The sequence below is a fragment of the Argopecten irradians genome, chromosome 9, assembly GCF_041381155.1.
Source record: "Argopecten irradians isolate NY chromosome 9, Ai_NY, whole genome shotgun sequence".
Classification (NCBI taxonomy): domain Eukaryota; kingdom Metazoa; phylum Mollusca; class Bivalvia; order Pectinida; family Pectinidae; genus Argopecten; species Argopecten irradians.
In genome coordinates, this window is record NC_091142.1 from 29,242,432 (window position 1) to 29,299,954 (window position 57,523).

The window sequence follows — 57,523 nt, forward strand, 5'->3', positions numbered from 1 at the left end:
ATTAAGTAAAAGGGAGACTACTCATGACTATGAACTATATTTTCAATTATCCTAATACTCTAGCAAAAACGCAATTTGTGCATGTAGTTTATGCGGCCATAGTACCACAAGTATGTACGTGATTCAAATTACACGTTGTTTTTGGTAAAGAAAAACTTTCCAGGTAAATTGACGGTGTTCACGTGTTTTTGGTTCAATAGTATAGTCTTGTGATATAACTATGTGTGTTAATGTGGTTTTTTAATTTACAGTACGAGATGAAAAAAATGAAGTGCAAAAATTATAACATTTTGTTTTGGATTAATATATTAAAGATAACACATGAAGAACACGTGTCAGACGGACAGCAGGACTCTAGATCTGTTTCTGATAATAATTTCATGATAGTCCATTCAAAAATGTTAATTTTATGTACAAAACCAAGGTCCGTGTGTCCATTTTAGGATCGGTCCGATGGATAGCCATCTTGTATTTTGACAATTGAAGTTTGTTACCGCTATACAGTAATTACTGAAAAGATCTCTCTCAAATTCCGTACATAGGTTCCCCTAGGCTAAGACCTTTGTTGTGCATATAGCCTTTTGAGACAATATATATCAATTATGGACCGAAGCAAATTTTCTTAATACTTATATATAGATTTATGTAGTTTCTTTGATAAATGTAAAAACAAATTCTATTGTGCATGCTAATTACAAGAAAAACATTGGCCACAGGATGCCACCCTGAGGAAAGTTTGGGCAAAGAAAAGAAGTTCACAAAGGAATATTAAGTCGATGTATCTGAAATGGCAACACTGAGTCGATATGCTTTATGTCGAACTCCATGTGACAATGCATTATGTAGTCAATAAGAATAGTGAAAAGCACAGCATATCTAATATATATTTTTTCTCTCATACCTTACATAACTTACAGTCGCTGTTTTCTTCGAATTTATATCAAAATGGCGATAAAAAACGATAAAAGAAAAAAATACTCACACTCTCATATATGGATATGAATGATAGGGATATTTTGACTTTTTGCACTATCCGATGAGTTTGTATTTAGTAGGTTGGATTGTATTTGTTTACAATAAGTAGTTATAATGTATTTGGTGCCCCAAAAATATGTCCCGAGTTTGACGCTCTGTACAACGATATATAACAACCCGGACAAATATCTTTTTGTTAATACTGATATTGAAAATCGAGAGAAAGTTATACTTCGCTAATGTTGCGATTTGTTCAGAAAATCAATAACTTTCAGTTACGAATGGGCGCAAGGTGTCCGCATTTCTTTTCGATGACATGATGAATTCTGTCCCTGAAATTCCATACCACTTCACAATTCTGTAAATCTGCTTCCTGATGATGGACTGTATACCTGGATGACATTTTCATAACATTTCATTTACTGAAGTAGGGTATTTTCCAACCGCATAGTAGTGTTCAATAACTTCAGCCTGAATCTCATGGTGCTGGAATGTCATTGAATTGTGACATCATCGATGATGTCAACATTTCTATCAAGACGTCATCACACTGAATAATGATGTAATATGTATATTTGTACCCAATAAAGTTAAATTTGGATACTCCTGTTTTCCAAATCATTTTCAAATTTCAAAAAGGTTTAGTATTGCAAACGTTATTCCATGTCAAAGTCGGGACATGTTTTTGGGACACCCTGTATGTGTGAATACGATTTTACATGAATAGACACTCTACATGAATAGACACTCTACGTTACTTACTAAACTCTATTTCATACATATTACGTACATTGACATATACACATGTATTTTATATCGGGAGTGCATTGAGAAGCCCTAGAAATTATAGCATGTATGTAACAACCATTTACTGGAAGAGGTGACACTCATCAAATCTCTACTATTTGACACTATGGTATATGTGCACAATTGGTGATACGTACCTTTAGTCAATGAGCTGGACACTGGACGAGCTACCGTGCCACATGTATGATACAAAGCAGACGTTCTCTTGAATAGTGAATCGTCAGACTTTCATTTGTTTCGGTACATTGATTATTTGATTACATGTGCATTAGTATCTTATGATCAATGTTAATGTCTATTTTAAGACGTTACATTACCAACAGTGAAGCGAAAAAAGCACCCACAGGATGCCCTATCTAACTATCAACCTTTCAAACTTTATTTAGTCTCTTTACAAAATACAGTGTATATAGAGAAACATATTTATCCTTCAACTGCCCCACATACTGACGTCACGGATAACTACTGCCAGATAATCTTGTGCTTTATCCGTCAATAATATCGCGTGAATTGAAATAAACCTTTTTCTTATTTGACTCAGAACTTGAGCCTTACGGTGAATGAATCGTCAATCAGGACGTCACATTTACAGAAATGACTTCATTTTAACGATATCGAAAATCTCGTATGGCGTTGTCGTCTTTTCTTGGCTCATAGTATGTATTAAACAGTAATTCTTTGATGGGTAATTATTTTTATTTTTTATATTGTTTCAGTGATATTACATACTGAATAGAATTACTGGTACTGTTTGAGAATGAGCTGATATGTTTCTCACGACAGTATAAAAGGAATACATTGTCATTCGGTTTAGTGAATGAATTTTTTCCTTCACATCAAAGAAGCGTCTCACTTTGAACGAAACCTAGTAAATAACTAGCAATTTGCTTTCGTTTTGAATGTCATAATTGTTGCAGAAAAACAGAATATACGGTTAGTTTTTTACAATACAAGTTTTCTTTTCTTTTGATGTTCAACACAGAAAGCCTTTTGTAGAAGACTTCTTAAAGGCCCATTACCTTTCCGGAGCAAAATATAAAGGTTTCTTAAAAAACATAAATAACATCAGAAAATGCGTACCGATGACTTAAAATAAGGTTACGACACCAAGCATATGCAAGATTTCCTGCGTAATATATGAAAACAGTGGAGAGTCAATTCGCTGTTTTGCCGTCTGGCGCAGTGATAGTCAACTGCCGCCAGGTATTTAGGACGACGGCGGGAAACATAATACGACCCGCGTTATGAAAATAAACATTTTATTTATTTTAATCAAATCGTTCGGAAGGTGATGATAAATGTAGTATTAACGGTAAGTTAATAATTTTTGCGTTTCGGAAAGGTAGTGGGCCTTTAAAACCTCACTTGTAATTTTTTAAACAAAGAAATTTATCAATTTTCCGATTTAACCCTACACCCTGGCATTAACATATTTTACAGGGTTTGAACTATAATGCATTACTTATTTAGGTTTTTCTATATGAATTTATTAAGAGGATTATTTACATCGTGTGCTTCCGCTACGCCTGCATTTTATAACAATAGGAAAAAAGGTAAAATAAATTGCAATTATGGTCTGTATCATACACGTTTCTTACTAAATGTACTTACCTGGAGTTGACCTATGCATACATTTATATTAATTATAGTAGTTCACTAGCAATTGATACTTACATGTACATTATAGAATCGTTGTCGTGATGAAATATCATATTATAAAACATTTATTAAGGGCAATGAAAGAAAACATGCCGATTATGCATATGCAAAATACATATATGTTGTGGAATGCATTTATAATTCAGACTATAATCATTATCACAACATACTTGCTGATATATGTTTTTGAAATGTAGGCTTCCGGTATACGTACAGCCCTTCACATCCAATGTTATACATGCATAACCCTTATAGTAACATCTAATTTTAATAAAATAGGTTCATGGGCAAATTACATAGCATATCTAGATATTTGTATGATAAAAGATATATCATTTTATTTAATCCTATTATAAACGTAAACCAGCGAGCGAGCCGTGGTGGGAATAGAACGGTAATCGTTCAGTTTATACTCCTCGTCATTCAACAATAACGCCAAACGATGTTCTAGCCATGTTTTGCATAATTTTGCTAATGTTCATCTGAACCAAACACATACATGCTGTCCTGACTCCTCTTCTCTTTTGCGATACCTCATAACCATACTCCAAAGTTTGAAAGATAAAAGATACAACCAAATATTTTCAGAACCTAATTCCGTTAAACATTTCTCTGATTTATTGGATGGTCATTACGCAACCTGGTCGGATAGTTGATATTGGTTACTTTGATATATTTGAAAGGTCAAGTTGATGAGGTTTCTATCTAGTTTAAAGTCAGGTTTTTACCTTGACCCAAACATTTTTGTGATTTTCTAAATATAAATGTCTCTATTTGTAACAAGGTGTCATAAGAAGCATGTATCAGAAAATTAGACATACAACGATTTGAAGAAATGATCATCTTGATAGTCATTTTGAAAAAAAAAATATTACCCTTACTCGTAAATGCACTTCAAGCTTTGATGCGGTGCTGTATTTATCCTTGCATATTATGTATTTAAACCATACTAGCTTAGCATAATAAGGTGATTTTCAGTTGCTGAAAGCATGAACATCTGTTCAGGATAGATATGGATACATCTATTCTGGACAGATATGGATGCAACCGTTAATAAAACACCACATACATACAACCATATGGCTGTTGGTGTACTCCTACTTTTTGTATTCGTTAAAATTAAAGAATGCCAACTCAGAAACACACGTTAAAATTCAGGATTGCTTATGACTACCTTAGTTAATCTTTAGTGAACTAATGGGTTTTTAACTATGATGTTCCGATATTATACACGTATACGTTCTGCTAAGAATAGAAAGAAGAAAAATAATTTGTATATGGATATATGAGTGCAAGTAGATTGCATTTTGTACGGTTCAGGGGAGATAATTTAACCTTTGATGCATATGGGTTATTCTAATATACTGAATTTTTGGAAGAATAAATGGAGATAGACGTGTGTCTAATCTCTTAACCAGGATGTAGAGCTCTGTGAATTTTCCAACCTCTCAATCAGGCAACAACTCTTCTTCATATCATACTGCAAGTTTTAGATAAATTGAAACTTTCCGAAGATCTTTATAAATTATAACAACTGACACTGATCGCTTATGAAATTCTTTTATTTTTGTATTTCAAAGCGATGACAGGAAAACGTTATTTCATACAGACAACGCACGAAAGATATTTATTCTGCTCGTATGGAGGACATCTGAGTGATCCACATTGAGCTCTTACAGCGAAGAACAACTTCCCATTATCGTTGGTGTCGGCTCCTCCGTCTAAAGGTTGTGCGTGTTCATCTACGCAAACGTATTGCGATGCCGCGTTATGAGTGTATTCACCCGCTGCCAGCGACCCGCTGTACGCCTTCGTCCAGCCGCTGTAGCAGGTGGTCCGCGCCGGTATCATCAAAGAGGAGGCAAAAGATTTAGGTCTACAGACCGCACATGGCACTTCTTCGTCGCGAGATTTCGCTCCAAATGGCGTATGCCCGGGGTTTGCTTCATATTCAGCTCCGTACATTTTCGCTGAGTAGTCATCGTTTGTTAAGTTACTGTATGGTCCCCAAACAGGGTCCCTAGGCAAACATACATATTCTGCGGCCGCTCCTGTATCGCCATACCAAGACCCGCCCGCGTAGCCTGCACATAAATCATATCAGTTGTATACATTATTAAAAATTGACAAATAAGCATAAAACTTATAAGTTATTTTTTGTTTTATGTGGTGGATATTTATCAAGGATATAAGATAATAGCTTGATTGATCAATTCTACTTACCTGAATATACTAACTCCGTCAGGTTGGCTGGACAGTCGGTCCTTCCCCAGCGGACAAATGTAGCACCGCCTCGATCTGAAGTCAGACATGTGAAGTTAACGACGAAGTTTTACTTAGAAAATTAAATGTCGCTCCTTTGTTGAATTTGGTTTGCTCTATCCGAAATTTTCAAATTTGCAAATGCTAATCATAATCAACTTAGATAAAATTGTCATTTTGATCGTCTTAAAATATTCTATTATTTTCAGTGTCCTTTGTAGTAAAATTTGCGATGAAAATTTCGTCGTCACTGTTTTGTGTGTTTCCACAAATTATCAAATATTCATTATTTCTTCATAATTTTTCTTTATGACTTTTCGTCCGTAAGCAATTATTGTTACCGCTACTTTTAAGAAAGTCTTTACTCAAGGGATCTTCCTCATTTTCCATGCATATGTTCAGTTAGAACCCATGTTGTTGGTATAGCATTTTGGGACCGATCGGTCAATAAAATGGTTGACAACAGCAGTCTTGGATTTTGATATTTGAATTGAAGCGCTTTACCACTTATTTCTCAGAAAGTAGTCATGGGATCTGTCTCAAAATTTCATATATATGACTCTAGTTGTCCATATTATATTTTAGGACCGATCAGTCAAAACGAAAGGGCGATAGCTGGTGGCTATTTCAAAAGAGGATTTATAACTAAAACAGATAATGTGTTCCGAATACCTTGGTTTGCCTGTGATATTAGCTGTTCAAGTGATGAAATTTTCCCATTTTGCGCCTGTATCGTGGTTTGTAGAGTGTGTATATCTCCTGATTGAGTCTGAAGTTTAGACTCCTGTGACAGTACGGTGGACTGCAGACTTTTAATTTCGCTATTCTGGGACTGCACTGTCGAGTGTAGGGTCTGTAGTTCTCCAGTTTGGGACAGTACCGTAGTTTGTAGGGTTTGCAGTTCACTCTGTAGGTGGGTCATCTGTTGCTGGACGTAGGCAGGGTCATTAAGTAAAATCCGCTTCTCTTTACTCTCATTACAATGGACAAAACAGAAGAACACGTACAGAATGGTTACTGACAAACTACCTTTAGCCATTTTGTGAAGTTCAAAAGGTTATCAATTCAAGCTAACGCGTTGAAGGCCGTCATATAGGTACGTAATCATATTTAGGTCAGCCGAGTATGAGTGACAGTACCGATTCAGATATAAGACTACCAATAGGTATTTATACTCAAAAATATACGGATACGTATTTGAAAGGGAACAATCATTATTGGTAAATATTACCTGGTATGAGGTTTTTTTTTAAATAGAAAATTAGACTTTATCGTAATTTAGCTTGGTTGGATTTGATTGGTTGTGAACATCTTAGCGTGTATTGTTCAATGTAGTATCTGGACAGCTACTGTTTGACCTAGAATGCACTATCATTGTACATTGTACATGTACCACCTCAAAATAGTGGAACTGTACGATAGTCATTAGTGTGGTTCGTCAGACCATGTCATGTCGGACTCTTGCATTAACGACCCATGCATGTGCCAGTACGCCAAGCGAAGAGCGACTGTGCGACATTTGCGCCAAGTAAAGAGCGATAATGCGACAGTGCGCCATGTGACAAACACGGTCGAATGGCGCATTTCGTTCTTCGCATGGCGCTTTGTTGCCAGTCGCGACCCGACGAAGCGAACATGCGACAGCACGCGTACAACAATACGCTATGTACGGCGCGACAAACACACTGTCGCATCGCGCGTTATTGCGCTGTCTCATGGCGAATTGTTGCATGACGCATTGTCGTCTAAAGCAGCCATTGTACTAACGACCTGCGTACGGTTATTATACAAATATTTCATGGCCTACTGTGCTCTAGTTCATAATATTTAACATGAGGTGGTGGTAATCAACAAATGCTATATTGCATGAGGCCGAAGGCCGAGTGCAATATAATATTTGGTGATTACCAACACCGAGGGGTAAATATTATGACTAGAGCACAGTAACCCATGAAATATTTGTTTTATTACATAATCACCAGTTTTTCAGTTGAATATTATTATAAAACGAATACGACAATCACTTAACAAAATCATCAGCACCGGAGCTTCAAATCCTATTGACGTACGTATAAACCACGTACGTCACGTTGTAACTCCGGTTTGGATGTCTTATTGTCTTCTTTAACAATATTAGACATGTATGCAGCCTTTTGATCTAATATATTCGCTGTGTCCGTCCTCTACTCGATAGACGTCTACATGACGTGCTTGTTTCGAGATCTATAAAGCTAGCGCGAAATTGAATGTGAACCTTTGTGACGTCATAATAACGTAACTCACTGTTACGCGCGATTCCTCGGAGGTTTTCTACAAAACTAGACAACAACAGCGAGGTGTTCCTAAAGCCGTGCAATATAACATCTCGAACCGTGCAATATAACGTTTCCATGGAAGCGTGCAATATAACTTCGAACTGTGCAATATAACAAGGTTATATTGAACGGTCGGGATAATAGTTGAAAATATTATATTTCCTCATATATAGATTGGTGTAAACAAATTATGTAATAAATTCCTATTTATAATGAGTATATTTACCCATGTACAGAAAAATCAGCGTACATTTATGACGAAACGAGAAATCGTTTTGAGACCATATATGACCAAGACACTCACAGAAACGTTCAAGTTATTTGTATATATTTGTATGATAAATATAAGTTTTTAGACTCGAAAATATAATATCTGCAATATATGATCAATAATTATTGCTCCGGCCCCTTCAAATCCGTATACGTATGCGTATACCGCTTATTGTAAATAACCCTAATAATAGAAAAAAAAATAAACATTAAAAAATAGTACCGGCAAATATTCTAATATAAATGTTTGGTCTCATAAAGTCCTGGTTTTCTTAAGGCTACATTCGAATTTAAGTGTCGCTGCGTAGTTTATTTTGAAGTATTCGACATCTATCACAAATTGAGTTTATGACATCAAACAAGCTCTACAGAATTGAATCGCCGGACTTGGACACATTGTGTATTTGCATAGTACATAGGTATCTGCCCTTGCTAGTACATATTAATTTACGTCATATGTTTATGAGTATAGCATTTTTGGTCATGGCCAACAGAAGGCCCAAATTGACACTCAACCTTTATCAAACGAGTTCAATTATTTGATATGACATGAGCCTTAATTATGAAACTAGTAGAAATCCGGCTCGGATGTGATGTTTCAGTCTACGGAGACAATCATGATAACGAACACAACAGAATACACACATAGAACTATATTTCCGTTCTACTTTCAATTTCCCGTTTAATCTATGTTAAACAATGACCAGATAGGATATATCAGGTTATGAATTCCCATCTGGTCAAGCGTATGAATATCTTAAGATTTCGTCGCGTCAGTGTTTACGCCTATACACAACGGTCAAATAATTTAAAATGTGTTGTGCAGTCTTTTAATTCATTTTTGTTGTTACGAGCATTTTCATTGGTACTTTATTTAAAGGAAAAAATGGCGTCGCCGTTTGTAATGCTTCTGAATGGCTGAGATGACGGCGCATTATTCATAGACAAAAGAGTCCCAAAATGAATTTTAAATGTTGATTATCTTTAGTAAATTGAATTATAAGGATTAAAATAGATTTTATTTATGTTATGGAGATATAACACAAAAAAAACTCTCATCATAAACCGCTTCGCGGTTTATTTAGAGTACACTCATTTTGTGTTATATCTCCATAACATAAAAAATCTATTCAAGTTAATCCTTAAATAGTATTATCGTGTTGACAAACTAGAATATATTGAAAAATATCATCGCGTTTTTCATTTGTTCGTTTGTTTTAACCGTTTTGGGGTGGAACTATATTCAGAGGCTGATGCTAAGGCTGTTCCGTTTATTGAATTCGGTGACGTCAACACTAGCGAAAGTAGGAAATTCAAAACACGTATTGTATGTATTGTTTTGAAATTTAATGATCGGATTGGAAATATAAGTAATAAACTTTTACCAGATTGGTGATATGAAGCCCATCCGTCAGAAATAAAAATATTCATATCTATTTATCTTTCTTCCTTTGCAACTTTTCCTCTCCCTCTATTGCCATTACGACAAAAGCTACCTTTCACCATTTTAAATGTTCTGTTGACTGAGAAACGTTCAAATGTCCAATATTCACCTTTTGAAAATAAATACAACTACTTGTACACTGTATTATTCGGAATTGACTGAAGTGCTATTACCTATATGGTTTCTTGAAGCCATCCAGCTGACCTAATTGTGATAACGACTTATCTCCAATGTGCACTATCTGTACGGATAACCTTTTGAGGTAATAAATAAATCGAGAGACACAAAATGGTGAAAGGTAAAATCAATGTTAGTATGAAATGAAGAGATAGAACGAGAAACTCTGTTATAACAGAGTTTTCGTTCTAGAACGAAATGTTAACACGGCTAAATAAACCTATCAACCCGCTTATTTTCGCGATTTGGGTAATAAGGAAACTAACCGATATATTTTGCTGATATTTTGAATGTAATTTAATCTCAGCGTGATCTATCGATTGAATTAATCGTGTCAGCTACGAAAATTCATTAAAGGTGATATTTTTTGGGTCAAACAGGCAAAAATCGGCATTTTGACCACTGGTTTCTGTTTAATTCGTCGTAGTGAAATAATTAATAAACTTAACAATCTGAGACTCTACATAGAAATAGTCCTTGTAATTCTGAACAAAACGGTATTTCTGGTTTTTGGAAATGTTACATACAACGACCACAATACAGCTTTGAATAATGGTGGTATTTCGCAGGTTCTCGGTAAATTTCCACAACAGACGAGATATTTCGTGGTCCCCGGCGCCTTCCTTCGAGCTATTCTGAACGATTGGACCGGCAAATGTACCATTTAAAAATGAGTGCTTTTTTTAAATTTTCTGTAGAAGTGACTAAACATTATAAAATGAGTAAATAATGTATGCACTAATCATCAAATTTATGTTACAAAATGCACCCAAAATGTGCAACAGTGAAATTAATCTATTTGTACTGTCTCGAACGCACAAAACCATGGCGCAGACTATCGCGCCCCCTATGAGGAATGTGTATTGTTTGTATCCGGTTGAGTAAAAAACGTTGAAGCCGCCTCGATGTTCAAGTTAAATTTCGGCATTATCAAGTAAGTAATTGTTCATTTTACTTGTTATAGACATCAATATCATTATCGGTGGATATTAGTATTATCAGATATATTTGATTGTTTTTGTAGGCCTGCAAATATAACGTTAGGTAACGTCATGTAACCCAGATTGGCACACATTTTTCTTATTTTTAAGCATCTATTTTTCAGATTGCAATAAAATTCCAATTTTTGTATCAATCTTACAAATAGAGCCTATCATCTGTCTGTTGGTTTATGTTTGGAATTCTTTCTGCACGTGTTTCCATAAATAGTATCCTTGGATACAGGTCTGGAACGCACCTGCTATCAACCAGGTGCGCGTACCCAGATTGGCACACCCAGGTAAAAACAGTGAGCATTGAAAAATATCGGGATATTTCAAATATAATTTGACTTATATTGAAACTACAATACAAAAATCAACAATTAATGCCATTGAACACTTTTCTCTATATGTATTATTTGGATGATTGACGTCAAAATCAATGTAGTCATTACGCAGGTAAAATTTCATCTTTATGGTTATCACTTACCTTTCTTACATAATTTTTTAAGACAATATTTAGGCATATTTTGCCTTTGTAAGCTTTGTGTGTGTGTTTTTACTGTTAAATAAACATATAAATGGCATAAGGGAAGTAACTCTTGGATGTATAAGTGCTACTCGAGCGCACCTTTGTTTCATTTCGCATGCGCACATTATCGCAGATGAAAAAATTTCCATACTAGAAAATCAACATTTACTGAGGATAAAACAGCTCTGAACTATGAAACTACCAAGTAACTGACAACTAAATTGATTAAATTTTGTGTTCTAGACATAGTTTATACCATTTCAACACTTTAATAGAGCAGACTATTGAGCGAAAAGTGGAAAACTAGAGTCATCGCACGGGGCAATATTTACCGTAACACTTGATTTCAGGTATTTTCTCAAGTTTATTAGCCTGAACAAAATCCCTCATAGCTATGGTCATGTGGAAATATCACCATTAAATGCGGACGATTTCATAATATTGAAACCTGTCCGAAATTGACTTTGATCGAAATGGGAATAATTACTAAAGCTACAGCTGAACAAAGAAAATTTCCTATAAAGTGAGTTATGTTAAGGAACTGGGTGGGTGAGGAAGCAATATGTTATCGTAAATATCAACCAAAAGTGTGCCGTGTTTAGCTGTGGGTAGCGTGTACCAATTTGGCTTTCATTTCTAAAACTAGAGTATGACGATAATTTGCCGCCGAACGAGAGTCGGAGAAGTTACTGTTTACAGTCTGTAGTTACCGGTTTATGACGTTCTCGGAAACCTGTCGGCTTGGGTTTTGACTGTCAGATGTTTAATAATTTATGACAATCTTGACTTGCAAACCATGCATGATGTTGTCTTTCTGAAAACAATAAGAACGCTACGGATATGGCTTTTAACATATGAAATAATAATTCCATTGGGTTAACAGCACGGTAAACTGACAACTGTACTCGCCTTTGAGGCAGATGCTCCGTTTGAATATATGTATCTGCCCTTTAATATATGTTTGAGCATATGTAAATTGCTAGTAGCATAAAGTCATCACATATTGTTTCGGTAGTGAGTAGGCTCACACTGTAATTAGCTTCATTATATATCATTTCGGTACATGCGAAGTCTTTTCGGTATCATAAATTGAACATGGCGAAATGACTTTCAGAAGGTACCGAAATGACTTTAAGTAGTCTGAATATTAGACAACTAAAGAAAACAAACTAGAAAAAATGGTAACAATGGACAATGGATATGATCAACATTGTTAGATACATTTGTATGCACTGCAGTTTTACATGACACATAATAATTGCTTAGGCTTAAGTTACATGTACAGACTGGGTGGGTGAGGTCAGGTCAATAATGTTAAAGCCACACTACATGTATATACGTAAATATCAACAAAAATTCAAGTTAGATTCGAGTCCGATATTGTTAGTGTTTGTAGATGTAGTTGAAATTAAGATATATTAAAGAATATTTATAGCTTTCTTTTAATAACTTTGGTACAGCAGTTGTTGAAAGTTGATACATGTAAACATGCCTTCATTTTAAACTGGTCGCCATAGAAGTTACGATTATTGCCGAACGGAAGTCGGAAAGTTCAGGACCCGTTTTCGGAAGAGTTCGGACAGACGTTCTGTAGTTACGGTAGTCACATGACGTTCTCGGCAACCACGTTACAATGTCGGCTAACTTTGGCTTGTTTGACTAAGTGGGACCCACTAACAGATGTTTAATATTTATTTGATTTTTACCAAATATTCCGAATCATAATTGCTCATCTTGACTTCGATTTAGTCCTGTCTCTGCATGATTTTCAACAGAATTTTTTTTTCAACATTCTTCTAAATCATGAAAAAAATAAGAAAGATACGGATATTGGCTTTTTAACAATGAAAATTCATTTCACAATTTTGCTGTGTTGTGTTATAGTGATAGTCAACTACTGCGTAATAATTATCGATGCCGACAGGAATCATCAGATTGACCCGCGTTTTGTGAAAATTAGCATACATGTATTATTATCACACTGACCCATTTAGCAATGTTAAACACGGTCATGTCATAAATTTTGTAAGACGAACACTATTATTGTGGCTTCGTAGTTATTAATGACGTCTGTGATGTTGTAACTTGTATGATTATCTCGGTTGACACGTCGAATCCAAGCCTGATTTTGCCACTCTTACATAAAACAGAATTGATAGTAATCAAAATTTTGACCCAGAGCTTAAGCCCTGGCTATTCTCTCAAGGATTCAATAGATCTAGAATTAAATAAACAATGTTCAAGAAAATTTGTAAGATTTTTCCTTGTAAAGGAAGTTGTTGATATCTTCTTGTTGCCCCTGGACTCTGATCTGGTGGTCACTTATTGAGGTCAAGGTGCACTTTAAACTAAGTATCATGGATGCCCCTTTTTCCTTGTCAGAATCACACTGAAGTTTTGACTATGTTTTTGAGATTAATACTAGTTATGTGATGAATAGAATCTTACACTCATGGCTACATCATTTGAAATTTATTTTTTTTTAATTTTTTATTTTCAAACATTTTACACAGTATATATAAATGGACACTAACACACAAACACTTGCATATGCACTCATTCACATACTTAAAAACATCAAATTGTACTTTATGAGACATCCATAAAAACATATATTTTACCATTAATAGCAAACCATAAACGCACATTATATGCATGCTCTCACTCTCTCTCTCTCTCTCTCTCTCTCTCACACATACACACACACACACACACACTCGCATACATACAGACAGACAGACAAGACAGACAGACGGACAGACCATACTAAAGAAGAAAGATAAGAAGGAAGAAGAAAGAAGAGGGAGGAGGTACCGTTACACATACACTATATTATAGTTTAAATATATTATATTAAATAAAAAAATAAATAAATTGTTCTGAAGAATCGTGCTGATCGGCTACATAAACCGGTTAACCCTAACCAAAGATAAAAAGAAAATTAAAGTAAGTTAGCAGTAGTAAAATACTAAGTGAAAGACTAGGGTAAAGGTATATACTTAAAGGTCTAATAAAGGTTTCCATTTCCTCCAGCCTATTTCAAATTGCCTTTTAATATGGTCACTTTGACTAAAAAACATATATTTTTGAACTAAAAAAATTTATCCTTAATTACATTAATAAGAGCATTGATATTTAAAGAGTTTGCTAAGACATCTGGTTTTATAAATGTAATGTTTCATAATTATCAAAATTTCATTGTCAACAGAGCTACAATTTTGTAAAACTATTCCAAAAAGAAATGAATCTTTATTATATGCAAAAGGAATAAACAATAAATCTAATAAAGTTTCAAAATTTTGAAGCAGAGTTTGCACCTCTTTGCATTCCCATAGGCAATGTATAATTGTCTCCCTTTCTATATTACATAAAGTACACATTGGACTAGGATTTATTCCTATCTTATGAAGGAAGGTATTAGTAACTAATATAATGATGAATAATTCTGACTTGAAACCATATCAATTTGGAATTTTTTGTTACCTTAAATGGAAGAGTATATATTTTTAACCACATTTCTGTATCAAAGTTAAAGCTCAAATTCCATTTTCTAGTACCTGTTGGAGTTGTAGATGGAGTTATGACAAACCTGAATCCAAGTCTTGACACCCACTCTTGCTTTAAAACAGAATTGATAGTAATCAAATTTTGACCCAGCTGCTTAAGCCCTGGCTATTCTCTCAGGATTCAATAGATCTAGAATTAAATAAAACAATGTTCAAGAAAATTTGTAAGATTTTTTCCTTGTTAAAGGAAGTTGTTGATATCTTCTTGGTGCCCCTGGACTCTGATCTGGTGGTCACTTATTGAGGTCAAGGTGCACTTTAAACTAAGTATCATGGAATGCCCTTTTTCCTTGTCAGAATCACTGAAGTTTTGACTATGTTTTGATTAATACTAGTAATGTTGATGAATAGAATCTTACACTCATGGCTTACATCATTTGAAATTTATAAAACTTACATTTATAAAATTTGATATACCACGAGCCTTTAAGGTTATTTTGACATTTTATTTCCAAAATAACAACAGTTTTTCTGTTGTTTTTTTTTAAATTATACAGTATCTAGGTAAAAGGAGACCTAGTTATAACACTCACTATACAGTAGTGAATGTCAAACTTGTAACAGCTAGAGCCTCATCAGTTTTAAGCATTTTAGAAACCAGATAAATTATGAATTTGAGAAATGAGTTCAAAATTTTTCTAAATCAAAAATAAAATCTAAAAAAAAATCATGAATTGAAAGCCATTTCGGTTAAGGTATAGACTTTTAAATATATGATTTGCTTGCTCTTGATATTTTTTCATCTGTAATGAATAACACTTGGAAACAGTAACTATTTTGAATACTAGTTCATGTACCTGTATATATAGGTAATCTTCCTCAATATAAAAATTAAATATGCTGTGTTATCTATTCATGTAAATGATTAATAAAACAAAAGAGAAGCATGAACTTGGTATACCAGGTAATTCATTTCTGCATATGTATAAAAGCTACAAATAGATCCTTAATGTGATGATTTATTTAATTATTTATTTTCATATCCTTCAGCAGTATCAAGGATTTAAAGTGATTTAATTACCTGGTACCATGTGTGTGTTTCCAATTCCGATGTAGAATATAGTTCTCTTTTTTTTTATTAGTTTAACGTCCTATTAACAGCCAGGGTCATTTAAGGACGTGCCAGGTTTGATGGTGGAGGAAAGCCAGAGAACCTTGAGAAAAACCACAGACCAGCTGTCAGTACCTGGCAACTGCTCCACATTGGATTCGAACTTGAGACCGAAAGGTGGACGGCTTGTGGTAATATGTCGGAACATCTTTACCACTCAGCCACCGTGGCCCCACGAATAGAGTTCTCATAAAAGGTCTCATAAATGTTATGATAATTAGAAAGATTGGCACCTAATATAACCCATTACCCTCATTGCCCAACATGAAATTCCAATTAGCATTATCCATTAAGGCATTTCTTGATTAAAGCATTGTATTGTTAAATATCTTATGTAAGTATGATCAGATGCATGTATACCATCAAGGGTTGAAAATGACAACTGACTTACTTGTAAAAGGGTACGTGGGTTTTAAATTAAAAACTTTATATTCTTTAAATGTTCACATGAACAGTTTTCATTGGGATTGGATAAAGGGAGGTAATTGGCTTATTTGTTTATTTTTTAAGGTATATTTTCTAGCAAAATGCTCAATATCACTAAAAGAATTGCGAAAACAGAGAAATGTATGTTTTGTTATGGATTGAGTATTCGGTCAGACCAATATTGTCTATATTTTGACATTTTTTTTTTATCTACATGAGGAAAAACTGTTTCTTATTGATAAAATTGTGGTAGCAGAGACTTTTACATGATTATTCGTGATGTACATGTATAAGTACATGCTATTTTTCAAATCTTTGATGCCGTGTCATTATGAAACGATATAATCCATATTAAATGAATTCTGGTTATTTTAACTTGATTATAGCAGTAGTTTTATTTTGTTGTTTTTTTTTTCTCTGTAAAAAACTGTTTAACATTTCTTGTTCTCTAAAATGTATGTATTTGTAAGAGATTGAGTGCCAGCCAGGCGATATTGTCTATTATCACCAATGTTTTACTTATTTTTCGATAAAATGGGGGTAGCTAGCAGAGACTTTTGCATGATTATTCATGAAAATGCATATTCCAGGCAGCAATAGCAATTATGATGAACTCCTTGCTTAATTGTATGTCATAGGGACAATTATAAAATGCCACATTCAAGTTTTAAGTCTCCCTTTATTTAAGAAAATAGCAGAGTAATAGCCTAATCCTTCTCCATATGCCAGGGGTTACTATCACTGACATAATATCTACCCCTGCACTATTTCATTATTAACTGATTGCCAGCTGTCAATAAAACCGCATTGTTTGTTCCGACATTGAATAGAAACACTGTGTTTGGGGGGAGAGGCGTGGCTATATTACACCTGGCAATCGGTCAATGAAACTGCAGGCAACAGAAGACACAGGTAACTAGATCATTTAACGTACATCAAAGGAATTGCATAATGTGGTTCACTGTACATATGTGTTGGTTTGAAGTTGGGTGTCACTTTCTCTGTAATCTTGAAAGGAAGTCTATGCAGGACTCAGTTTTGAGGTCACCTGAGATAAAGTCTCCAGTGACCTAATCTAATTTTGCAGAGACCTTTCATGGCCAAAGGTCAATCAAAATTGTGAATTATTTGGTCCCCTAGGGACCTGAGGGTTGGGGCCAAAAGGTGTCAATTAGGCTAAAACTTCAACAATCTTCTTTTAAAATTCCGGAAATAGTGGAATCAAATACTCTTCATAGATGGAATCACGTGGGGAGGGGGTCAAGTTTACTATAGTTTATTTAGGTAAAACACATCTTTGAGCATTATTTGGTCATTTGTAATAGAAAATGAATCAGAATTATCAGTATGAAGTGGTCATTGAATCATATTAACATATTTTCCATAACTGACCCCCAGTGGCCTGAGGGGTGGGGCTAAAATGGGTCAAATAGGATAGGCTTAAACTTCAAAAACCTTCATCTAAAATTCTGGAAATGTTAGAATCAAATACTCTTCATAGATGGAAAGGTCTTAAGGTCCTTTACAATAATTATGAATTATATATGAACCTGGGGTCTCATGTTTTCCCCACGGGAGGGGTCAAGTTTACTATAGTTTTTATAGGGAAAACACATTTTTGAACATTATTTGGTCACTTGTAATAGAAAATGAGTCAAATGTTGTCAGAATTATCAGTATGATATGGCAATGTGAATAATATCCTATTAACAATTTTTCCACGACTGACTCCAAGGGGCCTGAGGAGTGGGTCCAAAAGGGATTTCTTTTGATTCATAAATGTTTTTTAAAGATTTGAACCGACTTTGCAATGTTCTTTCTGTATCAGCACTCAGGTGACCATCAAGGCCTCTTTGGCCTCTTGTTTTCTTCTGAACTGCGTCCAATTTTACTATGAGATATAAGTCCATGGGTGGATATTACGTCAGTGATAGTAACCCCTGGAGTATTGAGGATGTAGCCAAAAATGATTTCTGCAAGCCTGTGATTGGTTGGTTTGTTTCTTCTGAAGTGGCTCCAATGTTACTATGAGATAGTCCAAGAGTGGATTTTATGTCAGTGATAGTAACCCATGGAGTATTGAGGATGTAACTTAAAGGGATTTTTTCATTTTTTAATTACATTTCTGTATTGGTGTTTTTATAGACAATCAATTAATTGTATCTTTCAGGTTAACTGCCAGTATATATTATACAATGAACTACCAAGGTTGTTTAAATAAATAACCTTGACTTTTATTCAAGGTCACAGGGGTCAAATAGACTAAAATCCTTAAATGACTTCAAGCTCTGGTATATTTTTAGGTCATCTGACCCGAAGGGTCATGAAGATCTATTTTAATCATGCATCGTCCGTCATCGTGCGCCGTCCGCAGTCTGCAGTGCGAAACCTTTTCCTTCAAACGAAAGGCTAACGGTACTGATATTTGGCCTGTAGCATGCTGGGATGAAGGGCTACCAAGTTTGTTCAAATAAATGACCTTGACCTTCATTCAAGGTCACAGTGGTCAAAAAGGCTAAAATATTAAAACAAATTCTTATCAAGAACCAAATGGCCCAGGGTACTCATATTGGGTCTGCGGCATGCTAGGATAAAGGGCTGCCAAGTTTGTTCAAATAAATGACATTGACCTTCATTCAAGGTCACAGGGGTCAAATAGGCTAAAAGATTTTAAACAACTTCTTGTGAATAACTAAGAGGCCTAGAGACCTGATATTGGGTCTGTGGTAATGCTAGAATGAATGGCTACCAAATTTGTTCAAATAACTGACCTTGACTAATGACCTTGACTTTCAGTCAAGGTCGGAGGGGTCAAATAGGCTGAAATTTTTAAACGACTTCATGTGAATAAGTAAATAGCCTAGAGACCTGATATTGGGCCTGTGACATGCACAGATGAATGGCTACCAACTTTGTTCAAATGAAGGACAATGACCTTCATTCAAGGTCACAGGGGTCAAATAAGGTAAAATCTTTAAACGACCTCTTGTGAATAACTAAGAGGCCTAGAGATCTGATATTGGGTCTGTGGCATGCTAGAATGAATGGCTACCAAGTTTGTTCAAATGAAGGACCTTGACCTTCACTCAAGGTCACAGGGGTCAAAAAGGCTAAATCTTTAAACGACTTCTTCTCAAGAACCAAAAGGCCCAGGGTACTCATATTGGGTCTGCGGCATGCTTGGATGAAGGGCTACCAAGTTTGTTCAAATAAATTATCTTGACCTTCGTTCAGGTCAAATAGGCTAAAATCTTTTAAACGACTTCGTGTGAATAACTTAAAGGCCTATAGAGACCTGATATTGAGCCTGTAACATGAATGACTACCTTGAGACTGGATATTGGATTTGCAGCATGGTGGGGATCAAGGGACCTTCATTCATGGTCTAATTCATTAAATATATCAGGACCTGGACTTCTTCTAATGAAAGAGGTTTTTTTTGGATTGCCTTAACTGTGTGCCACTACTTTATTCTTTGAGGTGTTGTATTGTGCCAATAGTTAGATGACCGTTAAGGCCCATCGGTCTCTTGTTCATAACCTAATGGAATTGGTCCCATTTAAGAGAAACAACAAGAGTTATCTTCCCTTTCTATTCTCTTCATTTCATCCGCGACACTCCTTCAGGTGTCGCCCAACTAGTTAGTCAGCAACTATTTTGTGTGTGCTTTTCTGTGTTGCTTGTGGTAATGATGGTGAAAAGAAGCGGAAAACTGGAAAAAATAAAAAAAAAGTAAGTACAGAAAATGTTTCTGAGACACATCATACTCTGTATATTGTTATGTACCAATTGTCAAGACAATCCTAATAAAACTAATAAAAGGATACTGCTGAGTGACCCCGCCTACGTCCAGCAACAGATGACCACCTACAGAGTGAACTACAAACACTTCAGGCGACGGTACTCTCAACATCGAGAACAACAAACCTTACAAACCACGGTACAGTCACTGCAGTCCACAATACTGTCACAGAATTCTGAACTTCAAGACCAGAATGTGGAAATTCAGACACTGAATGGAAAAATTTCGTCTCTTGAACAACAACTTTCACATGCTTATCAAGGTATCTGTAGAAGTTATCAGACTTTTACCCCATATAATTAGTCAACCATAATATTAATGTTTTATATTGGATCCGAGATTGTCGTTATAAAAATGGATTAGTTTTTTTCCAACTATTAGGGAATGTGTCAATTTTAGAAGGAGCAATTGTTGCTTTTTCTTCTTTATGTTCATAGTGTATTTTTTCAAATTATTTATAAAGTCGTAAAGGGTTTATTTGGTAATATTTTAGTCCCATTATGGATTTTGTAAATGTACATCTGCACAGGTTTGATAAAAAATTAAAATAAATAAAGATAGAACACGTTAATGTTACAATGTATCTATAAAAAAAATATCCTATGTTATGTCATCTGATGGTCACCAGGTAAATGTGAGCGTCTATTTTACACTGTTTATCTTCGTTATACGTAGTATATGTTCCCAACAAAAATACATGTATGCTACTTTAGCAGACATATAAAATGTATGCACTCCACTCTGACAACGTTAAAACGCATTTCCCCAGACAAATCGAATACCTGCCAAATTTAGAAAAAAAGTAAAAGTTATTTATTTGACAGAGCAATAACGTTAACAAAGTAGTAGATATTCAATTTTTTTTTTATTATCGGATGTGACAAAATCGATAATCGATCAAACATAATAACAAAATATTTGAATAATTCAAATGAGTAATATTTTCAGAATTAATGGGGTAGGGGGAGGTAATTTCGATAATTTTAATTGATTTTTTTAATACAGGGATAATTTAATTTTCATACACAGAATGCGGCATTATAATTCAACATTACGATAGTAACATTTATATTGCATATTGATTCGGAAAGGAAACATAAACATAATGCTTGATAATGATTTGGTTTGATTAGTTTAACGTCCTATTACCAGCCAGGGTCATTTAAGGACGTGCCAGGTTTATTGGTGGAGGAAAGCCGGAGTACCCAGAAAAAAACCCCGACCAGCGGTCAGTACCTGGCAACTGCCCCAAATGGGATTCGAACTCGCGACCCAGAGGTGGAGGGCATGTGGTAATATGTCTCGGTACATCTTAACCACTAGGCCACCGCGGCCCCTGCTTAATAATGAAATGATATATTTACATAAATTACAAAATTTTTTGTCAAACTGGTAAATCCAAAACATTATCGACCTTTGGTACTCGTTGATTAGTTGATGCACATTTCTGACTACAGATGGAGGCGGTGCTACCTTTGTCCGCTGGGGAAGGACCGACTGTCCAGCCAACCTGACTGATTTAGTGTATTCAGGTATGTGGAGTTTATTGACCGTAATATGAATATTTAAATATATGAAGTTACCATCAACAAAGAATAGAAGGGTGACTCTTTCTGTTCTTGTAAAAATCATATTTACAGTTCTTAACAGTCCTGCTGCAAACGTACTTACAATGTAGTATGGCGCGAAATTGTTTTGAATTGGTTAGTAGAATTATGAATTTGCACGTACGCAACAGCTGCTTTATAGAGTAATACAGAACATACAATAAGCTCATTTTTATTAAAGCGCATGATTTCTAGTATGTACGTTTTCAGTATTTAATCGACCACTACTATTTCGGAAAGAACGACAAACTTTATGTACACCTAGATGAAGGTTCAATCACATAAATTCTTATCCGATTACATGTCATTTATATGTTCAGACATAATTATTGTATTCGTATAGCATATTGGTGGCTAAATGACACATAATCACAATATATAAAACCAGTTCTCATTTTACCTCTTGTATTTTTCCTTTTTCCTGTCTACCTGGCTAAATAACCGTTCTCTTTCATAATCATCATTATATTTCTACAGGTTACGCCGGCGGATCTTGGTATGCTGACTACGGAGGGGCAGCAGACTATGTAATCTGCCTAGGGATCATGTTTGGGGACCTTACAAGGACATGCCCAACGATGACTTTTCAGCGAAGATTTACGTCGCTGAGTATAATTCTCCTAACACCGCAACACCATTCGGGCAACACTCACGAAATGAAGAAGTGCCCTGTGCTCTCTGTAGACCTAAATCCTATGCCTTCACTGTGATGATACCGGCGAGGACGGCCTGCTAAAGCGGCTGGACAAAGGCATACAGCGGATCACTGGCATCCGGATACTACAGCCACAAAAGAGCATCACAATGCAGTCCGGTGGCATGTTTTGATGCTCCACCTTTTTGGTTATATCAAAAGATTTACTTATGTTGTATATATATGTTTATGCAGCATGGCTGACATTGTTGTTACCATGTCTGCCATGTTATTACTCGTCATTTAATAAAACTGACATTAACTGGACATTTTCATTCTCTGTTGTATTTTATAATATACCCAAAAACTTAGCTTCAGTCGTGTCTTTTAGTCAGAGTGATGTAGATGTATAACATAAATACGTTTGTGTAGATGAATATGCACAACCTTTAGACGGAGGAGGTGACACTGACCATGATGGGAAGCTGTTCTTCGCTGTAAGAGCTCAATGTGGATCACTCAGATGTCCTCCATACGAGCAGAATAAATATCTTTCGTGTGCTGTCTGCATGCAGTGACTTATTCTGTCATCGCTTTGAATACAATAAATGTGATACGTGATAAATACCAGTTGTTGTGTTTGTTCAAAATCTTTACAAAGTATCAATTCTTTTTGAAACATGCAAGGTGACATCAAAAATGTTTCTTTTGTTTTCAAAGACATCGGAATCATTACTTACAATGATGCAAACGTATATGATCATCATAGAAGCACATTAGTATAGACCTCATAAAAACCTAGTCCAAGTAATCTTGGATTTCAGCGATGTTCCTTTTTGGCATTTCACATTAGAAAAAACAACTCCTATATTCGTCACGGTTGATTGAAGGTCAGTCACGAACCTAAATTCGAGGAAGCAGAAACTGATCAATGCATTCAAAGGCGACGACAAGTTAAATAACTACCTTAAACTTACCCAACATCATATTGCAATTGAAAATCACTTATTGTCCTCTCTGCAATATGAAGTGGGATTTAATCTTTAATTGTGGTTGCTGTGCTTTGTAAACATTCTTTTCAACATGGATTAAATGGAAATTATCGTTGATAAACGGGTTTTTTGTCTAACCTCAACGACAAGTTACTATTATATCGAATTCAACAACGCACGGAATTCATGAGTTAATGAAGTTTTATTAAAGTAACAAAACAGCAAAATTGTTAATATAACAAGTGCTTGAGCGAAATTAATAATCTTCAATGAAAACGATCTGATTCTCCTCACAAAAATCTCATGTTTCATTTATCATTTCAACGTCTGTATATCACGGTTCCATAGAAACGATTAGACTGGCCACCAGACCCTAAATTATTTATACTAAATTATCTCCTCTAGTTTACATATCGTAGAGAAAAATATCAAGACAAATCGAAATCGTGTTTTTAATATTCTAAAGACTAGTGGCCAGTCTAGGAACCGATGTTCATGACATATTTATAATGGATATACGAATGTTCACGTTTGTTCATATCCGCCATATTGACAATCCATCCACCTTCACTCTAACTTCCTTAAGAGAGTTCAGTGCAACAAGGGAATCTCTACTCGAACCTATAAAAGAAATAACATTCGTATCTAATAACATTCGTATCTATTACAATATGTAGATAGTTTTTAATGTTTTATTTAAGTTCTGATTCAGTATCTTCTATAATAAATAAAAATGTTTTAATTTTATACATTTGGTGTTAACAATCACCTTTAAAATAAGAGAACATTTTAATTTGCTTGTAAAGTATGTAATAATGACCGAATCAAATAGACGGATAAAGAATTCTATTAGATTAGAAGCAATATTAGACTGTTTTCAATGTCTGCGTAAAATGGTATAGAAAATGCACAATTATTTATAGAAGACTAATATTCTGAAATCGTATCATAATGAGATAAACATGGTATAAAGCTAGTATATTAATAATCTAAAATGAAAGGCCAAATTAAATTCAAAGTAAAAAAAAAAAAATATTTATATGGAATATATATTCAGCCACTATAGGGCCTTCTTCAGTCCAAAATAACAAAGAAATCGTATCGCATATGTTAGCATGATAGCCTTACAATTTATAATCAAATATGACAAATATATTTACCATAGATGGAGACCAACTAAACCCTATAACCGAGTACTTTCAAGCTCTGGTTCACTCTCCTCTGCAGTGTCCTGAATGAATGAAAATGTTTTATCAGTATTTTATTTCAAAACTATTCACACACAAAAGACGGCGAAAGGGATGAGACAATTCATTCTTTTGATTTAGTATTATGCTGTAAGGTTGTCAAATAGATAACTCTTATGAATGCCAAAAAGTCTCTGAATGTTCTGTAATACACTGGTCCTGCATGGTATTTTTAAAATTTAAATAAAAGTTTTGTAAAGATAGTCATAATGTCAGAACATCCATATCGATAATAGAAGATGAATTTAACAGCACTAAACATACTGTATAGTTGTTCAATTTTGCGATGTTTTGTTTGTAATTTATTCGCGGTGGTTTATTTTCACAAATCAAATTTTTAAGCATCATTTAATTGATACGATGTTATATAATAAACCCATGATTTTTAACAATTTCACGAGACAACATTTTGCGAGTTAGGGTTAATCCTCGAATTTAGCGAAATTAAAACTCACGCAAATACTATAAGCTATACGGTACAAGATTTACTGAATACAATTATGCAAAAATTACTTTTGGTAATTTGCTGCGTGGCGTAGTGTTACTCAGCCACTGCGAAGTAATTATGACGACAGCGGTTAAGACATTAGATAACCCACGATTTATAATACAATTTTTTTTTTATTTTAACGAATTGGTGATAAGATTATATTACTAATAGGCTTAAAACTAGTCTAGAAAATTCATTTTACATTACGTTTTTAATTCAAAGCTGTTACAAGTTAGGCATGTGGCGTTTTTGGGTTTTTTTTCTTTGAAAAAGTACAGGTGTATGATCAGAATCAGCACTTACAGCGGTTAGTGGTTGTAGTCGTTCTCTTTCGTTTTATAGTTGACTAGTCTGATACATGTAAAAGTTGTATTAAATTCATTACTGCTCAGGCTACCAGAAGAAAACAAAGATATTTCATATTTTATTCATCGTGTAATCATATATTTCCTAAACACTTTTCTTTGCTTTCAAACAGAATGTGATTGTCTGATTGACCGATGTTTTCCCTATATACTTCTGTGATAAAATGAGAATGACGCGAAAAAGCGACGTTATCTTGTCGTCACAATAGAAACATAAAAGTTAATGTCACTTTCAGAAGGGTATGAAAAAATGAGTGAATCCGCGTTAGAAAAACACTAACCTCCATAACTGTAGATTTTACTTTTACTGATTTCTTCCATCATTAACGTTTGTTGCTCAGAAATTGCACTTAGTATTTTAAGGCTGGTTTTATAAACCTCCTCCATGTTTCCCTGGAATAGATATTTATATGGATTATATAAAAACGCATATAACAAACATCCTCACATCAGTACAGAAACAGGAGGACAAACACGTGTGTATATCACAAACCATGAAAACAAAACTGTAATGATAATAAAAGTAGACTTAATAAAATAAAAACAAAACAAAATATAAACTTGTACATAGAGGTCAAAAATACATCATGATGAATTATCTAGTCTTTAACACCCTCTCAAAGCTCAATCAAAATGCTAATAAAATCATCTTGATATAATGACAACAAAATCCTTGGTGGGAAACTCTAGCCTACTACTACACCGGGTATCACTACCTGTGCAGGAACGATAACTCTTTTACCTTTCGACTAATTGGTTAAATATATGTTGGCAGTTTGATCCCCCTCATTAACAGCCAGTGTCAAAATATTGAAGCTAGAACACGGCAATAGTAGGGTTCTGACAGCATATTCGCCATACATATTGACCAAACTTGGACCCAACCAGTAGTCGTGGTTGTGTGCATATTCTACTGTGCGTCCATATTTCTGATTGTTTGGAGCCATTTACGAATACTTCATGATGATGTTATTTTGTTTATATGGAAATAATGTGTTTCGTGAGATGCAAACAATTAATTTTTTCCCAAATAACGACTACTGGTAGGGTCACAGTACGGCTCGCAAGGATCGACAATGAGTGTCATATACCGAATAGTTGTAAACATATACGACCATATGTTCCCCTAGCTTTACTATGAACTACTGATAATGTGACTTATATAATGTCAAGATTGTATCGTCTGTCTGACCAGTGATCTGATTTCTGCACTATCTTGTTAAGATATATATTGAATCGACTTCAAAGAAAATTTGCCATAAAATTATTTGTATTACCCCGTATATTTTTTTTTATAATCGTAATATAGAAATTAGATGCATGTTGACTGTATTTAACTAATGGGACTATTTCACGTACCACGTAATACCCGATAACGTCTGTGCTTGATTATTATTTCTATTGGTGATGGAATGACGTCGAAAAATATATTCCGCGCTAACGTCATTTCACTAACACGATTACAAAGAGTTATGTTCCATCACCACTGGAGATACTAGTCCCACACAAACGTTATTGGGTATCACGTGGTATGTGAATTAGTCCTATTGAATTAACTTTTGTAGAGCACTATATTCTTGAATAAGAACAAAAATATGTAAAACTATCCATTTTTGTCCATTTTATACCGACGTACCAGTTTGTGTTCTACGTCATTAAGATGATGACGTAATTTGTAACAACAACACGTGCCGTGGCTGTCGTGCAGGGCAGAGCCAACAGAGGTCCGGCGACCACATATCCGGGGCGAAACACACGGGGAATGTTCTTCTTCAATACTGTAACATATCAAAACTTATCAGTTCATTACAGCTTAATAAGAACATGTCATGTGAACCAACTTCGTTTAATATGCTAGTAACTTACACGAATTTTGAGATCAGAATAAATTCCTGAATGCGAATTCATGTCTACCGCACTTATATAGAACAATTTTACATTCATTAATGGGACTGGAAATCCGCGAAATTAATAGCTAATATGTTGGTTTATAGTTTTCTAGATCAAAGTACAATGTGTCTATACATGAGATTGTATCGAGTCTACAATGTGCATATTCCACTAATGAGATTCTTGTATTTTCATGTATGAAAACAACAGAAACAACCAATTAGAATTTCTTTCTGATAATAACAAAACTATGACTTGAACGATTTCGACAAAATTTACAAATAGAATGAATGCAGTGTATAACATTCTGATATCATTAAAATGTTACAGTGTAATCTTACTCAACAGAAAATAATTGTCACTGTCAACTCTCTGGTCCCGTTTTGTTTATTACTTACTTAGTAATTGTATCCGGTAGAGTAAATGATTCTGGCCATTTTGATGTTCCTTGGAGAACCCGGATGTAATTTCGATAAGGTGGTTGATATAGTCCACTTAAACCGTAAAACATGAACATTTTATATTTATAAAAGAAGTAAGCTGACATTCTGTGGTTCACTATGTGATCTTATTAAACACTGAACTTACTAGTAGCACTGCAAACCAACTTATTTTCGCGTCGATTTAATTTGGCGTTTTCCAGCTGAACGGCTTGATCGTGACTATTTAATTTCGTGATCTAGACTCTTATGATGCTACTCTTCTGTATTTGCATATGACAGAGTTATCTGCCCTTGTGTGTAGGTATCGATTGTGACGCCATGTGTTTGCGAGCGTAACGTCATACTTTTCGGAGAAAACGACGCGAATTGCGCTCACAAAATAATGACGTCACAATGGATGCTTATCCGCAAGGGAACTGACTCTGAAATATGCAAACACGGAAAAGTTTATTTGAAATAATTTCGCGGCGATTTATTTTCGCGATTTCAAATGGCCCGTGAAATACTCGAAAATTAAGTTGGTTTACAGCATGTGAAATCATCATTGATTATGCCCAAAACATTACGATTATGATTTTTTTTTGTTAATTCAGATAAATAAACTAAAGTAATTACACATAATCATATTTTGATACATTACATTACTTATATGAGATAGGACTTTCATTTTGGTTATGCTGAATCCATTTGATCAGGGGAAGATTGACATTTCTCCAACAAATAACAATAATATACTGGTATGGGAATAAAGATACCAAAGTGATTATCGTTTTCCATATATGAAATGACAAACTTAATATAAAAAGGTTATAGGATCATAGTTTGTTCATTTGGAAGTGCGCATTTGTGAGTGACACATTATGAGAGCATTTTAAGAATAATTTGTTAGGAATTATAGTTATTGTATCATGATAACTGTAAGAAAACTATCTACCACATCTATAAAATATCAATGGCATGGCTTGTACTACTACATCTAGTTGCCGTCAATCAATTTGAAGTTATTTAACTCGTGGATCAATTAAAATATACGTTATGTATTACAAATTATGAATAGACACATATTACTGGTGTTACAGAACCATTGCTGAAGTCTTTTAACAAAAACATATCTTTATTTAAATAAAGAAAACCATCGACCAGCGGTCAGTCCCTGACAAGTTTGCCACACATGGAATTCGAACTCATGACCCTAAGGTGGAAGGCTTGTGGTAATATGTCGGGACACCTAAACCACACGGCCACCATGACCCCCTTATTTGAAATAACAATTTCCTTTAAATATAAATTAAACGTAACTTGTACACTTTTATAGTTTTTAGTAAAACACAATTAAAGAAAACGAAAAATTACATCTGACAAACCATCCTTACTATCGAAAGTATCGTGTCATACCTTGAAGCAGTTTCATTGTTAAGGTTAGTAACGGTGTCAGCACAATTCTCGTGACAGTTAGTTGGCGTGGCAACGGATGTGAGTGATGTGGAATTCCCTTGTGTGAGAAGGTTTTGAGCATAAGTATTTTGGACAGAATGGGCTACTTCATTGTTATTCACATTCGTTGCAGAATTTTCTGTAGTCTGTTTTTTCTCTGAGTTATTTCTTGAGCACATTCCACAGTCATCCGTATCTCTTAAAGTTTCTACAGATGAATTATTGTCCCGTGAATTTCGTCTTTTACATAAATCGTCTTTATTAACGGTTTGTGTCGGAGACAGCCTTTCAATGGATTCAGAACATTTTGATTTGCATTCGTTTTTCACCTTTTGACTTTTTAAATCACGTGTTAATCCGTCTGTACTGTCTTCAATAGCCTCACAAACTAAAGTTCCATTCTGATTACCTCTGATGTTAGCGGATAGATTAATATCAGAGTCGAAGTAGGATGGATTAGATGGGGAGCTGTCGACCGGATGCACCAGACTTGTCTGGTTGATTCTGTGCTGCTTTTTATCAGAAGTTCGTCGACTCCGCTTACCAACCCATCTTTTTACACCGTTTATCATTTTGGATTTACCATTCATTTTATCATTTTCATTATCAAAGTTAGAGATACGTATTCCTGGCAAGCCTCCTTGTTTGTTAGGGGAAGCCTTTTGAGAAGCTGTTATGATAGCTCGTAGTCCTTTGCACGGAGAATTTGGAGACCATAGGTGTCCAGAGGATAGCGAATTAGCAGCTGAGGATCGCTTTGTCTGTTGTCGATGTTTTTCTATTTCCCTTAACCGTCGCTGCCCATAACATCTGATTATTTGCTGTAAACCAATAGCAAACAAATAAGTGCCTCTAAGATAATACTGATGCAGAAATTCTAAGAGGGGTTAGTTAATGCATATACATCTAAAAATCTCGATAAAGATTTAGATTTAAAGTTTAAATTTCTATCACAAATTTACCATATCATAGTTAAAACAATGACATAATCGAGAAGTTTTTCTTGACCTTACAACCGTAGTGTTTTGCATACTGTCGGTACTTTAAAATTTGTGCATTTCATTCTTTTTACACCGGGTAAAATCAGCTTCTTCTAATGGAATTACCATGTGCAGATTTAACTTGATAAATGATAAAAATTGTCTTATACCATTTGTCGAAGGAATTATTATTCTTATTGTTTTGAAATTTTATTTTATAATTTTCACAGATATCTATGAGAATGGTTCTGAAATTAGAAAAAAGAACATTTGCTAACATGCATTTGTCAGCAACCACCAAAAAGATTTTAAAATTATACGTTCGATATAACTATATCGAAATGCTGACATATCGTTGTAGCAGTATTAACATTTTGTTTCCATTTCATCGAATGCATATCTGGTTCAATATTCCCTAATCATTAGATAATCCAATATTGCAGATGTTAGCAATTGTACATTCATTTTTCATTACTCTGTGTATTTATTTCGTCAAAGGATTACTTCCCCTGATCTAAATAGTTACTTGAGTTTCCATTCATCCGTTGCTGCGATAAGGAGAGGTCATCTAAACGCTACATTATAATACATATAATCAGACTTTTGTTTATCAAAAATGTTACAATATTATATTAGAATTGAAAATGTTTCTTTTATTTAATCAGTATTTAGAAAATACCATTTAGTTTTGAAAGCAGGAACACAAGTAAATGATTCACATGTAAGTGGATTAAATATTAGTAGGCTGTGTATATTTAGGCTTCTATATCTCAGATGAAAATGAATATTTACCATAGCAGACTATTGTTTTCAAAATTGATGTGGATTTGGGCAATCACCAAATCACCCTTAATGTTTTGATAAATAACAAAATTAACTGTCACTTGTTCCGAATGTGAAATAAATAATTGTTTTTATTTTTAAAAAAATCTTATTTGTCCAAACATTTCCAAGAACTGATTGTGGCGATCTTTAGGAAATGATTGATGACATACACTCTGCTATGGTGGGCAATATCACTTTCAGTTTAAAAGAACACGAAATTCGGTGACGTAAGGTATATACGGTTGCTATGCCTACGACAGTGTTTCACACAAAACTCGGCACCTACTTTTGATACCTGACAGAGTGCTTGGTTTTGTTATCTCCAATGCCAGTATTAACATTTCCATTGCTTGGATTGTCTTTGGCAGAAAATTGCAACCTTTTCCGTCCATATTCCACTAAAATGGTCTGTGGATTGACATTATATACGTACTCACATGGAACCATGTCGTTAAGCTACATTGAATTATTTCTTGTTAATCTGTACTATTTTATTATTATTATTTATTTACTTTGGCAGATCTGAATAATCTATAATGTATATATAGATCTAAATTATACATTTATAAATAGATATATAAATAATATTTAAATAACGACTTTACATGTAATATGAATAATCATATGAAGCAAAACTCTATATATAACAGTAAATATTAAATTCAGTGCGATGTGCAGACTGACACTCACCTCGGCTTCCGGATGGTCCTTCAGTGCTTCCAACACATCCTCCCGAGATAACCCGAACAGTTCCGAATAGCCGACGGACTTCACATCAGCCGTTCGCCTAAAGTAAATAAAAAAAAAACAATTTCAGGAGAAAACATGATAATTCGACAAATTCATGTTCCTCACAATATGTGCCATGACGTTGCATTTTTGTTTTGTCATTACTGATATGAGTACGCCGAATGCATTAGGATTATTGTACGTAATTACGTATTTCATTTACCTGTTTATGCCGGCGTCCAGATTGAGAATTCCAATTTCTCCGAAAAAATCCCCAGTTCCCATTTGTGTCAAGACTGTCCCTGTTTCACTGTAATGGAAAATGCATTTAACAAGACAAGTGCACGAGATCAATCAAAACACATCAAACTTTAGTGTCCAACATCAGCCAAACTACGTGTAATTCGCATCAATAGTAAAAGTTCTGTACATGTCCCTGCCTTTATATTCACTTCATAAAAAACGTTTTTTGTAAATGGAAAATGTTTTATCAAGTGAAGCACATTTTTATTAAATTAGAAAATGTGAAGATTAATGGTGTAATTTGATTAATATATGTTAACTGGAAAGGAAATACAGAATTTCCTCTCCGTAATTATCGCGTATTAGGGAACACATGTAAGCTTTCCAAACTTTGTATTGGTTACCTTTCTTAGAATACTGTAACAAGAACGTTTTATTTTTTATTTTTTACTAAATGAATGAATGAATGAATAAAATAATTAACGAACATTCATTATGATGGAGTTGAAGGGTATAATAAATTTCACCTGTGTTCGTAATATTTGTCCCCGTTTTAAACAATGAGAAAATCTTCTCGATTAGTACCGGAGTATTGATACTACTGTGGGCGTATTGTTAACTTGTAAGCCTGCGATTTATCTATCCAACATATATACAGTATCTTAATTCCCCAATACCTGATAATCTCGACAAGCCCGTCAGCTATAATAAACATCTCCCTCGCAACCTCTCCACGACGACAGATCAAATCGCCCGGAGTGAAGATATACGCCCTCATTTTTAAAACAAGGTCATGCAGAAATTCCGGTTGGCACTCTTGGAAAATTGTAACCTTAAGAAAAATGTAATATTATTAGATACTGGTATGGTTTGTGGTTACTTTCTTCCATGGTTTGAAGCTTAAGACTACTTTCATGTCCAGGTACGAAAAAATGATCAGACCAATATTTTCATTGTCTTTAAATCAATTTACTGTTCATGCCAAACTAGTTTTTATCACAAAACCCTTCTTTTTTCCAGTGACTTCGCCTGTGTGACAGCATACAGTTGTTTCATGCCTTATAAGTCAGTCAACAGTCAAAACTCGAGGTGTTGGGACCAATCCCAGAAACTATTTCCTGTGGCTGGACGCCGAGGGAAACAGTTTCTAGGTTTGGTTTCAGCATCGAGGAGAAAGGGTTTGGACTGTTGACTGATAAGACATGAAACAAATGGTTTGTTACCTGAGTAGTCCCGATAGTAATGAATTAGTGATCAATAAAGCAAAAAATGAACTTGAAAATTCGGAAGATGTGTACCATAAAACACTGTGGATTCTCATTCATAGCGCCTTTGCTTTCCATAACATTCCAAATGCCCTCGATATTTCATTAAACTGTAACGCAATATTTCACTTGTCGCAGCTTCTATTGCATTGAGAATGACGTTCGTCGAAAGAATATTTGGGTTTAGTGCGCCGGTGTTTATGATGTCAACAATTAAGCCGTGAAAATATTTCTCCCCGACCAATAGCCAAACCACTGTCTAGTCATTTAATTTATTCAGTATTTTGTAATGATATTCAAGCAATTTCCTGTGAAAACAGCCGAAAATACTTTATTTACATTTATATACAGATTCAAGTAACAATTTTACAAAAGTCACAATGACTGTAATATGACCTGGAACGATTTGTATTTGCTGGAAATTCACTGTGACGTCATGACAGAAGCAATTATATAACGTCAGGACAATTGACTTGACGCTAGCAGGGCGGCGGGTCAAAATGGCGGCCTTCGCAAGATTTTCAGTCGCAATACAGAAGTTGTAGTTTTTGCCGGCCAATAATATCTTATATGAAATGAATACCCATTTAGTATCCTATATATCTGGTTTAAACCAAGTTTATGAATGTGTGCCTTTTATCTTACCTTTTTGAGTGTCTCCAGATTTACGTGAATTGCCAGTTCGGTTTTAAATTTGTCGGGGAGCATTCCTAAGGAGTTGATATCCGATCCTTTCATCCGGCCTCTGTATCAACAAAAATAACATCTTACAAAAGGCATATTATTGTTGAACATCAACAAAAACAGCATCTTCATATTTCAAAGGGCATATCATTGTTGAATATCAACAAAAACGACATCTTCATATTTCAAAGGGCATATCATTGTTTAATCTCAACAAAAACATTATATTACAAAAGATAAATGAGTGTTGATGATTATTTGATCCTTTCATGCGCACTCTATATAAAAAACATCAACTTCATAATAAAAAAGACAAATGAGTGTTGAATGTCTAACCCCATCATAAAAATGTATCAATTACTTAGTAGTTAAACGTTTCGTCATTGTGTAGGTTTCAGTAGGGCAAATGTGTAACCAAAATTTGTAAAGATGCACACATCATGTGGACAATGTGAAAATTTGCCAACAATTGTATGTATATGAAACTGAATTGATCTCAGAAATAAGGTTGTTTTGAATATTTTCTTTCAATTTTTTCCATTTACCTTTCTCCTAAGCACATTTACTTTTGACAATAGTGTTTGAAATGCCTAAGGTTTTATTTTGCTTAACGTTTTTACGTCCGATCAACAGCCAGATATTTAAGCAAGTAAAGAACATCGGCCTCTATTTCTTGAAATAAATGTGGAGATCTAAGTCAAAATGCAGTTTTCGCCGTATGTAAATTATATGAAAATTTATGACTTAAGTATGTTTTTAGCCTAACTTTGTTTCGAAGAAATCGGAGCCTGGAGTACCCGGCGAAAAGCCTTAACCTACGACAGGTACCTAACAACTATCCCACATGGGTTTCAGACTCACAACCCGGAGGTGGAGAGTTTGTTATGATGTGCATCACAGTGTCAGTGACCATCATTAACCCACCTTTTCCATACATAGTCGTACCATCTCTGTACACGCTTCTGCAGTTGAGGTGGCACGTTATGCATCCTCATATATAACTTTGCACCATCCTTAACAGCGAAAACATAATAAGATTAGCAACATATACAGTGCATGCAGGTGTTACTATAAATAACGGAAAAGGTTCATAACTTCATAGCCGTGACACTAACAAGTCATTCTCGATATAGTGTTGACACTATTACATATATAATAATACGGGGGTTTCGAGATCCCAAAACGACGTGGGCAAAGTAACAATTTACCGTCGATTAGTCTCACCATCCGGTGATTATGACGTCATCATTTGACGTGAGTTTCGCGACGTCATATTCACCGGAAGGTGGAACTAATCGACGGTAAATAGTACATTACCCACGTCGTTTTGGGATCTCGAAACCCCCGTATTGAAACTGAAAAAAGAAGCAAATTCTTTATTGACGATAGGAGATTCGAGTAACAGTCAGTTTTAGTTTCCTGTTACAAAACGTCAAACTATAAAAGACTGGCAGGATGTGAGATACTAGTTTCCGTGCATTTAGTTTGTGAAAAATATTGAAATCATTCATATCTTATAGTTCAAGGCTTTCTGAGAGAAACATACATTAAGATATACATTTTCAAGAAAGTTTACTTCCGCATAATAATAACAACCTTGCTTATTTAGTGTTTTTCTCATTCAATGGAAACAATAACTTCTAAAATAAATGTTCGTGAACTAATATTGAAATTGTTTTATCGCGGAATTAATTATCCACCAAAGAAAATGTATTTAATTATATCAGTTTTGAATAATACATGTACATCCATTATTTCTCTCACCAGTAATCTCTCGAATTCCTGTCTACTTGCGTTCCGGTTGGTAATCACATTTCCCACTTGACCTGATAAGGTTAAATAAAGCAAATGTCAACATAATTTTGTCAAAGAAAATGAAATGCTTAATTATGCAGTAAACTTTATTCATCTTTACAATTAAACTTAAAGAAGGTGCCATAGAGCATGACAGGACACCTAGCAGTAGTATATTTTGCTGCAGAGCTTACGTGTGTTTCATGGTCACCTATCTAAATACAGGTTGGTGTTATCCTAGATCAAATTTGAATAATATATCTCTATTGTAACAGAGATAACATTGACAATGGGAGGTCCCCAATTGTAAAAAGCACACTTAAAACACAATCCTAACATATACGCAAAGTTGAATGATTTTGGAGTTATAGCCTGGAAACCAAAGACACATTTATTTGGTGTTTGACTATGTTTCCATTGTAACAGAACGGAATTTTACGGAAATTGCAAGTTACGCAATGGCAAAATGCACAAATAGAGCGTAAACCTGATATATACAAAACAAGTTCCATGGAGCTCAGTTGAACGGGTTTGCAGTTATAATCCAAAAACTATTTCAAACTGACGGACGGACAGACGGACAGAAAGAATCCAATATTATATACTCCTCAAACGCATTTTGCGGGGAATATCAAAATATGTAATACAATTTTTCAGTTTGGTTTTAGTAATACGAAATATTACATCTGAGGGTAAATAAACCTTCATATAATATTGCCACCGGGGACATAAATTATTTATTATACAGAAAATTCCCTAAACTCTGGATTAAATGGATTAAATATTACTTAAACTTGTGATGATTAAAAAATGACGTTTAACTCTTCGTCCGTCATTGTTGTACAATCAGAAGGGGAGATAACTTTGTGTGAAAGACGGACGGTCACCATAGGGACACGTGCCCCAGGGAAATACGATGTTTTATTTCCCTCGAGGGAAATACGACGTTTTATTTCCCTATCGCGTGATGTGTTTCAACTAATCACAGACATTATTATAAACATGAGGTATAATGATATGTCATCTATGATATCAAATTTAATACTCTCTGATCAGTATGGAGTCTGGTCAATTATGTTTATGATTCTGTTGATATAGCTAGCATTGATCTGACCAACACAGAAACTAATTATATGCATATTAGAGTTAGCTCCCTTGTGGAAGGTATTGTTACATTATTAATTTACGTCGTTTTCTCCGAAAAGTAGGACGTTATGCTCGCGAACACATGACGTCACAATCAATACCTACCCGCAAGGCCGGCAGCTATTTCAGTAATATGTAAATACAGAATATTATCTATACAGCATGTTCTATATTTGTTTTCAGTTTGCGTAAATCATTTACAGTATGATCAACTAATATATTATTTTGTTTTATACTGTACATTTCAAACAAACTTGACCATATGTTAGACAACTCTCTGACTCAATATTCAATCTAGTCTTAATACAGATCTTTATTCTTCTTAAGCAGTTTTACACTTGAATAGTGCTGAAAAACCATAGTATATCTCTTTATAGACTTCTGCGATATTGGAATCTAAGATCTTGAAACACATTGCACTAGATTTAATATTATATATTGGTGTTTTCAATTTTAACTGAAACCTGATAATTCATATCCTAGGAGTTTATTTACTAGTTCAAAGTTAATTAAAATACAGAAAGACGAAAACATGTCAATCATGTTACAAAAATGTCAATATGTCTAGTACGAAGGACCTGCGTAGACTACCTCTTATTGAACTTTTGCATGACGGCAACCTGTATTTCCAGGAAATTAAAATGAAAACAGCTTTTTATTAAAAGCTGAGCAAATGAGAAACGTATAACTGCGGAACCACAGGCACCAGATAATTAACTACAGTCTACGTAACATTTGGTATATCCTATTTTCTACGCAATATTTTTCTACCTTTAAGGTTATTACATCGAAACCTTTTTGAAAGGACCAATAACTCCCTGCATTATACAACAGTGGATATATGCTGAAAAAGTTTTATAGTGGCTAAAACTAGTGTCTAGCAGCTTAACATGTATTTCGATATATTTTCTGGAAAGTTCTTATTTACCATAGTTGAAAAGGTTAATATCTTTGTTTTTTAAACACAATTTTTATCAAAAAAACCAATAAGATCTTCTATTAATGTTTTTTGAAATCATTGTGTGCTACATTGATGAATGATATCTATATATCAGCCACCTCTAAAACCAGGCAACCACGTGATGTTCTCTTCATTTGATCCCCATATATATAGACTCAGAGTGTGGCTAATTCTCCGGTCCCTGCGTCGTCAATGAAGAAAACCAATAATGCACTCAGAGACATTTTCAAAATCAATTTGGAAAATCCGATATTTTAGAAATGAAATGAAACAACAGAGGTATGAGCCATGTTAAAGTCTAAATTCGCTGTCTGATAATCAGAACTATAGACATGCTGCAGAGTTTCTTATGATTACGTTGTTTTCAGGTGTTTTTTTTTTGATGGGATAAAATGTTATTGATCATTCATAACATATTAAATAAGTGGCCTAACACAGGAGGAGACTGATTAATTTACATACTTTTGATATTTTTTTTATTCTTTTTTTTTTAAATTGCCTCGCGTAATAACACAAAATGCTTCTCTCGCGCACTTATTCTCTCAATGCGTATCTCGCGCACTAAATTTTTTATCAAATTTTAGAATATATTACAATGCCATAGCATAGTGTTGTATACCAAACAGGACCGAAATCGATCTTCGACTTTCATTTCAAAGAAAATTCGTACACTTTGTCTTCTTGCTTCCTTGTCATTTGTCTGATGAAGGTGGCAGTTCACATCGTACTTGTCATCGAGACGTCATATTAAATACATTAATATTATTTCTACCACAATAGGGGGTGTTATTCAACTCTCAGGACATTGAAAAAACACTGCAGCTGTTGATTAACAATTTGTTTATACCACACGTGGCATAAACTCTGTACGAATTTTGATTGGTTGATACGGTGAACTTTGACCGAACTACTTCTTTCCCAGTGTCACGTCATCATTGTCAACGTCATCAATAACCAAATGACGTCACTCTATGTTGTGATGGCCGCTTGACGTCCAAAACTGCTGTTGGAAAGCGTATGCGCCGTGGTCATTATGTCAAAATACGTGGCGTTTTCATACATGTTAAATTGACCTTTAGTACTAATTATACATCTTGCCGGACAAGAATTTTACTGATGAGTTTAGTAGTTTTAACGTGTATGAAACAAACTTGATCTTGACGGTAATGGCTTGATGATTATCTGGCGGGAAACCGATGACGCCGTTTCGTGCGAATGCTTTTACATGTATACATGTAGTCCGCCATTGAGTTTTATTATCTGGAAGCAATTTTGAAGATTTGAACTCAATAAGACGTTAAATGAGTATTATTTGACCCTAAAGATGTTCCCAATTAGAAGAATTTGATATCGACTGATGCTTTATCAAACGATGACTTTTGAATACTAATTAGAGTTTTTTTTTTGCTGATGAAAATATTACTACATCTTATTTGTATATTTCGGTAAATACACGTTACCGTATCCCTGCCGTATTTCTATCTGCTAAAACCGAATATTATTGTGGTAGAAACAGGTCACACTACTCGTGGTTGTTGAATATTGAATTTATTCCACACTCGTAAGTTATTTTTTAAAAGTTACAAAAGACACTCGCTAAAGCTCATGTCTTTTGTAACTTTTAAAAAATAACTCACTCGTGTGGAATAAATTCAATATTCAACAACCACTCTTTGTGTAACCTCTATTTAAACAATATATGCTAATATAAACTATTGTTACTTAAACAACAGAAAATACGTACTTACCAGCCATTAGTATTAAGACAATAGAAAATAATATTACCCCGCTATTACTTATTAGACAATAGAAAATAATACTACCCCGCTATTGCTTATTAAACAATAGAAAATAGCATTATCCCGCTATCGGTATGAAAACAATAGAAAATAATACTAACCCCGTACATATATTGGTAATTAGACAATAGAAAATAATACTAACCCACTATGGTTGCGAAGATGAACAATAGAAAATAGCATTATCCCGCTATCGGTATGAAAACAATAGAAAATAATACTAACCCCGTACATATATTGGTAATTAGACAATAGAAAATAATACTAACCCACTATGGTTGCGAAGATGAACACACCAATGAGGTAACTCACTATTACAAATACGTACCTGAAAGATAAAACATCATTCTTAGAACATTAAGGAAAGTCGAACACATGTGTAATCATTATCCAAGTACACCTTGGAATAATATAATGGCTCCCTTGCGGGTAGGTATCACTCATGAAGTCATTATTTTATGAGCACAATTTACGCTGTTTTCGAAGGTTGCGCTTGCAAACAAATGACGTCAGAATCAATACCTATCCGCTAGGACAGATAACTCGGTAATATATAAATACAGAATAGCATCACACCTAGTTTTGTATTTCTTTACTTTTGTTTTATTCAACCCGCGAACCTATATGATATTTTATATTTCAAAATGTGGCGTTTCCGTAAGTTATGTATTGATATAAATAGATACACTTTTTGACCTTAGATAACAGGAAGTATCATTAGTGATGCATTTTGATTGTTTACTTCTGGAAATCTTCCTATTTAGAGGATATGTTAAACCAATATATTTATTTAATCCTTTTGAATACATTTATAATTACCTTGTTAATAGTAATCATTAATTAATAATTCAAAAATTAATTGACAAATGAACAATGTTTAGAGTATTTAGTATATTTAGAAAAAAATACATTAGAATTCTTGTGCAAGAATTGTGTTTTATAATAAGATTGTGATACACTCATACCAACACAATTTGTAGCAATTTCCTTATCGTGATTCAAACAAACAACAAGCGCCTCACAACCAAATAAATGACACACCTCAAACAAAACATCAAACAACAAAAACAAAAATCAGAGAAACTAAAAACAATTGAAAACACATGACAAAGTCAATCCAGCAAAGCTGAAAGAAATGAAAAGAAAACAAAAAATTAAAAGCATCAATTATGGACATGTTTATGTTTACAAAGTGTTTTAATGAACGCCTTTAAGCGAATATAAGATTTGTTAAATTTTATTTTTCAATAATGACGGATCGTGTTTTTAATATATATTAATTTCTTTGTTTATAACGGAAACTGATAGGCAACTTTGGAACAGGATTATGATCCGTTTATAATCATATGACCTACAAATTATTGAAAAAAGTCCGTCCATATTTGATTTGATAAGATAACTCCCGGTACGAAGCAGTTAAATTTGGCATGCTGAAAATGGAGGTTTACACAGAAATGAACACCAAAAACATTCATCATCAATACTTACGCTGAATAGGAGAGTCGAGCGCTGCAATACAAAGACTAGCGGTGATACCTGTGTACTTTTACCAATATATATTTATAAAGTTGACCTAGAGGTACATCTTACCTTCATACTTGTTATACAAAATGACTAAAAGAATTTGGAATCATGAATATTTTGTGTTTACCTTTTACGTTGTTTTAAGCAGATATTAACTACCGTAAGTATCCTAATGGGAATAAAACAAAATAAAAACGCTTTCAATAAATTCCATTTATCCTGCTTTTTGTCCCTTATATAACAGAAATAAGTTATCGGCATTATTATTTAAGCCCTTTGAAGTTCTGTAGTTCAGCTGCATTATGTAAATGATATTAAAAAGGAAACTATCAAGATTAGAATTTGCTCTGAGCTACATGTATTTATTCATATATATTCTTTTATTTTCATCAGTATCCAAACTGAAATAATACCTGATCTTGCATTCGTTATGTTATACCTGAACTTTATTAAAATTACTAATAATTTAGAAATGATATGTAGTTGTACATTCAGTTTTCTATCGTTGCCTCGTTACATACTCTATCGCACACTATTGATATACGGTTTGGAAACAATTGCAAGCACACAAATAATATATTGGATAAAATGGAAATCGCAAAAATTGTGGTCATGAGTGCATCGATCTTTTTTTTCAAAATCAAGGTCAGAAATTAAACCCAGTTATACATTATAGAAACAAAATCGATATGTCTCTGTTCAATGAATCAGGTACAAGTATAATAAAATATAACAGGATGATTTCAAAATGTTTGATATGGCAAAATAAAAGGAACCGGAAATCATGAATACATGTCAAAGTAAGCCATTTTAATTACCAATATTGTAGAAAAACTAAATCCATCCATATAAAACATAATGTTAGATGTACCTTATAAAGAATGAGTACTTACTCCCAATTAGTTTCTGGAGGTGGGAGGTCGCCAATTGTAGTAAGGGTCAAGGTCGACCAGAAGAGTGAAGCTAAGTACTTCCGGGTCACTGAAGAGAACTCCCCCACTGGTTTCGGATAAGACCAGTCCCCTTTGAAATCCTCTGCCTCCGATATGAGATAATAGAAAGCTGCAAACCAGTGTGATCCTAAAAATAGGATATGTGTTAGATTTGCGACACGAAAGAAATTTGGATATGCTGTCCTTGATTCGAGCATGTAGAGAAATCGGAAAGTCCGATAAAGTTTGATAAATCTTGGAAATCGGACCATTGGATGTATTCCGATTGCGAATTGTATGAAATCCAAAGGGAATAGACAGGCAAGATCCAAATAGAAATATTTTGTGGAAACATAGTTTTTAGCGAGTTTCACAGAATCATACACCATCAGACCCTGATCTAAATATCCAGTCCGAAACTGACAAATGATGTCTAAAACATACACAATATCACATAAAATATCAAAAGCGATCCACACGAAAAGATGGTTCTCGTGTATTTCCCGAAATGCCTCACGTGCAATGCATGTCCACAGATTATACAATACTGCTACTGTCACTATTCCTGTCCAATACAACATTAGATTACCGTCCATTCGGAACACTGTTCGGTGTTTTTCCTTTATCTCTTGCTTACTAACATTTTCGGTAGGACTCTCCACATGGTTAACGTTAGATTCATCTCTATACGGTTGTCGCGTTGAGAACTTTTTTAGAAATGAATCTTCCCGCGTTACAGTTGTTTTTTTCTTGACAGCTACAGCATTTGTGACCTTGACAGCATTTCTCAAGCTACGCCAGCCCTTTCCTACTTCCTCTTCCTCCCCCTTCCCCAGAGTTGTTCTTTGTTCTGCACGTCGCCCTAACCGAGACTTTATATTAAGTTTAGCCTTGGATTTTCCAGAAGAATTACTAGTGATGGAAGACGTGCTTGTCTTTCGGCTTTCCTCTCTGGACCGAACTTCCGGAGATGGTGTCCCGGTAGGAGTGTTCATGTCCGGTGAAGATATAATCTCTATATCAATATTTTGTTCTCCGATTGGATTACTTCCTAATTCCATTATCTTGATTTCCTTTGAAAATGTTACTTTTGAACTCAACGTCCCAATCATTTATCACTTTTTCAAAACAAACTATTATTTATCTCTTATTCAACATCATTCACTTTTATCTGTTATACAACGAAATTTATGTTTATCTCTTATTCAACACCATTCACATCTATATTTTATTCAACGCCATTTACACATTGAAATATTCATGTGTGCCCTTGAAACGCCATCATATCTGAAGGTTGTGTCCGAACTATGAACCTTGCATCCACATAGGGTGTAGATTTAATCTGCCATCCCAATATACGTTCCACGAGTAAACATCCGTAAGAGCTATTTCAGTCACATTAGATGTGCATCTTGTCCTATATTCGCTTCAGTTCGTTACACTATGGAAATATTTGGAGAGTTCGAGAGTACTTGCAATACATAGGCATTTGCATTGTCCGTTTTCATTTTATCACCATCATTGTTGTCTATGTAAAATGTTATTCAAATACGTATTAGGCATGCAAATCTTGACGATTATGTCTGTTTGAGGCATTGAAATATATCCACTTGTTCCATGTTATGATCGACAGTGTTGTTACATTTGCACCACCGGTATTAAGTCATTTTGTCCTCAAATCCTACAACACAAAAGAAAATAAACGATAATAAGTAAAATGGTCTGTAATAAAGTTTATATCAATATGGTAACGCTATGCCAATTTACAAGCCAATTTACAAAATAGAACTATAAGTTTTATTAAAATACAAGTAATATACGAACTTTAATGGACACCTGTCTATTAAGGATAGACTCATCCACCTTAATTGGTGCTATTGACTTATCATCCACCCTAATTGGTACTATTTACTTATTATTTACCTCTGTATAAAGGACACCTGTCTATGAAGCACATTCCACCCTAATTGGTACTATTTACTTATTATTTACCTCTGTATAAAGGACACCTGTCTATGAAGCACATTTTACTGTGTCCCTTTAGTGTCCTTTATAGACAAGTTCTTATATCCATAAACGATAAAATTATTCAGTTATATGCCTTGATTAAATGGTTTTAAGGGTAAAAGGTTTTCAACATAAAATGACGGTATTTATGAAATTGTCGATAACACAGCAACGCATCCAGAAAGTTGTTCTTAAAGTTAAACAGGATGAAATACCAATATAAATTTCAGGCATATATACACAGTAAATATCACTTTAAAATCAATAGATAGAAATATGTAACTCTGATCCGGATTTTGTTATCTAATCATAATACGTATTTTCTATATGTATATACAAATATGAAATTTCACATCTCTAAGAATATTCTACATACATACCATGTACCTTACTTAACACTTTCAAATCCCAGACTACTCCATTCGAACGATAAAGATGATCGTGTGTATGAATTCCAAACAGAATTGAACTTCAAACTTTGTATACAACCAATAAAAGCTAAACATATATACCTAAGCCAACCGTTATCAATCGATCCTTTAAACGACTATTGAAAATAGAAATATCTAATGTCATCTGCCGCCGTCACACTAACATTGTGTACATATTCAAACAGGCGGTTTATCGGAGAGGACAGGGAGCCACGAGCTCTATGCCAAACGTTCTATGTAGTGCGGTCTGGCGTTATAAAGGAGACTGGCAAAGCATGAGACACACCACAGAAGTCAATGGGACATCTTAAATCCGCGGACAAGTGTATTTTGAACGGAGCGACGAAGGATATAATACTTCAGTGTTCAGTGAAATTAGAGACGAAGATGCGCAAAGGCAGAACATGCTCGTCTTATATGTTGGAATAAATCTATTGATTTTATAACCTTACTTATCAAAGTCTATCGTTTTATATAACAACCTAGATCCGTCAAAGTCTCACGCGGCCGTAACACGTAGTATATATCAAATCACCCGAACACTTCACAAGGACAATTATCTATACGCGATACAGTTTTATTATTTCTATTTGATGGGATAGGTCTTATTTGTCAACAGAAGCGATCAAGGAGCAAATTTTAGGAAATGAGGCAGAGAAAATACTAACGTCGGACTAGATTAATGAATAAATTACTAGTAAGGCCTTGGATTGGTTTATGTATAGATAGTGTAATTAATGATGTTTTACTTATCCAAACAAATGATATAATTGTGGAAGTCTTCCAAACAAGTAATATTTATGCAAAAGACTCTCTTTACCATAATAAGGTAACTTTGTTTTCAAACACACACATTTTATATAACATAATTTTACATTTGCTGATATCTAAATATACATAAGAACGACATTTTTGCAAAATGCTTTCAATTTGTTCCTAGCCCTTAGGACGTAAGATAAGATTTGATTAAGATGACATATGAGTTCGTCAAAGCTTTAAGCTTATGGCTTATACTTAAAATAATGATGTTCATTTGGAGGAATATTTAAAGAAAAAAACTTAAACGCAAATGTGTAACCGACTCACAAATTCATGTACTTGATGGCTTAACATAAAAAAAAAAACAGATTTTTTTGTCGTTCTTTTATCAAACGTTTCAATAATTTGCTTATTCAAAATCATGACAGGTTTATAATCTCAAATGCGGTCACTATGATATTTAAATCTATTTACTTATATATTTATTTTATCATTTACATGCTTCCCTGCTTAACCCTGAATAATAGCTGCATGATTTCATTTATATAACAGAACAATTTCAATTCATGCAGGTCCAGTTACCTTTATAAAATCCCGATCAAAACATTTAAACAGATTATGCAAATGAGATTCATCGTCATAACTCTGGAGGTAGGGCATGCGTGACCATTCCCGCCGGCGGGAACTCCCATGTGAGTTGAACGACACGCCTACTTTATTGATCCAATTTAAATCTCGTTCGTATATACTATCAGAAAGGGGTAGCGCTATAATTAGGTTCTTTGCTCTGAATATATCTTATCGACAAATTATATGACTAATAATTTCATTTTTTTTTTTCGTTTTATACTACTTCTGACACCATTCATGTGAATAGAACTACAGACTAAAACTATGAAATTAAGATGCCTTCTAAAAGATTAGTGACAAAATATGACACATCAGAAACCCGTAAAAAGGTTTTTGGCACGTTTGATTGTAATCGCAAAATGCAAAAGGCCAACTGAATATAAACAGACTTCAAATATAAAGTATTAATGTTATGAAACTTTATTTCTAACAAACAGGAAGGCTATAATTGATTTCTTTAGCGGTCAACTTCTGTTATCTTCTATGCAATAATAAAACGACCATATGGCAGTTGATCTAACAGGCCTAGAGGATTCCAAGCTGCATCTTATCAATTATCGGTCAGATCTTCGGTATCCCCAATGCTGTGGCGCTGATGATGATTTGAAGAGGAATTGAATACCATTACCCTACAGGTAACTGGGTGTTTTGTATCATTTACCTTGAGTGATTCGACTTTAGGACCAGCTGTTCCCAGATATTATCATACGCCCTGACATAACCAAGGTTAATTTAGGCCAGTTAATTTTCAAAGCATTGATTGACACGCAGTATGCTGTTGAAATAATGTTCAGAAATGCAATCATAATCAACTAATAACACTAAATCGACTAATAAAATAGAGGGAAGTTGAAGATGCTCCACCGCCAACGATATATAAACGATACTCATCATTTGAACAATAATTTGAGTTTAATCATGTACATATTTTTCTAATTAACACAAAATATATTATATTTTTTTTGCCTTTGGTGCAGCCGCAATCAGCACTTTATCCCATATTGGACATAGTGTCTCAGATTTGTTTCGGGATGCTATCAATTACTTTTAATATTTGTATCTTGAAGAAAAAAACCCAAAAAGCTCAAACTTTTCTATGATGGTAATGGTGTAAAGTAAGTAGCTAATGAAGAAAACTATTTATTCGTCTTCTCCTTTCTTGATAGAGATAAAATAACATTTGTCAGCGGTGGAGCATCTTTAAATGATTGCAGTCATAGAATACGCCAATGTCACATCATAATGTATTTTTTCACTTTGACTCAAGATCAATCAATGACAGTCTTCAGGTATACAATAAGGACATTTTCGTAACATTACAACTTCATATTTTAATCATGTTCATGGAATCTGGCCACTATTGCAATACGACCTTTCAAACAATATTTACAACACAACTTATTTTACAATGTATACGAAACTGACATTCTGTACATAACATCCACCACTTCTATTTTATTCGCCGTTGGCGTAGGCTGAGGAATGACAGAACCGTTATTTAATACATTTATAGCGATTACTTTGTGACAGTGACGGCCACATTTGTATGGATCATTTTACATACACAAATCCCGTCAAGTGAGGCATCATAACTGTAAGCTGCTGTTTATACGTTAACCCCGTGGTTGTGAAGTAAGTCCCCGTGTACTGGCTCGCGTCAGTAAGACCTCCATTGTGGTGTGCCTTTTTCGATATCCTAGTATGCCACACCTTGGTGCACTTAGTGAAATTCACCTTTCTAGAGATGCATTAAGAAAATCACAGGCCACATGCAGTTCCATTGATCACAATATAAAATCGCCATATAAAACGTCTGTACACGTTTAGTGTTATTTTAAATAAGCTGGAATTCAATAAAGATTAGGCTTCCCATACTAATATTATATTAGCATTAGATTTGCAAATTCTTTGCATATGAATTCATCGCTCAAAGAATAGATAACAAAGCACTTCCTGAATTATATGTGTTTGTTGACCGCTATGATTTTGTTGTATTATTTGGGTATATAACTATGGATGTATATCATATGGTCGTATTATATGTTAAGATTATGGGTTTGGGGATATGCAGATCAATCCAACCATATGACAGTAACATCTAAACATAAAACATGAAATTTACGTATTGATATTTGTAATTGTCTTTTGATGATAATGTGGTCTTTTTATATTTACATATTCAGAAAGTATTTGTGGTTATACAGGTACCAGCACATAGAGAAACGTAGATAACCGTACGTGTAAAATATGTATCAAATACCAAAATGTTTACAGGCTGGTGAATAGAAGTTCTGCATAGCCGGTTATTTTCGCGATTTCGCGGCACTTTTCTATGATCGCGAAAATTTGATCCGCGAAATAATGAAAAATGGTTGAATAATATCTAAACTTAAATCCCTAACGCAAAAATTTATGATATGCTTGTTGTTAGATCGAATCGCGAAAATAACCGGCCATACGATAAAACTCTTATGATCTGTCTGTACATAGTTTGTTTTTTGTTGTTTTTTGTTGTTGTTTTTTTACTTGAAATAAGCAGTTTATATCGTATTGTTATGGTTACCTATGCTATGTTATTTATTTTGATAAAACCAAACGTAGACTGTTTTGGTTTCCTCTAGGTTACCTAGGTTGTTATTACTGAACGCTAAACTCCACTGCAGCTTCATTTTAACAGCATGTCAGTGATGTTTCCTGAAATTGATTAAAGTTGTAATGTTCAATTTACTCGCTAACATAAACCCATACATATGTTTGAAGGCTGTGAAGGCGTATTAGGCTTCAACACATTAAATTCGAATTGATTTATATTACGTGCAGTGCTATTCCACACAGGAAAAGGGAGTTCATATTTTAAATAAGATACTTTATATTCATTGTAAGATATCACGCTCACCGTAATATAACACTTCTGGTTATAATTGAATCCTGAAATATTGTGGTAAGCCTATCTTTTAATTTACCTCACTTTCTATGTATTATGCAATGATTTATATAACAAAGGCTTTTATACAAAATGAAATGTATCTTTTGCATGCTAGAATGTGTGTGAACACATTCATCTAAATAGAAGTAAAATGCCACTTCCTGAATTAATAAAGTCTTCGTGTAAATGAATTTCGTTCAAAAGCAACTTTACAATCATGTTTTGAATTCGATATCAGCAATTCGAAACCGAAAATAACATGGAAAGATATATTTAATGACTTATCACTTTTTCAGAGAATTTAAGCTTACTGCAAACTTCTAATTTCAACATTTTTTCTCTACATAGGGTTGCATTCAATAAAATAGTAGTAGGACTGCAATCGAATACTGTAAATGGATATATTTTTGTGACTGTTCAATTGCGCAAGAAGACATTCGCATTTTTAGAGTAATCAGATATGTAAATAGCGCATGAATACATGAAAATCTCTTACGTAAGTTTCCACCTTGCAAAAATTTCAATATTTACAGTGCTGAACATTCACATACATTGCAAACCTAGAATAGGCCTGCGAAGACGTCATTTGAAGATTTAGAAATTGACGCCTAACTTCAAAATTATAAAAGTGCCGTTATTGAATTGAATTGTTCATTTGTTGTCGTACACAGAGCCTTCAGTTTTGCTATGACATATTCCAGAAGTGGATATAACGAGAGTCATAGTAACCCTTGGAATATCGACGATGTTTCGATGCTAACATTTAGATTGTTCGTATATAATTGAAAGCGTTATAATCCGATTATATCAGCGCTTACACCTTTATGTTTACAATAAACCACGTTGGTGGCAAACAAAATTTTAAAACAGTTATAATTATAGACCCTTCTAGTATTGAATTATATGGTTACTCTGCTTAGTACATGGAACCTTGAATAGTTGCTAATTTTACAAGATTCATTGTGAAATGAGTCTTTTGAAATTTTTATTATTACGATGCAAATATTTATCAAAACGAAAATTCCCCATGAAACTGAGGTAACAACATAATGTGGGCGCCAGTCCTTAGCTATGAGGTTATTTTAGGCTCCATTTCAAAATTATACATTAATTGTTAATAGCTTCAGATAATACGTGCGTATAACTCTAACGTTGATGGAACCTATGTAAGGAAAGTAAGACTAATTGGTAAGCATGGACCGGGCTATAAAGTTTGTTAACGTACAATCGCTTTAAGCTTTCTCTAACGAGACGTAAGAGTTGTTAGAGTCTAATTAACATGTTGTTACCATTATCGAACATCATTTTAAAGAAAATGCCATTTAAGTGTAGACTATTATCGTCTATTTAAATTACGAAATGAAGAAAATGCGTTTAGCTTTAAAGCATATTAGAGAAAGCCTGCTTATTTAATTTCCTTCATTTTCAGTTTTGTTCTTTTCTTCTTTTTCCATCATTTACTAATTAGCCATCGCTCTTAACTTATATCCATGAGAGACTTTCTTGTCAAACCTTTGGACCGAAAGTTACGTGACGTTATAAATTCATAAGACGTAATATTGGCGCGAAACGTCGATTACATCAATATTGACGTACAGTCGACGGACCCATGTTAAAGTCGCGATGAGAGTGCTCCTTTTGAGACTATTATCTTATCATTTTCTTCGATGTTAAGAGAAATATAAGCATTCCTTGCCATGATAATGTGACAACATAATATCTACCCTATCGGAAATTCATGAATATCCAACGCTTTGCAAGCGTCGGGTTTCTATGCATCAGTTAAACCAAGTTGGATAAATTTATTTGAAATAATCTAACTCTATAGTTCGTTGTTTCTTTCCATTTATATGGACGAATGTTGTCAAAATACAGTATAAAAGTAGACATTTTACTCTATATATTCTGACGTATTTTAAATGTTATTCTTGACGTAATTTTGATACAATCGTACCAAGATTTTACGTACTACCTAAGAACTATTTGCGAATATTAACATGATTTTAATTTCATCGAGAAAACCATTTTGTTTTAAAAAAATGTAATTTATTTCACAATTTTACTATGACGAAGATGGAAGTGGTAACGTCATCGAATATTGCCCCGTGTTCATCATTTCAAAATGTGCGTTAGGTCACAAGATTATTTACGTTGTCAACATTATTTTACAATTACAATCAATTACATTACAATTAATTTCTGAATAGGTATTTTTAGAAATTTGATGAAGAATTACTAAAATTATCATTATTAAAACTCCCATCGTGTCGTGCTATGGCCATTGACTATGGTTACCTCATTATTTTATTGAAATACCATATTTCTATATGTGATATATAAACCATTTTTATTCGTCACATAATCGCTTTCTGTAATCCTGAATATAAATATATCATTATCTTATTGGATTTGAATTGAAATAACTTGGTTTTGGTTATCGTGATGTAGATTTTCGTTTCTTCAAAATATCGGCACAATTAATTACCGCTACACAGGCAACCAACCCTTATTTCTTACATATGTTAAATTCTAATTTATTAGTAATTTGCTTATGTGATACATGAACAGTTCAATGTGAAGATACGGAAAGTTGATCCTATTTTTCATTAATTTGGATAGCATTTATGAATTCATTTGTAACGATGACTAAATTAAGCATAGCTGTTTGATTCCATACCTGCGTGAACGCAACGAAATGACAGATATATAACGAAGCATTTGAAACGTCTGGCCTCATTCCGAAAAGGAAATGGCATTAACATGTCGGTTATAGAAAACCTTTATTGTTTCTAATCATCTACATCTGTCAACCCATTGTAAAATTCCCTGAGCAGTTATCAAACTAGTTAAAAACAAAGATAGATTATCGACTTACAGCACGGATGTAATAAAATGTATTTTTGTCAATATTATATCTACGGAATTACTTCATAGTAATGATTTAGAGCTTTATTATTATACCGGAATGGGCTGATTGTGTATGATCCCTTGTTTATAGTGCCAAGCTTTACTGTTTCAATGACTAATCGCTAAACACGCTAATGTTACCGAAACGGATTTTAATTTTTAAATTGTTAATGTAAAACGAGATCAATAATTGTGTAGAATTACAAAAGTTATTAGCTTACCGTCAATACTACATTCAGCATCACCTTCTGAACTATTTAATTAAAATAGATTAAATGTTAATTTTCGTGATGTGGATCGACGTCCTAATTACCGCGTGTTAGTTAGTCTTCACTGTGCCAGACGGCAAAACAGCGAAATGCATCTTTACATGGAATCTTTCATTCGTTTAATGTTGTAACCTCATCTTAACCCATGGATCATTATTATTTTTAAAGTTATTATTTTTAAAGAAAGTTTTTGTTTTTGTTACGGAGAGGTAATGAGTCAAAAGCACACATTTGTGTCGGTGCTAAATAATTTTGTGAAATTGAACTTCACGTAAATCAAACCTTACATTGCCATCCAAACCGGAACTACAAAAGTAGACGGCCCCGCCCGACGGCTAGCGGCATCAAATGAAGGGACGTAATGCGGTAGGTTCCAATTAGTTGCTTTCACAGTGACAGTTGTAGACCTATAATACTCCTTCAATTGATTTCATTACATGTAATTCATTTATACTTTAAATACACTAATCACGAAAGCTTGTTATTTATTGAATCAGTCAGGAAACGTATGCATAAAACAAATAGTGTTTATAATTAAATGGATATCCGCACCAATGCGTGCTTCCTAAGATCTCGGTAATGGAAGGAAATGAAATAGGAGCGATTCGATTAACAATTCGATACTGTAAACCAACTTCTTTTCGTGGCTACTTTTCGCGATTTACATTCCAAAACAAGTTCACGAAGATTAATATTAAAGCACGCGAACGAATGTTGGTTTATAGTACCTCATAAAGCGCTATATCGTTATCTTATTTTATGTTAAAGATGCTCCACTGCTGGCAAATGGTATTTTTCTCTATAAAAACCAGGAGAAGGCGAATAAATAGTTTTCTTCAGCTACAAAAGTTACCTACTTACTTTACACCATTACCACATTTGAAAAGTTTGATCTTCTAATTTTACTTCAAGATAAAGATATAAAAAATAATTAATTGCATCCCGGAAAAATTCTGAGACACTATGTCCTATATGGAATAAAGCACTGATTACGCATGCACCAAAGGCAAAATAAAATATCTCATAATTTTTTTAATTGAAATGCTGTTGCATTATTTCGTATGAATTTGTCTGCCTTGGTTACAGTAAGGGAAACACATGCATTACCTGATACTATTTTCATAATGACTTTTAATTAGGTAACGTGATTATGTGTTACATATATTTTCATGTCTGACATGATACTAGATAAGATCAATCGTTACGGTGACTGTTTTATTAGGACACACGGTGAACAGTGCATTAGCAAACTCTCATGTATACTCAAACAAATAGAGATGAGGAGACAAAAGATGGCTTTGATCGTGTTCGTTTACAGTCAATAACCGGTTGAATGGGGATGTAAAGCAACGAAAGAAGAAGCGAACAAAGTAGGACGTAATATCATGTTTAAAGAGTAAATGGCGGAAATATTCTTAAGATGATGGATAAAGCACATTTTAAATGATAGATTCATCTTTTGAACTAAAATATCCTTCAAATATCTTCGGTATAAACCAGCGAACCCTTCGTTTCAAAAGGTTTTAAAACTAGTGATGAAATAATCTTTTGAAGTATTTAAGATGCAAGAAATGCTCTTAAGATCGTCGTAAAGGATAAACGACAGAATAAAGAAAGAAAAGACGATGGTATAATGAATCTATTAAGTCTGAAAAATGACCAGGCAGACGACATACATGAAGGAGTTTGAACTTTACAATATTTATTTATGCTTAAAATGTTTTATATATAATATTACCTCATCATTGAGTGCTTATAATGTAAAAGAATGTTTCACATGTGTTTAAAACAATGATTTACATTGTGCAAGTGTATCTAAATGTCATTCTATTAGGCGAGACCAAAGAATTTTTTTCTGATATCACGACATTGTGTATTTGTATTTGACATGCCAATAGCTTTGACATTTTAAAGAAAGATGGGGATCATATTTCTGTAACGGCGAATCATAAATGTTAAGGTATATATATACATACGTATAATCCTATATCCATAATAATACGTGCTTGTATGTATACACACAACTTAAGGATCGTTAAAGGTCAAAAAGCGAATTCTCAACTCCTCGATTGTATATGCGAGTATATGTTATAAAAGCTAATGCTGATGTTGTTGACAGAGATATTCAATGCAATGTTTCGGATGTAAAGCTAGTTTAAAGAGATTTTAAAATTATGCTAATTTTAGCCATACTAACAATGCGGGTTTTTATTTTGTTGACAGACCCTGGCTTGTCCTTTCGTATTTACAATGTTTTCTGTATATTAGCTATGTACTTAAGTCAGGGTCCCCCAACACACCAATAGTGAATGTCAAAGTCGAAAATAAAATAACTTACGCGTTCATACATAAAGGTTCAAATATCAATGTAGATTTGAAAGAAAAGTTGTAATACAAAGAGGAAGTGTTCTATTATAGGCTATCAAAGACATGTAAATAGTATAACTACTGATAAATAGTACAATCATTAATACATGTTAGTCATTGTAATATGTACGGTTCACATCACTTGTTAACTTGTCACGCTAACTTGTTACTCTGTTACTGACAACAATATAAGAAATGTGACACTTTGATTTGGTTAAAACCGAGGAGTTGAGAGTTAGTCGTGATCACATGTTACTATCGCGTTATTCGTTTTATAGTAGCACATTTTTTTTAATGAAAACACTTAATTCAATACACCGCCACCTCTCAATGTTTTATTTTCTCTTGATTTTAATATTCATTTCCAAAGATTTGAGATTCTTTATATAACTTTATAGTATTACCTATTTAAGGGACGAAAGATATTTATGGAAGGACCTGCCATATAGCTTCACTATTTAATTCGTATAGGATGTCACGTTTTACAGCATCATAGGTATGTCATTTCCGTGTTTTTACGTCTTTCACTGTTATGATAATAACTTTTTGTCATTTTTTGGTAAGTTTCATATCATCGTGTAAGATGTCATTATTAAGGGTATTTTTCTAAGATTAACTGTAATATAAATCGAAAACTGACTCACCTTCTTTGAATGTGTATCTGAGGGGACTGGTAGTTTAACCCGACGACACACGCTGTGATTCCCTCCAGAGATGTTGGACTATATTTTACACCTTCAATGAATTTCCCCAAAACTATTTCATGTAATCACAGGTGAATAAAATCATATTTGTCATATAGTTTAACTTCTTCGTTTTTGATATTTCATCACTATGTTTTTCGGCAATTTATATCCTAAGCTTTTACACCACAAAATAGTTTTCAGTTCCTTTCTGCCATACTCGTTTCCTTTAAATCTGGTGTTTCCTTGGGTGCCTCTGAAACGGAAAGCGTCCCTTGTATAAAACTGAATGAATGCCAGAGGTATTTACTGTTATTAAAAAATTAACAGTTCTTCTGGCTTCCGTCGTACACAGATTCCAGTACATAATATCAACAGCCATTCACAGCCATCGATCCGTAAGATTTACTGCATGGTGTGTTACCGCAGCTCAAACTTCCCATCGCGACCGTAACACACAAGGACAACATCCGAGGGCTAATGGAATGTCTCTCTTCTATGTACCCCAAAGTGGCAGCTATACATGCCAAGAACATATACAGCTTTAACAAAATGTTTATTGTTGAGTTCTTGTCCTTTGTTTAATGATCTATATTCCTAAATTGACACTACTAGGAATAAAATTTTGTGATAAAACGCATAGTGCTAAAATCTCTGAAATGAAAATACATTTACTCATAAAACTCTTTGTTAAATATATGTCTGATAATCACAGTAGCTGGTATTCATATTGTTAAGGATGTATTCTTCTGTGGTTTCAGTCCCGTTAAAGTCCCGTTTCGACATAGATCAAAAACGTTATGAGATTTTCAAATACGATTTATCAATATCTGTAGCATGTGGTCTGTAGCAAATTTTGTCAAAAAATTACATTTCTATTTTTAGTAGATTTTTTTACACAGCGATTTTTAGAAATGGCCCATTTGGCGGCCATTTTGAAATTGTGTCTTTTTTGGCTTTGAGAAGTGCCATCGTTTTCCCATTTTTTACTTAAATTGTTTTTACTTAAATCATCACTGCGTCAGCATTTTCAGCTGTATGGAGTTAATTTTTGCTGTAAATCTTCACTGGGTTCATGTTAATTAAAATATTGAACATTAATGTGTGAAATGATACACTTTTGTCACTTTATTTTTACATTTAATGGTAATTTGAGCACTTTTATTTTTTAGTCAAAAATATTGAAAAATAACATATATTTAAATGGGGCAAAAAAGTAAGCACACGGACCCCCCATTTTTCTGCCTGATTTAGAAAGAACAACCCTTTCCCTATTGATATGCAAACTATTGACAAAAGTTTAATACCAGAACTTTTTCTATAAAGTATTAAATTTGACAAAAATGGCTGAAAATGGTGCATTTTGGAGCTCAAAATTAAGGGGTAGGGGTAGCATATGTTGTTATTTTGAGAAAAAATATGACTCTTATTAATCATAACTGATATATTTTTAATGAAGACTACTGGAAAATAAATTCTACAAACATCCATACATATCAAACACCTCATTAGGAAATTATGGCTTTAGATTCTAGTGTATGTGGTCAAAACGGCGAAATTCCAATAAAATCCACTATTTTGTCATTTTGGTATCTTTGAGTGACAATAACTCAAAAACGAGCACACGGACATATGTTTTTTCTTCCATTTTCTTTCATGGTATGAACTCCTCTTTCCAAAAATTTATATGAGAAAAAAAGTTTAATACAAGAAAATTTTGACTTCTCAGAGGAGTACATATTGTTAATATTATCAGTGTATATAATTAGAGTCCGAAAGTCCAGCTTTTCTGTACATGTAAACATTGATCAATTCTTAACGTATAGGTATAACAACTCAGATAACCTGTCCATTATATTGCGTAATAGGATTATCATATTAGTCCACTGGTCATCTTCTGATTGCCTCAGTCTAATTTGACACCTATAGATGAGCGATATCTGTCAATCACAATTCTATAATTTCATTGTCTGTATAGGCATTTAACCATGCTATGTTTTATTTGATTTAGTTAGTTTGAGTCAGTTAGGTCTCCGACTTTGTACGGAACACAACGGCTACATTCTGGACACTCCAGAAAGCCCTCCGACAAGTCAAACGTATCGTTATTAAAATTTAAAGTTAAACTTCAACATTTTCTTACGTCATCTTTACATCGTTACAAAACGTACGGAAGTAATGTGTGTTATATGGCTGAATTTTAATAGGATACTTTTTATATCGAAATGGTCCCG

The 57,523-nt window shown here is 34.0% G+C and overlaps 2 protein-coding genes across 2 annotated transcripts; both read right to left on the bottom strand.

The window, feature by feature from the left end:
* Positions 1–4,904: 4,904 nt before the first annotated feature.
* On the bottom strand, positions 4,905–7,052 carry LOC138330928 (uncharacterized). Its single transcript, XM_069278409.1, has 3 exons — positions 6,376–7,052; positions 5,665–5,739; positions 4,905–5,525 (listed from the first exon to the last, which is right to left on the bottom strand). Exons 1-3 carry the CDS (start codon positions 6,740–6,742, stop codon positions 5,038–5,040), a joined length of 930 nt encoding a protein of 309 aa, XP_069134510.1. The 5' UTR covers positions 6,743–7,052; the 3' UTR covers positions 4,905–5,037.
* A 16,751-nt stretch (positions 7,053–23,803) lies between these two features.
* Positions 23,804–55,723, bottom strand: LOC138332010 (cyclic nucleotide-gated channel alpha-1-like). Its single transcript, XM_069279926.1, has 15 exons — positions 55,251–55,723; positions 42,272–43,991; positions 40,124–40,182; positions 35,919–35,980; positions 35,079–35,167; positions 34,116–34,215; positions 32,883–33,037; positions 32,186–32,272; positions 31,924–32,020; positions 29,390–30,249; positions 27,950–28,045; positions 27,298–27,439; positions 25,943–26,054; positions 24,720–24,790; positions 23,804–24,180 (listed from the first exon to the last, which is right to left on the bottom strand). The coding sequence occupies exons 2-14, from the start codon at positions 43,420–43,422 to the stop codon at positions 24,771–24,773; spliced, it is 3,030 nt and encodes a 1,009-aa protein (XP_069136027.1). The 5' UTR covers positions 43,423–43,991; positions 55,251–55,723; the 3' UTR covers positions 23,804–24,180; positions 24,720–24,770.
* Between the last annotated feature and the right edge of the window lie 1,800 nt (positions 55,724–57,523).

What these genes read in the sequence shown, in the direction of transcription:
- LOC138332010 (XM_069279926.1), bottom strand. Translation starts at nt 43,422, where the DNA reads ATGATTGGGACGTTGAGTTCAAAAGTAACATTTTCAAAGGAAATCAAG. An exon ending in TACGACTATGTATGGAAAAG is followed by an intron (nt 34,216 to 35,078) that starts GTGGGTTAATGA and finishes TTGTTGATACAG; the next exon opens with AGGCCGGATGAAAGGATCGG. An exon ending in AACAATGAAACTGCTTCAAG is followed by an intron (nt 28,046 to 29,389) that starts GTATGACACGAT and finishes TTACGGTTTAAG; the next exon opens with TGGACTATATCAACCACCTT.
- LOC138330928 (XM_069278409.1), bottom strand. Translation starts at nt 6,742, where the DNA reads ATGGCTAAAGGTAGTTTGTCAGTAACCATTCTGTACGTGTTCTTCTGT. An exon ending in AATATCACAGGCAAACCAAG is followed by an intron (nt 5,740 to 6,375) that starts GTATTCGGAACA and finishes GTCTGACTTCAG; the next exon opens with ATCGAGGCGGTGCTACATTT. An exon ending in GACGGAGTTAGTATATTCAG is followed by an intron (nt 5,526 to 5,664) that starts GTAAGTAGAATT and finishes ATTTATGTGCAG; the next exon opens with GCTACGCGGGCGGGTCTTGG.